The following is a 72089-nucleotide window of genomic DNA, read 5'->3' as shown; positions in this document are numbered from 1 at the left end:
GGAAATTGCAACCGCATTGGCTTCCATCATCTTCTTCACGCTCATCATGGCCTCCATCATTGCGGCCATTTGCTCTTTCATGGCCTCCATGTCGGCCTCCATCTACTCTTGTACCTCCTCCGCTTTACCCATTACTCAAGCTCTAGCACAGGTTCGGTGAGGGCACCATAAAGCATGCTTTTTTTCTTTTTTATAACAATGATTAGGTTCTCTTTTCTTTTCAAGGAAAGAATGCAATGAGCAATGCAACCAATGAACAACATGGATGTATGAAAATGATGCACAATTGAAGTATTGCGAATTTTTACACAGGATATGGGGTTGAATCAATTTAGATTTTCAACATGGTCCATGACATCTCCGTCAAGGCAAAACTGGAAGTAACAGGGACATCGACAGCCCTAAATGTGTTTGGCAGTAGACGAAGCAACGATGTAACCCGATCCATCTTTTGCCCCAATTTTTGCAAGATGGTTACTTCCATACTTCAACTTGACTCGATGAATCTTTTCGTAAAAGTACGAGCTTGGTTCAACCCCATAACCCAGGGAATGGCAATTTTGATCGCCAATACTTCATCAACATTTCATAGGGATGAAAGACTCGGGAATACGTATGCCGTGCATGGAAAATGTAATTATGAGATTTGAGATGCCCGAAGAAACATCCTTTCTTAGTTAACCATGCATTAGGTACCATGTTCAATCATTTTGTTTTTAAGTGAAATGGGTTTATGATCCCAACACGGTTGGCTCATGGTACCGAATATATGCAACTAAGAATGCAGCGTGAATTTTCGCGCTTTCTTTTTTGTTTTTGTCCGTAGAGGAAAATACAAGGATCATGTATGAGCAAACAAAAAGTATGTTGAACGCATATGCATGATGATGCAATGACTCATGCAAAATGGGAATGTGATAACGGACAAATGCAGGAACGATATGTTCATTATGATGCTGAAGAGATGTTTATGCGGTGCATGATATGAATGCATTTACGGACACGAGAGCCCGGAAAATTATCTCTCCTTATTGCGCATTTGGGGGGCGCAGTGCCCCATGTGTGCAGTTAAGAAGACGATATGGATCTCCCGGCTTCCCATGACAAAAGACGAGACCCACATATAACGCATGTGTGACGGTATGATGCAGATGCGCATGCATGAAACGGAAAGAAAACAACACAAAGGGGTAATTCACACATACGAGACTGCAGAGATCCAACTTTAATGCTACGTTTTGGGCATGATGGCGCCTCAACGTAGTATTAAAAAGGTTACGTATTACTCTAAAGAAACTGAACATCACTAGCAAAACTATAAACTAGTGCTATTTACCAAAAAATGCATGAGAACGAATGGCACGGAGCGTGTTTGCTCTTTGCCCCTATTTGGGAACCTATAGGACAATATCTAGGGGTCTCTAATAACTACTCCCCAACAATTCATAACTCACACGGCTGTTTTCTAGAGGTATCATCACTCAAGATAATAATATTGTGGCGGTATGGAATACCAGCGACAACACATTATAAAGAGAGAAAGCTCTAGACGAGGTTTCACTATTATCAAGCAAGTCGGAGACCTAGCATGATGATAGATTCACCTCCACTCCTTAAATTCCCATGAACCCGGGTATAGGGCCCCTTTTTTTACTCAAACCCGTGGGTGCTTAGAATGCAGTGTAAAGAATGCGAAACAATTATTTACATTTTACACAGTTCAAATAAATGCACACACAAAGCTTCACAAATCCACAATTCCTTAAAATAGGCCTAACTCACAAAAATGTCCCCAGTGGAGTCGCCAACTGTCGCAACGTGCCCTTCGCGGGCGAGCGAGGGCGAGGCTCACGGGTGCGCTTTCCAAAGGAGGAAAGATGCGTGGAGTTGCCACCAACGTTTATTTGTGGAAAACGTCGGAAAAACCGAAGGAAACCGGTCAAAACGAAAATTCTAAGTTTGGGAGTTGTATTTACGCTTGAGGAAGGTATTAGCACCTCTCACGTTTGTCTCAAAGGACAACAGCCTATTTTTTAGAATTGTGGAAATTGTGTTACCTTAACTTTTATTTCTTTTTATTTTTTTGAGGTCGATAAAAGCGGGACTTTTGCTCCTACGTACCCTCCATCGAAGAGGAAATAAGACCTACGTAGTTCTTTCTTATGCGTGAATCAAGTGATTCTTTTACTTGAAGGGCGATCATTTTAAGGCGTTGGACCTTAAAAATGATCCATTTTACTTAGTAAGAAACTGAAATGATAAACTTTCAAAAACCTATTTTTGTAGACGAGCTTGACTAGGCGAGTTGATTTTAGCCTTAGTTTCACTTTAGTTATTAGTCAATTCAATTAAGAATGAGAAATCCCAAAGAGAAAACGTCCGATTGATTTTTTGCTTTATTTTACTAAAATATATTTTTTTTATTATTATATTATTATTTTACCTCTTTTTTGATTTCCAACGTGGTTACGACACGACCGAACGGTCGGAATTCATTTTAACCGTTGAGGACTGAAGAAAACGAAGAACGAAGAACAGTCGAGAATCTTCGCGTAATTACTCACGGAAACGTTACGGAAGCGCCTCGGCTTGGATTTTCTTCACGGAAATAATTTTCCTCAGCAATTTCGAGAGAATAAGAAGTGCCAAGAACGCTGAACCCCTTCTCCCTTCACTCCTCCCCCTATTTATAGCAAAATAGGGGTGGAGCTTGCCACCCAGCTCGCCCAGGCGAGGTTGGTTCCTCCATAAGCAACAGCCTTCTGGAGGAAGAATCTGGAAGGCCCAAGTGGGCCTGATTGCTATTTGTACCCACCTTTTTACTAAATGCACCCCTACCTTTTTTTGGTAATTCTTTTTTCGTAATGTTACGAAAATTTACGAATTTCGTAACGATACTTATTTTCCTTCCGCAAGGTTACGAGTCCTTACGGATTATGTATTTACTCTTTTTTAGCTTGCGAAGAAGTTACGAAAACTCACGGATTGCGAAAAATACCTCCTTTCGATTTCCATCATGTCACGGAATTTTCACGGATCGCATAAGCCTGCTTCCTTTTGATTTTCGGCACGTCTCGGGACTTCACATATTGTGCAACAAAGGGTGCCAAATATCTCGAAGCGGCCAATCAATGGTTGTATATCATCAAATTATAATCCCCGGACGAAATTAGGGTGTGACAATAGGGTAAGGTCTGAAAACCCCTTTCATGGACATCTTCCCATGAGGGAACATGGTTCCTCACCAACTCAATGAGTGGTGCTATAAGTATAGAAAAAATATGGGACAAACCTTTTGTAAAAGTTTGTTAAGTCATGGAAGCCCTAGATTTCCCTTATAATTGGTGGAGGGGGCCAATCAGGAATGACCTTTATTCTCTTAGGGTCTGTGGGAACCCCTTGATCACTATTTAAAAAATTAAGGAAAGTAATGCAATAAAGCGTACCTTTTTCTATATTTTTATGTTGATTATTCCTACAAAAAAATACGACAAACCTAAGGTGTCCCATATGAGCACCTAAGTTTGTATTAAAACCAAAAATAAGAACAAACCTACCTAATGAGTCCCTATGTACATCAATCATGAAGACGTTGGGTGCATGACTGATTTTACAAAAGAGGGTTGCAACACTCAACACATTCATCATATCACTTATTGTAGGGATTTGGTGCCTAATAATACCTATTTTAGGCACCAACAAAGCACAAGGATTTAAGCTCTTACGAACCAAACCCTCATCCAACAACTCCTTTACTTGAGGAATAACCTCAAGCCCAAGAGGTGTGGCAGTGCTAACAAGTGTCTTTTTACAAAAGAGAAAATGTGGAGGTTGTCTAAGAGGGAAAGTTTCTTTAATGTTTGTCTTTATTGTAAAATGAGTTTCCTTCTTAGCTAACCTCTTGGAGGAGACACTTACCTCCTTACACTTCTCTTTAACCACTAATGGTTGTCCATCTTCTTGGGGATAGATTTCTTCACTAGATTCTTCCCCTTTTGCTTCTTCACTTTCACTAGAGGAAGGTGAAGTAGTAGCCTCATCTTGACTACTATAAATGTCTTGGCCCCTCATAATCATGGTTTTTGTGGTGGGGCATTGAGAAGTAATGTGTCCTCTTCCAAGACATTTAAAGCACTTTATAGAGCTAGTTTTCTCTTGCATACTAGCCTTAGGGGCTTGCTTTTCTATTGTCTTCCCCTTATCATCTTTGGGCTTAGAAGGTGTCACCCCTAAGATTCCTTGACCTTGGTCTTTCTTTGGATAAGAGTGAGAGCCATAAGATTTTGAGGTAGACTTCTTTTTAAGTTGTTGCTCTACCCTTATTTCCCAATCTAAGTTAGCCTCTACATTGTCCTTCCCATGGAAGTATGAGAGATTAATGTTAGCCTCTTGAGGCTTTCTTTCCTTTTCTCTTCTATGGGAGTGAGGTCTAAGATGTGACCTATGCCTTCCTTCGTAATAGTCACAAAGTTCTTCACTTAGGCTCTTGCAAGAGTTATGACTACTATAGGAGGCATGTTTTTCTCTTTTCATTTCTTTCATTAGTTTTATTCTTTCTTCCTCTCTTATTTTCTTTCTTTCACCTTGACTTATTTCTTCAACTTTTTTTTTCCTTTTTCTTTTCTCTCTTGTTTTTCTTTCTATAACTTGAGGGAACTCAACTCGTCTAAGATTCTAGATAAAGGGTCTTTATGACTAGTACCCTTGCCATTAACACTTGATGAATGATGACTCATGTTGGTTCCTAAGTTGTGGTTCTTTCTTGTTGGAGGTTTGAAAACAAAAGGTAAAAGAAACTATGGTTGAAACTAGCCAAAATAAACACTAAAAGAGGTGTGAAAGATAAGGGAAAAAAACTAATTGGTAAAATGCAAGCTATCTAGGTGGACTGACAATGGAAGGTAAAGGAAATAAGCTATGAAAGTAAGCAGGAAAAGTAAACTAGGTGAATCCTAAGAGTGTTTGGATGACCACATTCAAGGTTCCCAACAAAACACTCACTATCCTAAGGAAAAATTGCCTAAAATTCCATTTTGTAATATTTAGTTATAAATTACAATTTAAAAATTTATGTTAAAATTAACGTTAACACACACAAATGGAAGTTTGGTAACCTATTGGAGGCTCCCAACACACTTCCAATGAAAGGCCTTTTTGTTACAAAACTTGAAAGCAATGAAGGTAAGTAAATTGCAAATTAAAAAATTACAAAATGTCCTCAATTTTGGTGGTTGTTCTCTCTTTGGTGATTCACTCAATTTGGAGTACTTCTTAGTCCAATAGCTCTTAAAGTGGTTGGCCCCTTGCTTCTTGACTCAAATTCTTCAAGGGATAACACCAATCCTCCTTTCCAATTCCCTATATGGCAACTCACAAACAAGGAAACAAAGAGACAAGCAATAACCAAAGACCAAAAAAAATGAAATGAAAGCTAAACCAATGGAGTTATAACAAGACAATTTTTCAAGGATTATTCAACAATTAAAGCAATGAAAAGGACATAGAAGCAAGCTAGGACTCAAAGAGAAACTTAGAATGGCTCTAGAGTAGAGTAAAAAAACTAAAAAAAAAGACTCAACAAACCTGTAGCTTTGGCACTTGTCTTCACACTAATTTTCAATTGAAATTTCCAATTATAGAATAAATTTTGAGCCAAAACAACAAGCACACTTCCCTTTCACCTTTTTTTTCTGGATACTGATTTTCCTTCCAACTTGTGTGATTTTTTTTTATTTTTTCCTTTTATCCAAATCACTTGTTTCTTTTTTTCTAACTTTTTTCCAGATGTCTAGAAAATTCAGTAAAACTTTCAGCTCAAAATTCGAAGTAACCAATTCTCAGTAACTTTTACAAGTTTGTATGTCCAAGCTGCCAGCACCAGCGATTTGTTTTTTTAAGCATGGTACATTGATTGCCTTGGGCTTACTTTCAACCTTCCTATGTATGTTGAACTCACTAGTATTGTTTACCACAGTTTTAGGAGTTCAATATTCACTTAGGATCAACATTTCATCCAGCAATTCAATCACGAAAACTCAAATTCACAATAGACACAATCATAAGGAAACCTAAAAGTTCAAGAAAAGGTTCACAATCAAAGACTCTCTAAGAATTTTGCATGAACATGTTAAGGACTAATTAACATGAAAGATTTGACTCAAATCAAATAATATACTAAAAGAATTTCATACACTCATGAACAAATGAGTTAGACAAAGAAACAAGAAAATAAAATTCAGCACAACATAAGAAATCTTATGTGACAAGTTTCATGACTAGACATGACTTCTATGACAAAACTACAATAGGTGAACAAGTCACTCTAGATTTTTGAGGTTTTCTTCTACTTTAATATTTTTGTAAGAATTTTATGATTTAGGTTTCAGCCACAAAAAATAGCAAGACAAAACTCAAAGGAACCTAAACTCAACACAATTCATGGTTCAAGAACAAGAACAAGAAATTTGAACCATAGAAAATCAAATCAAGCTTCTATAGCAAGTTTAATCGGTGGAAACTCTAAAGAATCATGTTAAAAACATTTAGCACAAGACATGTGAGGAGATACATGGAGAAAAAAATGAAGAAACAACAATGGAAGAGAAGGTAAAGCAAAAAATTAATGGAGGTTTAAGGAGCACCTACTTGAAGCTCTTGTGCTCTGATTACCACTTGATGGAAGCTTGCTTGTGGGGCTTCTATGGAGGCTGGATCTTTGAGCTTCAATGAGGTCCTTTAATGGTGATTTTCCACCATGGAGATGCAGCGGAAGACAAAGGAGAAGAGGTGAGAGGAGGCGCCATCCACTAGGGAATAAGCCATGGAAGAAGGAGCTTCACCACCAAGATGAGCCTTGGATAAGAAGCTTGGAGAGGATGCTTCAATGGAGGAAAAGAAAGAGGGAGAGAAAGAGAGAGAGGGGAAGTTGAACTTTGAGTTGTGTCTCACAAGACTCTCATTCATCAAAGTTACAACAAGTGTTACACATGCTTCTATTTATAGACTAGGTAGCTTCCTTGATAAGCTTTCTTGAGAAAACTTCCTTGAGAAGCTTCTTTGAGAAAACTTCCTTGAGAAGCTAGAGCTTAGCCACACACACCCCTCTAATAACTAAGCTCACCTCCTTGAGAAGCTTCCTTGAGAAGATTCCTAAAGAAGCTAGAGCTTAGCTACACACACCCCCTATAATAGCTAAGCTCACCCCCATGCCAAAATACATTAAAATATAACAAAAAAGTCCCTATTACAAAGACTACTCAAAATGCCCTGAAATACAAGGCTAAAACCCTATACTACTAGAATGGCCAAAATACAAGGCCCAAAAGAAGGAAAAACCAATTCTAACATTTACAAAGAAGAATGGATCCAACCTTGACCCATGGGCTAAAAAATCTACCCTAAGGTTCATGAGAACCCTAGGGCCTTCTTTAGTAGCTCTAGCCCAAGCCTCTTGGAGTCTTCTATCCAATACCCTTGGGGGGTAGGATTGCATCACCTTTCCTCTCTTCGGAGCTTAAGTTCGCTGTTACTGCCCCCACAGAGCCCCTCGAAACTTGTTATGGCCATGTTCTTCCTTGCGGGCCCTCTTGGTCTCTTGCTCCAAGGCCTTGATGGTGGCTATGTTGATGTCTCTCAGTTCGGCGTTCTCTTTTCGAATCCTAACAGCTACTGACTTGAACTTTTCTTTGGCTGTTTAAGCTCTCTCAAGCTCTGTTTTGAGGGCTTGTACCTCTTCATCTTCTTCCGGAGCTTCACCCTCCACTTCTTTAGTAGTTCTCAAATTCGGGAGCCAATCCAGACCTTGTGCATGGGCTTTCAACCACCTACGGTAACCGCCGATGGGCGGGCCCATTGCTACTTCCCCTAAGTTCCTCGTCCTTCTTTTGCACCATTTCCCATGCCTCGCGGACCCTCTGAAGCATCCCCGCATTGGTTCTATTGAAACCTCGTGCAATAAAAGGTGTGAGGCCTTCCTCTAATGGTGCTCCTCTCATAGGGTAGCCAAGTTGTCTTATGGCGAGGACGGGATTGTAATTAATGCAACCCCTCATCCCCATCAAGGGAACATTTGGAAATTCCCCGCACGAAATAAGAATCCCGGTTCTTCCTTCTTTTCATCGGGGGAACCAATTGACAGACGCTCCTCCTTTGCTTGCTAAGAGTTGGTCCCAGTTTGCCTCTTTTTTCTCGGTGCATGAGCGGTGGCCTACTAGTGGGAAAACATGCCTCACCTCTTGGCGAAAAAGGTGTGAAACCAACCATACGTAGAAGGACGGTGTACAAAAAACGATCCTTGCACTGTTCTTCTCACATCTTCGGTCGAATGTGTCATATAGATCGGCAAAGATAGCGACAACCGGGCTTTCCTTGCGGTCGTAAAAGGCGAGAAAAACATCAATCGCTGCCTGGTCCACCAACCCATCCACATTTGGAAAGAGGACCACCCTGAAGATCAAGAGTGCCAGGATGTCCATGAACGGGGCCCATTTGTCTTGACTTGCCAAGGTTCTCGTATTTGCTTCCAAACATTTCCTTGGTACTCCAACCACCCCATTTTTGACTTGCTTTCCGCGGTCCAATTCCCGTGTCGAGATTTTGACTATTTTGGAAATTCTAGCCAAGGAGGGATAGAAGCCTGAGAAAAGATACGGTTTCCTTCCTCCAAGAGGGCATCCCAGGATCTCTTCAAACTCTTCCACCGTGGGTGTTAACTGGAAGTCCCCAAAGGTGAAGCACCTCAAAGGCTGGTCATAATATTGGGCGAGGGAGGCAATGGCCTCCGTGGAGACCTTCTCCATGGTTAGGTCCCAGATCTTACCATAGGCTTTGCGAAAGGCTTGTCGCTGGAGCTGACCCATTACCTGTCCTAACTCTTTTAGACTGGTGGCTCCTAGGCTCTTGATCTTGACTTGATAGAACCTCTTTTTAGGCCAAGGCGCCTGACTCGATCCCATGTTTTACTAAAGTGGAATAAAAAACCTACGCGAATCAAGACTCCGACATCTATCACAAGTAAAATAGATGAATGCATGAAGAAATGCTGATGGCACAGATGCATTTTACGGATACGAGAGCCCGGGAGATCATCTCTTTCTTAAATACAACATCCGGGTAGCACAAGGCCCGATGCATGCATTTAAGAAGGTGACATGGACCTTCTGACTTCTCGTGACAAAATGAGGGGATCAAAATGCAACCCGTGTATGATGACATGATGCAGATGCGAAAAAAAGGGTAACAAGGATGTCATACCCTAATTTCTTCTGGGGATCATCTGTCTGTTGGGGTGCGACCCTTGCTTGACCACTTCGAGGTACTTGACACCCATCGTTAGGCAATCTGTGAAGTTCTGCGACATGTCGGGAGTTGAAAGGACGTGTTAAGGCACAATCCGTAAAGTTCCGTAACATTCCGGAAGCCAAAGAAGGGATGATTGAATAATCCATAAGGTTTTGTGACATTACGAAAAAAAAAACAAGTATCGTTACATAATTCGTAAAGTTCCATAATGTTACGGAAAAAGAATCAGCAAAAAAAGGGGCATGGGGGTGTATTTAGTAAATAGGGGGGTACAAATAGCAATCAAGCCCACTTGGGCCTTCTAGGATCTTCCAACAGAAGGCGGTGCCTTCTGGTGGAAGCAACCCAGCTCGCCTGGGCGAGTTGGGCGGCAACCACCACCCTCTTTTCCCCTATAAATAGTGGGAGGAGGGCAGAACAAAAATTTTCAACCCTCCTGGTATTTGAGAATCACTTAATATTAGTGAGAAAAATTGTTTCCGTGAAGAAAATCCAAGCCAAGGCGCTTCCGTAACGCTTCCGAGACGTTTCCGTGGGCGATTTCGCAAAGGTTTTCCACCGTTCTTCATCGCTCTTCGTTCGTTCTTCGTCGTTCTTCGGTCTTCAACCGGTAAGTTCCTGAAATAAAACTTTTCAATTCATTCTATGTACCCTTAGAGGTCCCCATTTTTTTCGCATGCTTTTATTTTTATTTCATTTATTTTCCGTACCCCCTTTTGATGTGCTTTAGTCATTTATTTAAGTCGTTTTCTCGTCTAATCAAAAATAAAATAAATTTCCACCGTTCATTTGAATTGTAACATCTTTTAATTTTTGTTAAAATGAAATTCGACCGTTCTGTCATGCCGTAACCACGTTTAAAACCAAAAAGAGGCAAAATAATAATATAATAATAAAAAAATATCTTTTAATAAAATAATCAAAAAAATTAATCGGACGTTTTTCTTTGGGATTTTTCTTTCTTAATCAAATTGACTAATAACCAAAGTGAAACTAAGGCTAAAATCAATTCATAAATCAAACTTTTGTCATCACCTAAAAAGCCATTTTTAAGGTCCAACACCTTGAAATGGTCTTTTCTGCTTTTATTGGTTAAACGTGGATTTCTAAAGCCTAAAATCAACACGTAGCTTTGTTACCTCTTTCAAAAAAAAACAAGAGATCATTAATGGTCCAATGCCTTAATGTTTTCTCTCCTTTCAAAAGAATCGAAAGATTGTTTAATGGTCCAACGCCTTAAATGACCTTTCATTCAATCAAAATATATCTTGCAAAAAAAGGATAAAAATAATTTAACCAACGTTCAGTTCTCAAAGAACTACGTAGGTCTGATTTCCTTATCACAATTGAGGAATGCATAGGAGCAAGGGAAACACCCTTGTCGACCACAAAAAGATAAAAAATATAAAACGCACAAAAGACATAAAAACGTAAAAGGGAACATAAAACAAATTGAAGTCATATTTGCACACTTGATTAAAGGCTGTTGTCCCTTGTGACGGACGCGTGGGGTGCTAATACCTTCCCTGTGCATAAATACAACTCCCGAACCTTTCACACTTAAAGTTCATAGACTACGCCTTTTCCGGTTTTTACAACGTTTTCCTCGAATAAACGTTGGTGGCGACTCCGCAGCGGTTTCCTTTCTTGGAAGATGCATCCGTGAGTCTCGCGTCGCCCTCCCGCCGAAGGGTAGGTTGCAACAGTTGGCAACTCCTCTGGGGACTATTGTTAGAGAGTTAGGTCAATCAATCAGTGTGCTTTCTTTACTATGACTTCCCTTTTGTTCTTTTTCTTTGTCTTTTTTTTTCTTATGTTCTTGTGTATATAAACTCTTTTATGCTTTTAATGTGTTTTAAAATGTATGCATGAGGTAAATATTTATTCATTTGATGCACACAAACACCAACACTATTTGCACACACGGTGAGTTGAAAAAGGGCCCAATACCCGGGTTTGTGGGAACATAAGGAGTGGAGGTGAATCTGTGATCATGCTAGGTCTCCGACTTGCTTGATTACAGTGAACCCTGATCTAGAGTTTTTCTCTTTGATAACATAATCTTGCTAGTAGTCCCTACTGCTGCAATATGTTCTTCGAAGGGGATGATACCTCTAGAGACCATCAAGAGAGATATGACTACCTTGGGAATCATCACTAAAAGCCCTTTTAGCTCCCTCCCATGTAGGTCCCTAAAATAGGGGCACAAAGCAAACACGCTGCGTGCCATTTTCCACACTGCCATGCATGAAGTCAAATGTCGTGTACCCCTTTGATTATATTTGTTTGTGGATAGTGTCGTACTACGTACATTCCCATGTTGTGCCTTATCATGCACGATTTTTGTCTTGATCCCCTCTCTTTGGCAAACCAACGGAAGGTCCGTGTCACATTCTTAAATACATACGTCGGGCACCGTGCTACCCCAAGACGTTGTATCTAAGAAGGAGACAATTTCCCGGGCTCCCGTATTCATAAATTGCATTTGTGTCATATGCATTTCTTCATGCATTCATCCATTCCACCCATGATAGATGTCGGAGTTTTGATTCGCATTGGGTTTTTGTTTCACTTTAGTAAAACATGGGAACAAATCAAACTGGAAAAAGGTTTTATCAAGTCAAGATTAAGGGCCTAGATATCACCAGCATTAAGGAGTTGGGGCGGTTGATGGGACCTCTCCAAATGCAAGCCTTCCACAAGGCGTACGGAAAGATTTTAGATTTGACCATAGCAGAGATATCCACGGAAGCCATTGTATCACTCACCCAATACTATGACCAGCCTTTGAGATGCTTCACGTTTGGAGACTTCCAATTAGTATCGACTGTTGAAGAATTTGAGGAGATTCTAGGATGTCCTCTTGGGGGAAGGAAACCGTATCTTTCCTCTGGGTTTCTTCCCTCCTTGAGAAAGATTGCAATTGGATCATGTAAAGTAAACTCGAAACAGCGTAGTGGGCCTACCACGGAAGTACTTAGAAGGAAAGGCAAGGGATATGGCGAAACAAGAGGAGTGGGTCCCGTTTATGGACGTATTAGCATTGCTAATCTTTGGGGTTGTCCTCTTTCCAAACCTGGACGGTTTGGTGGACCTAGCCGCAATTGATGCTTTCCTAGCATATCACCATAGCAAAGAAAGCCCGGTGGTAGCTATCTTGGCAGACTTATTTGACACATTTGACCGAAGGTGCGAGAAGAGTAGTGCAGGGATCATCTGCTGTTTACCCGCTCTTTGTGTATGGTTGGTTTCGCACCTATTCCAACAAGACATAAGGAATCCATGTTCACTCCGAAGCCATCGCTCGTGTGTCGAAAAAAGAAGAGTAGATTGGGACCAACACTTGGTTGGGATAAGAGGTAGAACAATCAACTGGTTTCCTCGATGGAAGGAAGGAAATGAGGGAGTTCTCGTCTCATGTGGGGACTACCCAAACATCCCGTTGATAGGAATGAGGGGTTGCATTAACTACAATCCCGCACTTGCTATAAGACAGTTAGGGTACCCCATGAGGAGAGCACTGGCAGAAGAAAGCCTTTCACCTTTCCTTGTGAGAGATTTCGGCGCGCAAGGTTTCAAGGTTATACAAAGAGTCCATAAGGCGTGGGAAGCCCCGTTAAGGAAAGATGAAGAACTTAGGGGCATCCGTAATGGCATCATTGGTGGTTATCATGAATGGCTGAAAGTTCATACACGAGGGTTAGATTGGCTCTCCAAGTTGAAAATTATCAATGAGGAGAACTTTGAAGCTCTGGAAGAGGATGAAGAAGTCCGAGCTCTAAAAACCGAACTGGGAAAAGCAAGACTTGTCAAAGAAAAATTCAAGTTGGTCGCTACAGACGTCTGGAAAGAGTGTGCCGAGTTACGAGAAGAAAATGCAGCTACCGCAAGAGCCCTTGAACAAGAAACCAAGAGGGCTCGCAAGGAAGAGCATGGCCGAGACAAATTCCAAGGAGCTTTGTGGGGCAGCAACAGTGAGCTCAAGCTTCGAAGGGAAGAGAGAGACCAATCACGAGCACATAGCATGGTCTTGAAAGAGGAGTTAGCTGCTTGCTCAAGGTCCAAAAGAAACTTGTCTCAGCGTTTATGCGAGACAGAGACCAACATGTTAGCCATCGTCAGCAAGTACCAAGAAGAACTAAATCTAGCCACGGCCCACGAGCATAAAGTGGTGGACGAGTATGCCCAAGTGTACGTGCAAAAGGAGGCCAGAGGAAGGGTGATCGACTCGTTACATCAAGAGGCAACAATATGGATTGACCGATTTGCTCTTACCTTGAATGGGAGTCAAGAACTTCCCCGATTGCTAGCCAAGGCCAAAGCAATGGCGGACACCTACTCTGCCCCCGAGGAGATCCACGGACTTCTCAGCTATTGTCAGCATATGATAGACTTAATGGTCCATATAATTAGAAACCGCTAGGAAGTTTGTATTGTCACTCAGATCTTGACTAGTTATAACTTTCTGAATAAAATAAGTTTATCCCATGTTTTTACTCCAAAGATCAGTGCGAATCAAATCACTCCCGCATTTTATCTCTAGCATGCACTCATTTTTCTTTACCTACTCCTCACGCTTGGTTTTTTAGGAAAAACGCCATAACTAAACGGACCCCAAGGCATCCCTATCGCACCAGATCCAAATCTAGGACGATGGGTGACCAAGAGGAGACACAAGAACAGATGAAAGCCGACATGTCGGCTTTGAAAGAGCAAATTGCTTCCATGATGGAAGCCATGTTAGGGATGAGAAAACTCATGGAGAATAACGTGGCCACCGCTGCCGCCGTTAGTTTGGCTGCCGAAGCAAACCCAACTCTCCCAGCTATAGCACACCATCCTCTCCCAAACGCGGTAGGACGAGAAAGGAGCACACTAGGGCACATTAGCAACCCCCATTTGGGATACAACCGGGTGGCTTACCCTTATGGACTACCACCTAATTACACGCCAACAGTCATGCGTGATGACGTGGGTCATGTCCCTTCCCCCGTCCTTGAAGGGGAGCCTCCTCGACAGTCAGACGAGGTTCGCGAGGATCATAGAGAGTATGCCCAAGTAGACGTCGATTTCTACCTCTCGGTCCCCGTCGAGGGTCCGACACCCAACATACTGCCTCAACCCAACCTCCCAGCACAGCCAATATTCTTGTCCACAGAGGGACCACCCCCGGTGGCAGAAGAAAGAAGGAAACTCGATCTCATCGAGGAGAGATTGAGAGCTGTTGAAGGCTTTGGCGACTATTCGTTCGCGAACATGGCGGATCTTTGCTTGGTACCGGATGTCATCATCCCCCCAAAATTCAAGGTACCTGATTTCGAAAAGTACAAAGGGACGACTTGTCCTAAGAACCATCTCAAGACTTATTGTTGCAAGATGGGGGCACATTCTAGGGATGAAAAGTTGTTAATGCACTTTTTCCAAGATAGCTTGGCTGGAGCCGCGGTCATTTGGTACACTAATTTGGAAGGTGAGACCTTTAAAGAGTACACCCAGCGATGGAGGGACTTGGCAGCACAAGTGGCCCCTCCCATGGTCGAGAGGGAGATGATTACCATGATGGTAGACACCTTACCGGTGTTTTACTATGAGAACTTAGTAGGCTATATGCCCTCCAGCTTCGCGGACATGGTATTTGCCGGGGAGAGAATCGAAGTAGGTTTGAAGAGAGGGAAGTTCGATTACGTCTCCTCCACAAGTACCAATGCTAGGAGGATCGGAGCAACTGGGGCAAAAAGGAAGGAAGGAGATACCCATGCCATCACTTCAGCACCTGCATGGGTCAAGCCACCACAGACCTCTCATGGTACCCATCAGTACGCGCAACATCACCCAAGCTTCTCAGCTCGTGCCAGGGACTCTTCCAATTCAGCACCCATACAGCCTAGAGCGCCTGCACCCATCCAGAGGGAGGCCCCCTAAGCTCCGGCTCCAACCACGACTTGCCCGGCCGGCAATGCCCACTTTGCCGTCAGTTCCAATGCGATGAGGAACTTTCCCCCAAGGCCAACTCCAGAATTCACCCTGATCCCAATGACGTACAAAGACCTCTTGCCGTCCCTCAACGCCAATCAAATGGCTATGATATCTCCCGGGAAGATCTACCAACCTCCTTTCCCAAAGTGGTATAACCCTGACGCAACTTGCGCATACCATGGGAAAACCCCAGGCCACTCTACCGAAAAATGCCTAGCCCTTAAATACAAGGTCCAACATTTGATAGATGCCGAATGACTGACGTTTCAAGAGGATCGGCCCAACGTGAAATCAAACCCGCTCGCCAATAATGGAGGGGGAGCAGTTAATGTCGTCGAGTCGGGTAGGCCGCGCAGGTCTAAGTCTTTAAAGGACGTGACGACCCCCAGGAGGTTTATCTATGAGGCCCTACAAAAGGGGGGCGTAATTCCCCATGGTGGGCACGGAGAGGATTCCTGTTTGATGCATCCCGGCGAGCTACATAACATGGAAACATGTTTAGCAGTGGAGGACCTGTTGCAATAGATGATAGATCGAGGTCGACTGGAAGTTGGCGATGAGGGGAGTGAAGAGCAGCATATATGTATGCAGTCCGCAGATGAGAGAAGTTTTGGAAGGCCTAAGCCTTTGGTGGTATATTTCACCAAAGACGCAGCTCCCCAAACACCCCAATACCCCTCGATAGTTAAACCTGTTTCGTTTCCATACCGAAACAGCCACGCAGTTCCGTGGAGGTATGCACCTCCAAGCGAAAGGAAGGAAGAGGCCACCGACATCAGCTTGTTGTCAGCCAAGGTAACCAATATCACGGGGCTGAGCGGCATGACCCGCAGCAGTCCCGTGTTTGCACCCCCTGACCTGCCGACACAACCCGCAAACGTTAATGGGAAGACAAAGATAGTGGAAGAACAAAATGACAAAACGACCCTCACTCCGAACGAGGATATTCCAGTGAAAGGTCTTCCGGAGAAAAGGGATAGCTGTGGCAAGAAAGAAGTATCGCTAGAGGAGGCAGGCGAGTTCCTCTGCATTATTCAGCAAAGCTAGTTCAAGGTCATTGAGCAGCTCAACAAAACCCCGGCTAGGGTCTCTCTTTTGGAACTACTCATAAGCTCTGAGCCTCATCGGGCTTTGCTAGTAAAGGTCTTGAACGAAGCTCGTGTGGCCCAAGATATCTCTGTAGAAGGCTTTGGAGGACTCGTCAATAACATCACCGCCAACAACTATCTCGCCTTCGTCGAAGAAGAAATCCCTGCCGAGGGGAGAGGGCATAACAGGGCTTTGCATGTGTTCGTCAAATGCATGGATCATGTCGTGGCCAAGGTACTCATCGATAATGGTTCCAATTTAAATGCAATGCCCAAAAGCACGTTGGAGAAATTGCCATTTAATGTTTCCCATCTAAAGCCAAGTTCCATGGTGGTCCGTGCCTTCGACGGCACCCGCCAAAAGGTTAGGGGGGAGATCGACCTCCCTGTACAGATAGGCCCCCATACCTGTCAGGTTACCTTCCAAGTATTGGATATTAACCCGGCTTACAACTGTCATTTGGGACGCCCGTGGATTCACTCGGTGGGAGTTGTTCCCTCTACACTCCACCAAAAATTGAAATTCGTAGTAGAGGGGCATTTGGTTATTGTGTCGGGCGAGGAAGACATCTTGGTAAGTTTCCCATCCTCTATGCCATATGTGGAAGCCGCGGAGGAGTCATTAGAAACAGCATTCCAGTCTTTTGAGGTAGTAAGCATTGCCTCCGTAGATTCCTTCTCTGGGCAACCTTGCCTGTCCGATACGGTAGTAATGGTGGCCGGGTGATGTTGGGGAATGGTTACGAGCCCGAAATGGGTTTAGGCAAGAACAACGGCGGCAGAACCAACCTGATAAGCACCAGAGGAAACCGCAGGAAGTTTGGTTTAGGCTATAAACCCACACAGGCAGACATAAGAAAGAGTATTGCGGGAAGGAAGAGCGGAAGCCAAGGCTCGCAATTGGGATGAAAAGTTGAAGGGGGCCTGCCCTGCCACATTAGTAGGAGCTTTATAAGCGCGGGTCTAGGACACAAAGGTCAAGTCGTTGCGATATGCGAGGATGACTCTCCGAGTGGGTCGGATTTGGTACGACCATGCCCTCCTAGTTTCCGACTAGGAAATTGGTGAGTGGAGGAGTGCCCGAACATTTACGCAACAAGCATAATGTAACCCTTTGTGGCTTTTAAACTCTACGGTTGGGCCTAGGCTTTAGAGTTTCCTTTTGTTAAGGCTTTATGTCTTTTGTTCCTGAATTTATGATATAAAGATCTTTCTTCATCTGTTCCTGCATCTCTACCCATTCTCATTCATTTGCATGTTTATTTCTTCATGCTTAAAACGCCAGATCTGACGACGAGTCCCTCGAAGGTACTAATACCTGGGACCCAACCATCGATTTCAAGCAAGAAACAAATCGGACGGAGGGTGAAGAGGACGAAGATGTGGGACTTCCCCCGGAGTTGGAGAAGATAGTCGCCCATGAGGACCAAGAGATGAGGCCTCATCAAGAAGAGACAGAACTAGTGGACTTAGGAACTGGTAGTGGGGAAAAGGAAGTAAAGATAGGCACGGTTTGAGTTCTGACATCGTACGACACAGATTACCTCTAAATCCTGAGTGTTCCCCGGTAAAACAAAAACTGAGGAGGATGAAGCCCGAGACATCCTTGAAAATAAAAGAAGAGGTAAAGAAACAATTTGACGCTGGTTTTTTGGCTGTCGCTCGGTACCCAGAATGGGTTGCCAACATTGTACCAGTCCCTAAGAAGGATGGGAAGGTGCGAATGTGTGTGGATTATCGGGACCTGAATCGAGCCAGTCCCAAGGACAATTTTCCTCTGCTGCACATCGATATCCTCGTGGATAATACGGCCAATTTCGCTTTGTTTTTCTTCATGGATGGGTTCTCCAGTTACAATCAGATAAAAATGGCGCCGGAGGATATGGAAAAGACTACCTTCGTTACCCTGTGGGGGACGTTCTGTTATAAGGTGATGTCCTTTGGACTCAAGAACACCGGAGCAACTTATCAACGGGCTATGGTAGCTTTGTTCCACGATATGATGCACCGAGAAATCGAGGTTTATATGGATGACATAATTTCCAAGTCTAAGACCGAGGAGGAACACCTTGTCAACTTGCGCAAGTTGTTCGAAAGGCTTAGGAAATATCAATTGAGGTTAAACCCCGCTAAGTGCACCTTCAGGGTCAAGTCAGGGAAATTGCTAGGTTTCATCATAAGCCAGAAAGGGATAGAGGTGGACCCCGAAAAGGTGAAAGCCATCCTTGAGATGCCAGAACTGCATACCGAGAGGCAGGTCCGAGGTTTCCTGGGGTGTTTGAACTACATTTCCAGATTCATATCACAGCTCACCGCTATCTGTGAGCCATTGTTCAAACTCTTACGCAAAAACAAATCCGTCCGTTGGAATGAGGATTGTCAAGAGGCGTTTGGAAGGATCAAACAGTGTCTCATGAACCCTCCCATGCTTATGCCGCCGATACCCGGAAGGCCTCTCATCTTGTATATGACAATTTTGGACGAATCGATGGGATGTATGCTGGGGCAACATGACGAGTCCGGGAAGAGAGAACGCGATGTCTACTACTTGAGTAAGAAGTTCGCAACCTGTGAAATGAACTACTCCCTGCTCGAAAGAACGTGTTGTGCTTTAGTCTGGGCGTCCCACTGTCTAAGACAATACATGCTAAGCCATACCACCTGGTTGATATCCAAGATGGACTCGGTTAAGTACATCTTTAAGAAGCCTGCTCTCACAGGGCGGATCGCCCGGTGGCAGGTTTTGCTATCCAAGTTCGATATAGTCTACGTCACCCAAAAGGCGATAAAAGGAAGCGCCTTGGCAGATTATTTGTCTCAGCAGCCTCTCAACGACTATCAACCCATGCATCCCGAATTCCCGGATGAGGACATCATGGCCTTGTTTGAGGAAAAGCTAGACGAGGACTGGGACAAGTGGATCGTGTGGTTTGATGGAGCGTCAAACGTTCTAGGCCATGGCGTTGGAGCAGTATTGGTCTCTTCGGAAAATCAATCTATACCTTTCACAGCCAGGCTAGGGTTTGACTGCACCAACAATATGGCTGAGTATGAAGCGTGTGCCCTGGCCATCCAGGCGGCAATTGACTCCAATGTCAAGCTACTCAAGGTGTACAGGGACTCAGCACTGGTGATCCACCAGCTGAGAGGGGAATGGGAAACTGGAGACCCCAAGTTGATACCCTACCAAGCCTATATCAAGGAGTTGGCTGGTTCCTTTAATGAGATCTCCTTCCATCACGTTCCCCGAGAGGAAAATTAGATGGCGGATGCGCTTGCCATTTTGGCGTCCATGTTCCAGCTAACACCGCACGGGGACCTACCATACATTGAGTTCTGGTGTCGTGGCAGACCCGCACATTGTTGTCAAGTGGAAAAGGAACGGGATGGTAAACCTTGGTATTTCGATATCAAGCGATACGTTGAAAGCAAAGAGTACCCACCGGAGGCTTCCGACAACGACAAAAGGACATTGAGGAGATTGGCGGTCGGCTTCTTCACGAGCGGAAGCATACTGTACAAGAGAAACCATGACATGGTTCTGCTACGCTGCGTGAATGCTAAGGAAGCAGAAAGCATACTGGGGGAGGTCCTTGAGGGCTCTTCTGGTACGCACGCTAATGGGCACGCCATGGCTAGAAAAATCTTAAGGGCAGGTTACTATTGGCTCACCATGGAGAGCGATTGCTGTCTCCATGTGAGGAGATGTCACAAATGCCAAACATTCGCAGAAAATGTCAACGCTCAGCCCCTGCCTCTGAATGTCTTGACCGCGCCGTGGCCGTTTTCCATGTGGGGAATAGATGTGATTAGGGCCATAGAATCCAAAGCTGCAAATGGACATCGATTCATCCTAGTGGCAATTGATTACTTCACTAAGTGGGTCGAAGCCGCGTCATACGCTAGTGTCACCAGGAGTGTGGTGGTTAGGTTCATTAAGAGGGAAATCACCTGTCGATACGGTTTGCGGAGGAAGATTATCACGGACAACGACACCAACTTGAATAACAAGATGATGGGGGAAATGTGCGAGGAGTTTAAAATCCAACATCACAATTCCACGCCCTACCGACCAAAGATGAACGGAGCCGTGGAAGCAGCCAATAAGAATATTAAGAAAATTATTCAGAAGATGATAGTGTCGTACAAAGATTGGCATGAGATGTTGCCTTTTGCCCTACATGGATACCAAACCTTGGTACGAACTTGTACTGGGGCAACACCGTACTCCTTGGTTTATGGGATGGAAGTGGTACTCTTGTTTGAGGTAGAGGTCCCTTCCCAGAGGATACTAGCGGAATCGGGCCTAGAAGAATCAGAGTAGGCTCAAACACGCTACGACCAACTCAACCTTATTGAAGGTAAGCGCTTGACGACCATGAGCCATGGGCACCTGTATCAACAAAGGATGAGGAACGCGTTCAACAAGAAGGTGCGCTCGCACAAGTTCCATGAGGGGAACCTTGTGTTGAAAAAGGTGTCCCACACCGTTAAAGATAATCGAGGGAAGTGGGCCCCACACTACGAAGGGTCTTTCGTTGTAAAAAGGGCTTTTTCCAGAGGGGCTCTGGTGCTCACCAACATGGATGGCGAGGAGCTACCTTCACCCGTGAACTCCGATGTTGTCAAGCTATACTATGCTTAGGATCTGGGGCAATTGAGGAAGTTGTTGCATGTTCTTTTATTTTTGTGTATGTACTTCTTGGTTTCCCCCAGGGATTCCTGTCCGCTGTAATTTCTCATCACAGTCTTTTAAAAGAAAAGAATATGCATTTGAGGTTCCGGTCCTCACTTTGTGTTTCAAACTATGTCTAGAATTTGATAACCTGAGCCTTTTTGCTCAGTCCATGGGATGCCCCAAGCGTTTAATTAAAACTGAACCTGACCAGCTTTCACTAAAAGGATTATTGCATTTGAAAACGCTCATGCATACGCATACGCATGCATATTTTGTTATCTTATGACAGGAGCAGAATCGTCTTAGGAAGTGGTCAAATGTCGGGACGGGTCTAAAGGCAGAAACCAATCGAGTTAAAATGGTAACGCGGCCACAGTTTGTTGCGCGATGTCGTTTCCTGCTTTCAGGTACGTAGGGACGGACACAAGTAGAGGATAGGATCACGATCGATAGATCGTCATCTCATGCCCAACACTAGACAAGCGGGAAGTGCAGCTGGGTGACAGCCTAGTATCTTTTAAACTCCCAGTAATTATTATTGTTGTGTCTTTAAAGTAAATATCGGATGCCTCATCTACCCTAAAGGGGGTTCGAGTAAGTGAACGCCGACCCGTAGAGAGCGCATACTTGTGTCTTCCAAAAAAGAAAAAAATACAGGTTAGCTCGCCTGGGCGAGCACCCCTGCACCTGGAAACATAAAAACGAGGGAGGGGGAGTTTTTCTCCACCCAAAACTCTCCCCCCTCATTCAAAAAACACAAACACCCATGGGATTTGTGGATTTTCACCCCTAGGCCACCATTATTGCGCTTTTGCTTCCATTCTTAGTGTTTTTGGTCACTCCATACAAGTAAGTGCACTACCCTTTGATTTCTAGCTTTCCATTTATGCCTTTTATGCTTTGAATGATATATAATTTGGCCAAATCCGTGAGACAATTTGGGGTAAATTTGTGCTTTGTTTCTTTGAATTGGGGGATTGTAGGGGATGGCCTTAGGCCTAGGTTGTGTTTTGAAATAATGGGGCAAGCCACATTGCCCTTATTCCCTTGTTATTAGCACCCAAAAGTGCGCCCACCAAGTGCTCAGTGAAATGCCTCAATGAAATTTTGGTGTGGTTTTGTGAACTTTGGATTGTGGGGCTGATTTGTGTGTATATGGACAACATGTAGAGGTTAGAATAAGTGCCCAAACTAAGGACTTGAACCTAGGAATCCAAGCCTTTGGTTTTGAGTGCAAGAAAGCATGGAAATGAAAGCATTGTGATAGGGATTTCCCTTTTGGCCAGCAGCTGATTTTTGGGCTGCACCATGATGTTTGCCTTACACCTAGATGTTTGAGAATGTTGTTCATCATGCACACATAGATGTAGATTAGGTGGCAAAATACCTTACAAGATATATGTATGTTGCATATAGATAGCAAAAGATACCTCACCAAAAACCTTGTTGAATTGAAATGTAATTTGAGTACCGAGATACTTGAATACGCATGAAATGTAATTTCTTTTGTAGCAAAGATTCTTTGAATATGCATGTGTACAAATTTAGCAAAGACATGTGTGTATATGATCTTTGGGTAGCAGGAATACTTCAAGTATGTATGAGTATAAGTTTAGCAAAGAAATGCATGTATATAATTTGGGTAGCAAAATGCTTTGAATATGCATGAATATGTTTTTTAGGTAACCGAGCATCTCGCGTGCACGTATGATCATAAAAGTATGTATGTGCGTTTGCCCTAAATTGATGTTTGTGTTGGAAGCAATTGTATGCCATTGTTACTTGGTCAACCTTTAAATTGATACTTCCTTGTAAATTAACTTTCCAAACGTTTGTCCTCGCAGGAAATGACTCCGAAAAAGCTTTCCACGAAGAGGTCTAGGAGAGACACCACGGCGGAAGGGTCCAGTGCCGCCCCCGAGTTTGATAGCCACCATTTCCGGAGCGCCGAGCACCAGCAGCGCTTCGAGGCCATCAAAGGATGGTCATTCCACAGAGAGAGGCGCGTCCAGCTCAGGGTGGATAAGTATACAGATTTTCAGGAGGAGATAGCTCGCAGGCATCGGACGTCGTTGGTGACTTCCATGGCTAAGTTTGACCCTGAGGTAGTCCGGGAGTTTTATGCTAGTGCTTGGCCCACAGAGGAAGGAGTGCGAGACATGCGTTCATGGGTAAGGGGTCAGTGGATTCCCTTTGACGCAGATGCCCTCAGCCAGTTCTTGGGTGACCCGCTAGTGTTGGAGGAAGGCCAGCAGTGCGAGTTCAGCCAGAGGGGTAACAGGGCCGACGGGTTCGACGAGGAGGCCATTGCCCAGCTGTTATGCACACCGGGACAGGATTTCGCCCGGACCGCTGCAGGGAGGCGGGTGTGGATCATGCGCACCAGCATGACCACTTTGACCCAGACGTGGATGACATTGCTGCTCAGCAATGTCTTGCCTAGCGATCATAACTCCGATCTCCCTCTGCCGAAGTGCCAGTTGGTGTATGCCATCCTGACACGGATGAGCGTCCACGTGGCCCAGGTGATTGCTGACGCCATCTATTTGTTTGCAGGTATGCCACCCACCAGACACCCTTTAGACCCGGATAAGTCTAGCAGGGCCCTGGGATTTCCGGCATTGATCAGGGGCCTCTGCCAGTCCTTCGGAGTTCCCGTCACCCCGAGTAAAGTAATCCGACTACCGATCACCCAGGCCTTCATCGAGAAGTATTGCACGCCTAGGCAGGCACAGGGTGATGCACCTCAGGCCGCAGACGCGCCGCCACCACCTCATCAGGCTGATCCCGCTGGATCACTAGGCATGGAGCATTATCTACAACACTTGGTTCGCCAGTAGGCGGCCAACCACCGGGGGCAGGTGCAGATACATGAGTGTCTCTACCGGTTCAGCCTCAGTCAACAGGGGCAGGGTTTCGCTCCTTTTGCATGCCCTACTCCAAAGTAGTTTGGGGCTGAGGTCGCATGGCCCGAAGATTTGCCCGAGGCCCAGGCAGGGGAGGAGCCCATAGGATCCCCTGGTGAGGCAAAGGAGGCCCGTATGGATGAAGAAATGACGAACTTGCATGGTTTCTTAGGAGGAAGCGGAGCCATGTGACCGAGGTCATTGCACTTTTGTTATTGACATTACTGTTTTCTGTTATTGTCTATATTGCTATTGACATTACTGTTTTCTGTTATTGTCTATATGGTTACTAACATTACTATTATTATTTTTCATTTCTGTTAGAAATTTTTGGCGTTATGGTTCTCAGTTATTTCGTCACCGTTTTTACGACTTACCATTTCGTGTGTTCTTTTCGTTTACCTTGTGGTTAGGTGTAAGTAGGTAGTGTGCGCCCCCATCCGCACGATCTTTTTAGAGAGAAAAAGAAAAAAAGGGAGAGAAAACGAATAAATGAAAATAACTTAAAAAAAGAAAAAAGAAAAAAGAAAAATAAGAGCAAGCAAGAAAAGAAAAAGAAGGAAGAAAAAAAAAGAAAAAAAATAATAATAAAAAGTTGTCTAGCTAAAAACAACATGCTTGTGAAAGGAGATAACTTCCAACTTTTCTTTGAAAAAATTCACTGATCATAACCAGTTTTTGAAAAAAATGTGTATACACCTGAAGGGTGAATGCTGTGAAAGTTTTCCAGAACGCCCAAAAATGGACTCTGATGAATGCACAAATTGATAAAAGAACATATTTTGGAAACACTAGGTTGACTAAAGTAGAGAAAATGAATCATGAGCCCTAGCATCACATGACCAAAAAATTTTCGACACTTGAGTGTCCCCATAGGTGCATGCATGACTAGTTTTGCATAAAATTTCCAAATCATCATTGTTGCATTTGTGTCATGGAAATAATGTGGGACATCCCTTTATCCCTGAACCAAACCAAACCCTGACATATGTCATGTCCAGCCGTTCTACAAGCCTTGAGCCGAAATCCCAACTTACCATAAACCTTGACCCAGGGTGAGAATGCCAATCCTTGCTCTCAGAAGAAAACAAAGAGAAAATTCCTAATCAAAGATTGAGAGAAAGCAAAAAGAAAGAAAATTCCCAATCAAAGATCGGAAGAAAATAGAAGAAATATGCAGAAAGGTCTTTGGATCAGACAACATCTGAACAATACAGAATTGTCACCAAGTAAACAAGAAAAGAAAGGGAACCACGACCTAAAGTGGTCTTCTCCCTTTGATTGCCAACCAAAATCATGTGCGTCGGTGACTTGTTCACCTCACAATAAACAAAAACAGAAAAGGAAAAGGCCAAGAACACTCAAAGCCAAATTTCCCACAAGAAACAAACCATTCCCAAGAAAAAGTCCTATAGATCCATGATCACGCATGTAATCTTTGATTTGATAGGAAATGATTTGCAAAATCGAGTCATGACATATCTATGGTTCGGAATTAGGATGAAACACTTACCCGTGTGAGATTGATACACTTTGAGTGATTTTCTTCTATTTTTGTTGGACCCAGTGTTTCCTCTAAATGGCCGTTTAGAAACGAAATGCTAACATCCAAAATCTCATTTATGGTTATCAGAAAATTTCATCTGGATACTCTCCTTCCCCAATAGATCCATTGTTTTTCATCCAAAAAGCATATGTTGCTCTGATTAGCTGGAAGTTTTGTCTCTTTACTAAAGCATGTTCGCATTTTAGTGAAGAAAACACCGAGACTATTTTAGTCTCACAAGTTATCCAGAACTACGTAGGTCTGCGTTCCTCATTGAGGATACATAGGAGCAAGAGCATCGCTTTTGTCGGCTGCCCCACAATCTCTGTCATACTGACCTTGAGGTCATGTGGCATGCAGAGACAAATTATGGTCATTCCGCACACCTATTCGTCATTCAGACACAATCGTGTCCGATGGCACACAGAGACAAATTATGGTCATTCTACGCCCTTTTGTCATCCAGAGGCGGTGAGCCCGGTGACATGCGGAGACAAATTATGGTCATTCCGCACACCTTTTCGCCATTCAGACACAATCATGTCTGATGGCACGCAGAGAAAAATTATGGTCATTTTGCGCCCTTTTGTCATCCAGAGGCGGCGAGCCCGATGACATGCGGAGACAAATTATGATCATTCCACACACCTTTTCGCCATTCAGACACAATCGTGTTCGATGGCACGCAGAGACAAATTATGGTCATTTTGCGCCCTTTTGTCATCCAAAGGCGGCGAGCCCGATGACATGCGAAGACAAATTATGGTCATTCCGCACACCTTTTCGCCATTCAGACACAATCGTGTTCGATGGCACGCAGAGACAAATTATGGTCATTTTGCGCCCTTTTGTCATCCAGAGGCGGCGAGCCCGATGACATGCGGAGACAAATTATGGTCATTCCGCACACCTTTTCGTCATTCGGAGACAATCGTGTCTGATGGCACGCAGAGACAAATGGTCATTCTGCGCCTTGTGTCAACCGAGAGGAACGGATTCGGAAGTATCAGGATGATGTTGGTCGTTCGGTGCTGATCATTTTCAAGATTTTTGTAGGTATCGTTGGCAGGGAGATTGACCGGCCGAGTGATGTTCCGCTCGAACAAAATTAGTGTCTTATCTTTACTTCCCTTTTATCTCCAATAAAATACAAGTAAAGAGGGACAACTGTCATACCCTAATTTCGTCCGGGGATCATCTGTTTGTTGGGGTGCGACCCTTGCTTGACCACTTCGAGGTACTTGACACCCATCATTAGGCAATCCGTGAAGTTCCGCGACATGTTGGGAGTTGAAAGGACGTGTTAAGGCGCAATCCGTAAAGTTTCGTAACATTCCGGAAGCCAAAGAAGGGATGATTGCATAATCCATAACGTTTCGTGACATTACGAAAAGAAAACAAGTATCGTTATGCAATTCATAAAGTTCCGTAACGTTACGAAAAAAGAATCAGCAAAGAAAGGGGAAAGGGTGTATTTAGTAAGTAAGGGGGTACAAATAGCAATCAAGCCCACTTGGGCCTTCTAGGATCTTCCAACAGAAGGCGGTGCCTTCTGGTGGAAGCAACCCAGCTCGCCTGGGCGAGCTGGGCGGCAACCACCACCCTATTTTCCCCTATAAATAGTGGGAGGAGGGTAGAACAAAAATTTTCAACCCTCCTGGTATTTGAGAATCACTTAATATTAGTGAGAAAAATTGTTTCCGTGAAGAAAATCCAAGCCAAGGCGCTTCCGTAACGCTTCCGAGACGTTTCCGTGGGCGATTTTGCAAAGGTTTTCCACCGTTCTTCATCGCTCTTCGTTCGTTCTTCGTCGTTCTTCGGTCTTCAACCGGTAAGTTCGTGAAATAAAACTTTTCAATTCATTCTATGTACCCTTAGAGGTCCCCTTTTTTTCGCATGCTTTTATTTTTATTTCATTTACTTTCCGTACCCCCTTTTGACGTGCTTTAGTCATTTATTTAAGTCGTTTTCTCGCCTAATAAAAAATAAAATAAATTTCCACCATTCATTTGAATTGTAACATCTTTTAATTTCTGTTAAAATGAAATCCGATCGTTCTGTCATGTCGTAACCACGTTTAAAACCAAAAAGAGGCAAAAATAATAATATAATAATAAAAAAATATCTTTTGATAAAATAATCAAAAAAATTAATCGGACGTTTTTCTTTGGGATTTTTCTTTCTTAATCGAATTGACTAATAACCAAAGTGAAACTAAGGCTAAAATCAATTCATAAATCAAACTTTTGTCATCACCTAAAAAGCCATTTTTAAGGTCCAACGACTTGAAATGGTCTTTTCCGCTTTTATTGGTTAAACGTGGATTTCTAAAGCCTAAAATCAACATGTAGCTTTGTTACCTCTTTCAAAAAAAAACAAGAGATCATTAATGGTCCAATGCCTTAATGTTTTCTCTCCTTTCAAAAGAATCGAAAGATTATTTAATGGTCCAACGCCTTAAATGACCTTTCATTCAATCAAAATATATCTTGCAAAAAAAGGATAAAAATAATTTAACCAACGTTCAATTTTCAAAGAACTACGTAGGTCTGATTTCCTTATCACAATTGAGGAATATGTAGGAGCAAGCGAAACACCCTTGTCGACCACGAAAAGATAAAAAATATAAAAGGTATAAAAAGACATAAAAATGTAAAAGGGAACGTAAAACAAATTGAAGTCATATTTGCACACTTGATTAAAGGTTGCCGTCCCTTGTGACGGATACGTGGGGTGCTAATACCTTCCCCGTGCGTAAATACAACTCCTGAATCTTTCACACTTAAAGTTTGTAGACTACGCCTTTTCCGGTTTTTCCGACGTTTTCCTCGAATAAATGTTGGTGGTGACTCCACAGCGGTTTCCTTTCTTGGAAGACGCATTTGTGAGTCTCGCATCGCCCTCCCGACGAAGGGTAGGTTGCAACAAAGGAGATATACACAGCATGGAAATATCCATAAATTATCATACAACAAAAGGTGTATATGTCATTTAAGTTTGTGTGCATGGTAGTGTTTAACAGGCCCGTAGCATGTTCGCTTCGAGCCCCTATTTTAGGGACCTAAATGGGAGGAACTAAAAGGTTTTTAGTGATAATTCCCAAGGTGGTCATATCTTTCTTGACAGTTTCTAGAGTTATCATCCCCTTCGACAAACATATTGCGGCAGTAGGGACTACCAACAACAATATGTTATCAAAGAGAAAAACTCTAGATGAGGATTCACTGTTATCAAGCAAGTCGGAGACCTAGCATGACCACAAATTCACCTCCACTCCTTATGTTCCCATAGACCTGGGTATAGGGCCCCTTTTCAACTCACTGTGTGCGCAAAAAGGTGTTGGTGTTTGTGTGCATCAAATGAATAAATATCTATCTCATGCATACATTAAAAAGCACACTAAAAAGCATCAAAGAGTTATATACAAGGACATAAGAGAAAATAAAGGAAAACAAACAAAAGAGAAGTCATGGTAAGGAATGAACATAGATAAAAAAAATGGCCTAACTCTCTTAAAACCGTCCCCAGTGGTGTCGCTAACTGTCGCAACCTACCCTTCGGCAGGAGGGCGACGTGAGACTCACAAGTGCGTCTTCCAAGGGAGAAAAATGCGCGGACTCGCCACCAATTTTTATTTGAGAAAAACGTTAGAAAAACCGGAAAGATGTGGTCTATGAACTTTAATCGTGAAAGGTTCGGGAGTTTTTTTTACGCACGGGGAAGGTATTAGCACCCCACGCATCCATCACAAGGCGCGGAAGCCTTTAATCAAGTGTGCAAATATGACTTCAAAATATTTTATTTTTCCTTTTTATGTCTTTTTATGTTTTTATGCTTTTTTATGTTTTTAATTTTGGTGTGGTCGACAAGGGTGTTTCCCTCGCTCCTACGTATCCTCAATTGCGATGAGGAAATCAGACCTACGTAGTTCTTTAAGAACTAAACGTTGGTTAAGTTGTTTTTATCCTTTTTTTTGAAAGATAGATTTTAATTGAACAAAGGTCATTTAAGGCGTTGGACCATTAAACAATCTTTTGATTTTGAAAGGAGAGAAACGTTAAGGTGTTGGACATAGATTTTAATTGAACAAAGGTCATTTAAGGCGTTGGACCATTAAACGATCTTTTGATTTTGAAAGGAGAGAAACGTTAAGGCGTTGGACCATTAACGATCTCTTAAGGTGGTCGACAAAAGCGGTAAAGTTACATATTGATTTTATGCTTTTGAACGGTCCATGTCAACCGATAAAAGCAAAGAGGATCATTTTAAGGCATTGGACCTTAAAACGGTTTTTTAGTGATTTTTGCGGACAAAGCTTGATTTGTGAGTTGATTTTAGCTTTAGTTTCACTTTGGTTATTAGTTAATTCATTCAAGGAAATTTCCAAAGAAAAACGTCTGATTGATTTTTTTTTATTATTTTATTCAAATATATTTTGATTATTTTATTATTATTTTGTCCCTTTTTATTTTAACTGAGGTTACGGCGTGAACGATCGGTTGGATTTTATTTTAACAGTGATTAAACGAGATTACAACACAAATAATAAGTTGAAATTCATTTTATCATTTATTAGACGAGATAACAGCTTAAATAAACGGTTAAAGCACGACAAAAGGGGGTACAGAAAACAAACGTAATGAAAACAAAAGTACGCAAAACAAGTAGGGACCACTAAGGCTGCATAGAATGAATTGAAAGATTCAATTTCAGGAACTTACCGGTTGAAGACCGAAGAACGACAAAGAACGATGAAGAACGGTGAAGAATCTCCACGAAATTGCTTACAGAAACGTCTCAGAAGCGTTACGGAAGCACCTCGGCTTGGATTTTTCTCACGGAAACAATTTTTCTCACAAATTTCGAGAGATTTCTTAATACCAGAAGGGCTGAACATTTTTGCTCTGCCCTCTTTCCCCTATTTATAGGAGAAAAGAGGGAGGTGGTTGCCGCCCAGCTCGCCCAAGCGAGCAGGGTTGCTTCCACCAGAAGGCACCGCCTTCTTTTGGAACCCTCGGGAAGGCCCAAGTGGGCCTGGTTGGTATTTGCACCCCCCCTTTTCACTAAATACACCCCCTTGTGTGTTTTTTATTGATTTCTTTCCGAAAAGTTACGGAACTTTACGGATTATGTAATAACACCTATTTTCTTTACGGAGTGTTGCAAAACTTTATGGATTATGCAACGATGTTTGTTTTCGAGGGTTCCGAAAGAAGCAAACAAGGTTCAAGGACCAACCGTAAGCACTCCCGGATGAAATTAGGGTATGACAATAGGCAACATGCACTAAGCATTCCACTAACTATGGGTTATCTAACAAATCATTGTCCAACATTCAAGTTAAGTTAAACTTTTATATGTTTACAATTCTAGATAGAAAAAGCAAGTAAACTTGTTGTCAACCTCTTTTAGATAAACTCCATCAAGTAAGCAACACATTAATGAAATACAAGAAATCACATTAGAAGGGGGTTGAATAGTGTGTTAGATAAACCTATGGAGGTTTTTTGCAAACTAAAGGTTTTTAACAGATAGATCGAGTCTTAAAGACTGTTGTCCAGTGACAAATGATAAGTTTATGACACAATGGTAGCTAGAGGAGAGATGCAAATGTTTTCAAATAAGTTATGTGCTTTGCGATTCTAGTAGTAGATTGATCTTGCATAAATCCTTTCCAAATCTGTCTTAATCATGTTGAATTCAAATGTTAGTTTAAATTAGATAATAGAGAACAATATAATACAAACACATTTTAGTACGATTGAATCCATTTATCATAGGACTATACTTACGAAGAGTAGAAATATTTGTGTAAATGTTTTAATTCCTTTGGATGCATGATAAAAGGCACAATGGATGAGCCACTGGTTTTCAACTTTTGTTTTTATTATCAGTGTGTTGGACACTGGATATTACTTAATAAAACAAGTATTGAAAGAAAGAGTGGACGATAACATAAATTGAGGTAAAGGTATAAAAAGATATTATCATATATGTTCCATATGATGTGTACTATGCACTTACACTTATATCATCAAAACATAAATTTATATCTTTGTATTCATCAAAACATAAAGGAATGAATGGATCATTCTGTGATAGATTGTCCATTTCTAACAATTAAAATTGTGTAAACTAGCATAAACTCTCAAGTCAAGAAACAAAATTATGAAATTTGAAATCAAATGTAATTTCCCCCTTATTAATCCATAATGACAATGTTTTACTAGGGCTCAAATGATTTGAAAAATTTAACTCCTTTTTGCACTATTTTCACTTTAGGAACTGATGTTTTACAAATTTATATAAGATTTAGTCATTTATGTAATTTGATCTTATTTAGCACTATTGTAATATTACATTTTATTATTATGGATTGGTATCATTAATGGTTTTTTAATATTTTTATATTAAGTAAACTTTAATATCATAAGTCAAGTTTATGGAAGCTCCACAAATTTATATAGACTCTCGAGTTTGGCCACTAAAACATTTACTTTCTCCCCAAGGTGAACAACTTATAGTAGCAAAGATAAAGCCAACTCTAGGGTAGGGAAGATAATGGATAGGATCTAGGTAGGATCTTATAATACTCATCCCTATATTTTGAAAAATACTCGTTCCTAGCCTCATAGTCATGCGCGTAGAAACTTTAATCTTCACCCTCATACCCACTAGGTACCTGTATATCCATACTCACACCCACGACCCGCACTTTAGTTACGTATAAAGTTAATAAATCAATAAAAATATATTAATTAAAAAATGAATACAAGTAAATTGAAAATCCACTTGTTACTATTAGTCATACAATTAGAAAAATATAATTATTTTTCACAAAACAGTATATGCATAATATAAATTATTTACTTTAGTGACATATTTAGTTGTATTAGTATATAATATAATAACATGTGGAGGACATGGTAAGAACTATAGCATTTGTACTCACACCCATCCTTGCAAAACCTTACGGGTAAATACCCACCATCATCCTGAGTCTCAATAAACAGATAATTATCCATCGCAATTTTGGATACTTTTATGGGTACCCATAGGATCCAAATCCATTTTTTCGTCCCTACTCTAGGGTGCTATTGTTGGATGCATGATGATTGAGACAATCCTGGCCATAATTTTGAAAATCACAATAGATTGGTTGATTTGATCGTTTTGACTAATAATCAATTTGTTAATCCTTAAAAATTGGAAAGTTTGAAATTCATTGAGAACAAGTCAAGAATAGAACAAACTAGTTCAAAATCAATGATATTTTCAAGAATCAGACCATTTTAATTGAAAATAATAATGAAAGGATACTAATCCTTGTTTCAATTCAATGGTTATGCCTAAAAAAATAAATTGTTCTTAAGTTATAGTACCTAGAAAGTTGTTGCCTTAAGATGAGATACATGTATACAACTATAATTATTAATTAGACACACCATGTGTTCCTTCTCACCTTTTACGCAAATAATTCCAATTCTCGATCCTTCATCTAAGGCATATATCATTTTAAATTCTCATTTTAAAATATTATATTATATATTTAATTGTATTTTTTAATTTCTAATTACATGCACTATTTTTGTACCACATGTCTAATCTACATATTACCCTCCACTTAATTATAACATCTAGTCTTTAGAATGAGTCGGCAATGAAATATAAATATGAAGGTGAAACATTTTTTCACTTTTTGAATGAGTTGGCAATGAGATATGAATATTGTCAATAATGAGATACAAAAACAAATGAATCAGTGATGATGGGTTAGAGGTAATAAGTTTCATTTTCTTTTTGTTCAACTTGACAAGAACCATTCAGACTATAGAGCTTCAAACAATAGGAGTAAAAAGAGGCTAGTTTGATTTTCATAACTATGATTTTTAGTCCAACTGATTGAATCAGTTGATCTAGTTTGATTTTCATAACTATGATTTTTAGTTTCATAAAGTTGTGATGTCATATTTATTTAATATTATTTTATGTATTAATTATTATTATTATTATTGGTTCGAGCATGATTCAATCATAGTTGAACCATTATATAAATTTTGAACTAGAGTCTTGTCTACTTCAATGATTGATGTAACATCTCATTTTTTGTAAATAAATTAAAAAGGATTTTTATTTATAAAAAATAGTTTTAGAAAAAAAATGATGAGGTTTTTATAATTAAATAAATAAGGATAAATAACTTTATTAAAATAATGGTTTGAAGGAGAAAAGAAAGAAAGATATTTGATAGATTCATTTGATAGGAAATAAAATAGAGTATTTGTTTATAGAATAATAAACAAAGAAAAATAGGCTAAATAATAGTCTATGAGTATCTTATCTATAAATAGAGACATGCTAGGTCATTTTTAAGACTGGCGATAGGCTCTACGTCTTCTCTTCCTCTCAATTTCATTTTCCTTTTCGTCCTCCCAAAACCCTCTCTTTTTCCCGCATACACTCAAACATGTCTCAGTAAAATAACAATCTCGGACTTGTTAACCGTTGGATCGTCATGAAATAGCACCAGGTTCATAACTCAACTCCAAATATTCTCATCGTTGGAAATTACGAAAACATGTCGGAGTTAAGATAAATACCCTTCCAATCGTAGCTTTTTTCTTTCCTGCAAAAACCCAAAACTGTCCCAATAAAACTATGATCCCGGACTCGTTAACCGTTGCATCATCGTGAAATTAGGACACCAGGTTCTCATTTTATTTTCTCATGTTTGCACCATTGGGATTTGTAAAAGAACCTCTTTGGAGGGATAAATACTCATCGCATGTAGGCAGTAAAAAATGGAGGCTTCAATCTCTTCTCTTTCTCTCTAATGCTTGGAAACTCTATCAGAACAATCAGAGGAAAAGTTTGAGGAATCTTAGGAAAACTGCTAGAGATGCCGCTATCACTGTCAGAATACACACGTGAACCCGCTTAGAGGTAAGGGATGAGTTATTCACAATTGGGGAGTAGTGAGAACATGTGTAGGGATCCTCAGAGTATAAATTGGAATGGGTTTTTGGGGTGTTTTCGCAAATTTTGATTCTATCCTTACAATTATAACTATGAATTATATATGTTTGACGAACCAATTGAGGTCCCAATGAGAAATTGATGTGTTCTTGTGTTGAGTGTGAACCCTTAAAAAATTGAGTTTTTTTATTAACGTGAATTATACTCTAAATAATATTCTTTAATGACTTATTTTATACAAATTATTATCTTGTTCTACATTTTCCCACGATGATGATCAACATGTTATGTGTGTGTGTGTGTGTGTGTGTGTGTGTGTGTGTGTGTGTGTGTGTGTGTGTGTGTGTGTGTGTGTGTGTGTGTGTGTGTGTGTGTGTGTGTGTGTGTGTGTGTGTGTGTGTGTGTGTGTGTGTGTGTGTGTGTGTGTGTGTGTGTGTGTGTGTGTGTGTGTTTGTGTGTGTGTGTGTGTGTGTGTGTATTGTAATACTAAAATAATAAATTAAAGAAAGTTATAAGGTTAATGCCTAGTAGTAATTTCTTTTGATGTAATCTTAAATTAATTATTGTAGAAACTCTTTTGATTAAAAATAATGTAGTTTGATTTACTATATATATATATGTGTGTGTGTGTGTGTGTGTGTGTGTGTGTGTGTGTGTGTTTTGTGTCATGCAAATATTATTATTTTGTGATGTCTATATGAATTATGAGGTGTGATAAATTATTATAATGAGATTATAATATTGTTATGGAGATTGAGTAGTGCAAAGTGGAATGTGTCCATTTGTGAGATACATGTAAACAAGAGATGGTTGATTGTGATATAATGAGATGTGAAATTGTGAACATGAGTTTTTGATGAGAATCCTGAAACTGGCCAAATACAGGCTAAAGGCCCAAGTGGAGAAGGATGAAGGCCCAAGTGGAGAAGGACAAAGCCCCCGAGTGGAGAAGGATGAAGGCCCAGAGGCAGAGACACTATCAAGACTATTAATTGTTGCTGAAGGCCCAGATTAATTTGAAGGCCTATAATAAATATGTTCTATTTATTTTTATTTATAATTTTTTTGGCCCAAAATGTTTTGAAGGCCCATGTCTATTTTTATCTTTTTGTTCAGATACACTATAAGTATTGGTTTTTGTTTTCAATAAAAGGGGACTTTTGGGCATTTGATAAAATTTGGTGAGAGTTTCTCTCTGGGTTCCTTGTTGAACCAATTATCAGACTTATCAAGGTAATCCTTGTGGCGTCTATCCTGACTTATCTTCCCTCTTTGGAAGTGGCATCATCCAAAACTCCATAGCCTGTATCAAACGTTCTACCCCGTAAGGTTCACATAAGTTTTAGTTGTGAATAAGTGTGTGGTTAACACTTGATGTGACATTACTTGTTATGTGAGTTGTGAATTGTAAATAACCTGACTAGTGTTTATCTTGAGAAAAGTGTTGATGCACAGTGTTAAAGGGAAAGTGTAGGCTTCCTATTTAGGAACCACTGTTAAATTATAGCGCAATGTGTTAAACGTATTTGAAACGCGAGTGTTAGGTCGTGGGTATTGTATAATTCATGAGCAATGTCTATAAATTGAATATGTGATGAATTGTTGAATAACATGTTGCTTTGAGATTTTAATATTGTTATTGAGATTGAGTATAAGTGCAAAGTTGAACATGTGTTAATTTGTGAGATACATGTAAACATGTGATGGTGGATTGTGACATTATGAGATGTGAAATTGTGAACATGAGTTTTAGTTGTGAATAAGTTTGTAGTTAAAACTTGATGTGACATTACTTGTATTGTGAGCTATGAATTATACAATAATCCGACCAGTGTTTATCTTGAGAAAAGTGTTGATGCCCAGTGTTAAAGGGAAAGTGTAGGTTTCCTATTTAGGAACCAATGTTAAATTGTAGCGCAATGTGTTGAATGTGTTTAAAACACGAGTGTGAGGTCATGGGTATTGTATAATTCATGAGCAGCATCTACATGCAAAAATTATTTTAGGGATTGGACCTGAATTAGGAGGGAGAGACCCCGACGGACTCTTCAAAGTGTAGGCCTTGGGGGTAAATACATCCAATTTGAGTGCTCCTTTAAGCCTGTACCGATCCCACATGGTTGGAGCATTCTCGCAAAATAGTGTGACCCTGACTGGTCTCCCTATGATTTTACTTAGTGAGAATGACCTAACATACCCATTTTGTGATGTGTCTTGTTATGTACTCCTAAGCACCCCAAGGTGGTTTTTCACTGACATGGTACCACATTGCATATAGGCTTGAGTCTTAGCATAACTATTGCATAACACTTGCTAATTGTTTATTATGAAATTGATGAGTGTTATTATGTCTTGATCGGAGTGTGTGATTCATGTGTAATGTGATTGATGATTGAAAAGTGAATTTTAAATGACAAAGTGGTGGAATTACGTGAGTTATGTTTAAGTAAATTGTATCTCATTTATATGATATGTATATCTAGCTGTCTTGTTTCTCTATTAGTTAGGAATGTGATAACTCACTCCCTGTGTGTTGTTTGTGTTTAGATCCTGTGATGATCTCAAACTTTTTGTTCGGGGGAGCAGATGACTAGGTGAATTGTTTTAAGGAACCTTGTGCTGAATGACGTCGGGACACAATGCTCTGATAGGATGTGACATTGGGGCATAAGTTTCTATATTAATTGCATGAAGTCTTGAACGACCTTGTTTTAAGCTGAGATGATTTTAGTATTTATTGGACAAGTCATTTTATGATGTTAGAAAAGTGAATGTGAGTCTTTTACCATTTTGAAATGCTTTTATTTAAATGTGTTTTAAAAACTTTTAATTAATTCTGAATTCTTATTCCTTTTATTATTAGTACATATATGTATGGGGTAGAAGGTGTCACAATTGATCCAATTTTAAAAATATTGATCCCAACCATTGTATCTTGAAGATAGCCTCACGCCTACTTGGTTGATCAAATGAACATAATTGGGTTTTACAATACTTTATTTTCTGTTGTATTTTTAGCCTTGAAAGAGAGTTTTGTTGCTTCTACAACTGTATTAGGAGTCTAATCCATTTGGTCAAGAAGTTGATAAAATTTTGGAAATTCCAATGTTTCCCAAAAGATTGGCCTTTAACTAACATTTTAGGATTATTGTCCTCCCCTTGCTTCCATTTCCTCATAAGTTGCATTTTTGCCTTGGAGTTGTAAGACAACTTTCACATGCCCATGACCTTTTGGACAAATTGAGACTTATGCAACTTTATAGTTTTTTTTCAAAGGAGTGTAGAGGGATTTAAAGCTATTGTCTCACATTCATGCCTCACTTCTTACCCACCAACGAAATAATGACACGTGATTTAAGTTGCATGTGTATTTTTCTTTCCATTCACAAAATACCCATCACAAATCCTAAACCCCTTCCTAACATAGAGTGAGGCCCAATAATACTATTGATGATATATTTCTTCTCACTGTTACACGATCAATAGGATTTGCATTAAAGCCTGAAGCCAACAAAATTGAATTGCTTACATGTTGACAGTCAATCAGATCCAAAATATCAAATCGGTATGAAAGGTGTTTGTAAAATTCAACATGGTGAATACATCCTTTTCAACTACAACTTTGAAAATCAAAATCATTGAAGTCATTGTGTTTTGAAACACAATCATTTCCCTCTTTGACCACAATTGAGAACTAAACAAAAGCCTATTACCTTTCTAAATTGATCTCATGCTTCAAATTGATGGTGCAACAATAAGAGATATTAATTTGTAGTGTTGCTACTTTTTTATCATGCACTTCAACATTAATTGTATTCTTTGTATGCACGCTTAATGCCTTGATCGTGTATCCATGAGAAGAAATGTTTTTCAGTACTTAGAAGCATTATTGTGCCTCACTCTCTATTAAAATGGGATTAAGGATTTGAGAGTGATATTTTATAAATTGATTGAAAAATGAAAATGAAAACTTAAATGATGTATCATTATTTTATTGGTGGAGCAAAACTAGACGTTAATGTGAGGTAGCAAATTTAAATCTAGTGAAAGACCCCTAGAAATATGTTCAATGCAATGAAATCACCTATCTCCACTCAAGCTTGCAAATCAACAAATTCCTTCAATTTGAATGTTACCAATGAGTCAAATTGTTCAATCTTCATAACTCATAATAAGTCTTCATAGTTGTTGTCATTAACTCTACACCATGCATCATAACAGAAAAGGAAATGAGGCAAAGAGAATTGGTATGAAATTCTGTATTTCAATAATAACAATGATTACATTATTTATAATTTGTACAATGGGAATAGAATGACCTAGAACCTAGGAGGATAAAATGAAATCAAAGCATATTCTTGTACTATTTATGGACAGCTCATAAACGTAATAAATATGCAAGAAAAATAAGGAAAGGGAAATAATGCTCTAATGTCAAATAATGCTTTGTTGTCAAATAATGCTCTGCTATCAAATAATGTTGTTGTTATGTAGTATTTAAGCTAGGATTATATGCTTTCTCTGTTAACCCCCGACAAGCTGGAGGTGCAAAAATGTTTTGTAACTGCGGCTTGGAAAGATTGGTGCTGAAGGATTGAGGAGGGAGAGCCTTTGTGAATATATCCACAAGTTGATTTAAAGAAGGGACTCGGAGCAGTAACATGAGTCCAGCTTGGGACTTTTCACGGACTAGATGACAATCAATGTCCAAGTGTTTGGTGCGTTCATGAAAGACCGGATTGGCAGCAATGTGAAGAGCACTATGATTATCACAGTAGAGTATGGAAGTCTTGGAAAGGGGAATCAGTAGATCTCTTAGAAGGTAAGAAAGCCATTGTAATTCACAAGTTGCAGAAGCAAGTGCTCGATATTCAGCCTCAGAAGAGTAACATGAGACTATAGTTTGCTTCTTGGTTTTCCATGAAACAAGCGAATTGCCTATAAAGAAGCAATAACCAGTAATAGAGCGCCTAGAGTCAATACACGTTGCCCAATCAGCATCACTAAACCCAAGTAGATGAGGAGAGCAGGTCCTTGGAAAAAAATAAGCCTTTTCCTGGACACCCTTTAAGATATTGAAGAACGCGGACAACTGCAGCATGATGGGCTTTTGTTGATTTTGACATAAATTGACTTAGTTGTTGTGTAGCAAAGGCAATATCAGGGTGTGTGCTTGTCAAATAAACCAGTCTTCCAACTAGGCGTCTATAAGATAGGGGATCATCAAGAAAACTAGAGGAATCATTATGGAGTCGAAGAGAATTATCCATAGGAGTGGAGGATGGCTTACACCCAAGCATACTAGAATCTTTCAGTAAATCCAAACAATACTTACGTTGGCATAATGAATTTCCTTTATCAGAATGTGCAACTTCAATCCCCAAAAAATATTTCAGTTTCCCCAAATCCTTAATGTGAAAATTAGTGTGAAGAATACGCTTAATGCGTTCAATCTCAGCAAGGGAATTACCGGTCAGCACAATGTCATCAACATATACAATTATAGCAGTAAATTCAGAATTATGAGCCTTGATAAATAGACTATGATCAGCATGGGCATGCGAACAACCACAAGTCAGCAATAGATTAGATAATTTTTCATACCATTTTTTTGCTGGATTGCTTTAATCCATAGAGTGATTTCTTTAATTTGCAACTCTAACTTGATGTGTAACCAAGCAAGCCAGGAGGGATCTCCATGTAAACGTTCTCCCGGAGGTCCCCGTGTAAGAAAGCATTGCTAACATCTAATTGATGGAGATGTCGTCGATTAATCGATGCCAGAGCAAGAACAACTCTAACAGTGGCCATCTTAACAGTAGGGGAAAAGGTTTCAAAGTAATCTATGCCCTCAATTTGAGAGTATCCTTTTGCAACAAGATGAGCCTTGTAACGCTCAATGCTGCCATCCGATAGTCGTTTGATTTTATATACCCACTTGCACCCAATTGGTCATACATGAGAAGGGGTTTGAACAATGTCCCATGTTTGATTCAACTACAGAGCCTTGATCTCACATTTCAAGGCATCACACCAACATTGATGTTTCATAGCTTCATGAAAACTGGTGGGTTCATGCTCAGGTGATAGAGTCATAAGGAAATGGCGATGAGAAGGAGAGACATGAGTGTATGAGAGGAAACTCTGAATGGGATATATGCATGTTGATGAGGCTTGAGCAGACTTGAGGGAAGGAATTTGAAACTGATAATCAGAAAGGTAAGAAGGAGGATGAGTGTCGCAGCTGGAGTGACGTGGTAAAGCATGGTTAGATGGTGGTTCTTAGATATGTTGATCAATGATGTTGGGGTTTGGTGTGTCGATTTAAGAAGGAGTTGAAGTATTTGGGAAAGGTGATGATGAGCCATTAGGTTGAGGAATTGTTGGTTTAGTGTTTGTTGTGATAGGTATGGATGGGGTAAATTGAGGTGGTGTGGGTAGTGTATGTGAAATTGAGTCTATATGTGAATTTGGCTGGGCTTCGCTAGTAGAGAGGTTTTGGTTTGTGTGAAAGGGAAAGAAGGATTCATGGAAAACAACATTTCTGGAAATTTGAAGAAAAAAATTCTTTAAGAAAAAATTCAGGACCATTATCAGATCGAATGCATTTAATTTTTGTTTCAAATTGATTTTCAATCAAATTAATAAAATTTTTAACATGTGTTTTCACTTCACTTTATGATTTTAATAAAACCACCCAAGTATATCTACTAAAATCATCAAGTATAGTTAAGAAATATATATGTCCATGAATTTATGATTTAGAAAATGGTCCCCAAATATCCATATGAATCAACTCAAAAATTTTAGAGCTTCTACTCGAATTAAGAGAATAGGGCAATCGTTTTTGTTTAGCTAAATGACAAATGTCACAAATTTCATTAGAATCTTTTGAAATAAAAGGGAATTGTTGATTTAAGGCATTAAGACGATTACCAGATAAATGACCTAATCTAAAATGCCAAAGCTTAGAGTTATTGGTGTTGGTGGTGGTGATATTGTTGGTAGATGGGCTTCTATCCTTTCCAACTATCAAGTGAAAAAGGCCTTCCTTCAAGTTAGCCAAACCAATCATCTTCAATGTGCTCATGTCCTGTATTTCACAAGAAATTTTAGAAAGATCACTAGAAAAAGTAATATGACATGGGAAAGTATATAATAACTTTGGGATAGACAAAAGATTGAAGCTAAAATCAGGAACAAAAAGAACATTATGGATAATAAAATCTGGAGTGAATTTTATGTTGCCCGAAATGTGGGCTTGGACAGTGGATCCATTGGGTAAATGAATCTTTACTGGTGCAATTGTAGAACATGTATAAAAACAATCTAAGGAACAAGTTATATGGTTTGTGGCTCCAGAATCAATTATCCATGGTGTGGTGTGTGAACTAAGAGTGTTAAGTGTGTGTGTGGTGGAAACAAAATGACTACCAAAACAAGAATTGTGAATTTGATTTGGGCTAGAATGAGTGAGGTTGGCTCGTGTAAGAGTAGTCTCTGAGCTTGCACCACCAGGTCCAGAGGATTTGCTGAGAAGATTCATCAATTGTTGGTATTGGGCAATTGTAGGATCGTCCTCACCAGATGAGTCGGAGGTAGCCATAGGGAGATGGCGGCTGGAAGCTTAGAGGGCTCTTGATACCATAACAGAAAAGGAAATGAGGCAAAGAGAATTGGTATGAAATTCTGTATTTCAATAATAACAATGATTACATTATTTATAATTTGTACAATGGGAATAGAATGACCTAGAACCTAGGAGGATAAAATGGAATCAAAGCATATTCTTGTACTACTTATGGAAAGCTCATAAATTTAATAAATATGCAAGAAAAATAAGGAAAGGGAAATAAATGCTCTGCTGTCAAATAATGTTGTTGTTATGTAGTATTTAAGCTAGGATTATATGCTTTCTCTGTTACATCATACAAGATTTGTCTCCATTGTAGATTTTCTCTCTTCCCTTATATACTACACAATGTCTTATCCATGCAAAGGCCTTACACTCCATGACCATTAAAATAAGTTTTTTTTATTCTCTTGGATTTCCTCTAGTTATTTCATTAATTGTTGTAGATGTTCCTCATTCTTTTCATGGTCAATCCATTAATTTTAAGGACACAACAAAGGCATCAATCATACATGTGATAAGAGGTAAATAAGAATATCATATTTATGATAATTTTGATTCAACAATGATGAAATTAATTAACTACTCTTTTTGATTTAAAAATTAAGTTTTGAGTGGTCTAGACCCCCTTCTTACTCAAATTTTTACTTAAAAAGAAAATTCTTAAAAAGGGAATAACTTAATATATTTGTGTGTGTTTGCAATACAAAATCTAATCCGTTTTCATTGGCGCAAATTATTAAAGAAAATAAGGAAACTAAGTAAATTGAAGGAAACAGGGAAAGTAGGAAAAATATCTATCTAAATAAATAAAAATATACTCTAAATATACATAGAGATTTTATCATATTCACAACATTTTGAATTCTCTAAAGTCTTCTTTCCCACAACAATTTTCTTATTTATAATCAACATGCCTCTTTCTAATTATTTTTACATCCAACTAACTAATTATTTCAAGAGCTATGAGTTATCTAACAAAAAATTTCAAAATATGGGTTTTCATTCTATAAAGAATATGAGTATTTGCTTTGCCCAACTATAAGAATTGGGATGTTAGGGAAATATATCCATATTTACCATAATATGCTTATTTGAAAAAAAAAATCCATATAATCACTTTTGCAGGTTGAGCATGAGTTATCAACAAAAAGTAGTACCAGAGATAAATTAATCCAAGAAATGGAGTATGCCTATTTTTTTACTCCATGTGACATAAACTTAAGCAATTATATGATATACTAATGCCAGTTGAACAATCTTGCAATCCTTATTTGGAATGACTAATGTGGATTTGCTTACATATATATTAGCAGGAAATTCCAGTGCTTTTGATATTCTCAGTCTCAAATGTCTTTCAATTTCTTATATTTTTCATATTTTATTTTATAAACTCTAGAAGTTATGATTCTTTTAAATATTTTCAAGGAATATGTCTTATAGTAAAATATTACTCCTTGTTTTGATGTGTTTAGCATAATGAAAAGATTTATGCAGTTGTTGAGATCATTATCAAATTACCTATCTTAGAAGTCATCCTTTTATTAGAAAAATTATCATAAATTAAACTTATCATAAATTACCATATAACTTGTTTGTTTGGAGTGGAAGGATCAATTTACAAGGCAATCAACATAAAATGAGACAGTATGCCTTTGGGTTAAGGAAGCTTTAAAAATTGGCTAAGGTAAAATGTCACATTGTTTAATCAAATTATATTTGGTATAGGGCTTTTTGATGTATTAACATGCTTAATAGATTTGTAACTTGTAGGAATGTCATTTTATTATGTTATCATTTATTATTGATTGAGTTACATAATCTATTGTTTTTTTAGCAATGTGATGGTGTGTATTTTTGTTTCCTAATGTAAGAGATAAATTTACATTATCGATATGCACTAAAAATTGTGTGGAGAGATAATTGTGTAAGTGTGATTTTGAATGATCATTTGTATATTTTCCAAGTAATATCATGTTTGTTTCTAAATTCAATAATTGTTGTGGGTTAAATGACCTTGTGTATGTCTCTATATACAAATTGACATTACTTTCACTCTTTCATTCTAAAGGCCCAAAGGCACTCTTACGTCTATCATCAAAGATTTTTGGTAGTTCAGATGTGATTGAAGAGAACAATGGAGATGCATTTGCAGCGCATCAACGAAAATGTGTTCATACCATGTTTGGTACTTTTCTTCTATCATACAAAATTTTGCAACCAATGAAAACCAATGTTTGTTGATTAAATACCCTTTTCCTAATATTTATTAAACTTAACAATGTTCCATGTGTACCAAGTCTATGTAAATGTTATAATTGTTTTTTGATAAAAAAAATACTTATTGTCGAGAGAGAAAAAAGATAAAGAAGTACAACTAAGGGGAGGATAATAAATCCTTTAAAATAGAAAGATAAAATACAACGTAAACCATAAACAATAATGGAGGGAAAAAGAAAACTTAATGGATAGAAAGATTGCTCAATCTCATTGTAGATCAGAGAGGACAACACCTTTAAAGAAAACATGAGCAAAAAAGGCAAACAAATTCTCTTTAAAGAATACTAGAGTTACTTGCCAACCACATTATTTTTTGAAATTCTTTAGTCATTCTTAAAAATTGCTTTAATGTATAGCGATATGCCTAGTTCTTTCTAATAATCCTGACAATGGTATTTCAAATCCAAAGAAAACTAGTCACCTCATTGTGCATCAATATGCAACCCAAAAGAACCATATAAAGTTCACAAATCTACAACAAGTCTTTTTGTATTAATCACATAAGTATTTTTGTCATAATGATTTTTTTTTCATTAGTATGCAACAAGTATATGTTTATGTATTTTGTATTACTGGAATTTTTTTTGGTATAAAACCTTATTACTTATTCATCAATTATTTAGATGTTTTCACCAATAAGTTTATTTCAAAGTTTGTTAATTTTAAATTAGTCTTCATATGGTGGTCTTTTTTCTACATAGATATCATAGTATAAAAAAATCGTTTAACTCTAGAATTGAAGCAAATCATAAATTATACTTGTTACTTGGGATAGGGCAACTTGATTAATGATAATGATTGAGCTCATATGTTTTCTACTTGTAATTATTGCTTTCATTGGTCATAAATAAAAATATTATAGTTAGATTTACCCTTATCCTTCAAGATGCCTTTTTATTTGTGGTTTAAGGCATTCGAATCTTTGAAGATGTTTTTAGTCATAAGGTATGTATGCTCATAAGACTTTGGGACTCATGGGTGAACTAATTCTCATCATATATCTTAAAAAATAATTATGATTAAATTCATGTATGTTATTCCAACAAAAATTATAAAAGTAGAAAACTTGACTATATCACATAACAACTATATGAATGCTTACTTTTGTTGCCTTTATTTTTCTGCCTTTGAAACTGCTTTGACAATTCTTTTTATGCTTCATAGAATGGTAAGGGTGTCCTCATTAAATCCGTTGGTATTATTGATGCAACTACAGATAGTGTTTTTGAAGTATTTTTAAACACTAAACAACAAAAAAGATACAAGCTTCCTATAAGAAGTGTTTGAGAGTCTTTATAACATATTGAAGAACTTATTCTTTCCTATAATTACTTTTTCAGGTGGGATATGTTGATGAGTGACTTGGAGTCGGTACACACTTATGATGGACATTGTGGTGCTGTTTATGGAACATACAATCCTAAGTATCTAACTTGGTAATCGATGCATGTTGCCATCTTCAAAATTTTAAGGATTATTTGTTGGTTATGATAAGAAAAGAATATATAGGATACGCTGATAAGAGAGCAAAAAAAATAGTGGAAAAATATACAAGCATAATAAGCTCTTATCAAATAATTAACGCACAATAGATAACTCGGTAGATAGTAATACAACAACAACAACGATTGTGTTATCTCATTGGTGAGGTTGGCAAGGTGAACCACATAATGAAATTGAGCTTGATCAAAAAAACAAATTCTTATAAATATTATTTATGAAGAGATCCCATTTAATAATTTCCTCTAATATTCTTCTTGATTTTCCTCTACCTAGTTATGTAAAGCTAGGAACCATATGATTTACTTAGTTTTCTCAATGGTGCCTCCAATAGTCTTCTTTGCAAATCTCAAAACCATCTTAACAGATTTTTTGTCATTTTTTCCTCAATAGGTTTCACACCGATGTCTCCCAATGTACAATTAGTCAAATGTAGTATCTTTAACACATGTTTAGCACATGCTTAAATTAGTTTCAACACAAATATGTGTAATTAGAACTTGGTTATCATTATTATGTAATATTGTTATACCTCACTCATGTAAATATAAATACAATAGTGTGTAATCTATATTAGACACACAATTAGCAAACCTAAAATGGTATCTATAGTTTAAGGTTTGATCTAGTCATTGTGGCTAAGAATGTGATCTAGTCCCTTTTGCCATTGTGGCCAAGAATTCAAAAATTGTTTGTGATTGTGATTTTGGTTGCAATATATAGGTTTCAGGAATCTCTATGACTGCATCACAATTACTAAATTAGAGATGCAAATGCATTAATCTCATTTGTCCATAATTTTTCATAATATCAAGGATTATGATGAAATTATAATGGTGACTATTTTGCAATTTAAATTGTAGGTGTGCCCCAAACTTATAAGCTTGTTTATTAAATAGCTTAGTTTGTCCAATAATATCTTATTCTACTACACATTTCCAAATGTTAATAAGAATATCATTAGGGCAAATAATTTTACCATTATTTGTGCTCTTAAAATCTCAACTTACCACTCTAACCAGAATTTTGTGATAGAAAGACATTTTATTTGTAGTATTATATTTTTTATTATTTTGTTTCATGTTGATACTTGCTCAACAATGAAAAGCTTATAAAAATAGTTCTCTCATCTTCCTTGAATACCTTGATCTATAATTCTTAGAAATAGGAAAAATATTTTTTTAGCATAGCGTTGAGGTTGTAAAAGGAAAAACATTTGTATATCATATTCCATCTCTTCCTAACCCAACTCTCTCATCTCATAAAATTTAAAATAATGAAGGTTGGATAAGCTAACATGATATGCATATAATATATTGTTTTTTTGAATAAAAAGTTGTAACTAGCCAAACATCAAATTAGAACAAACATATGCTAAACTATGTTGGCATCCCCTTAACTATCAATAATCGACCAACAAACTACAATATTATTAAGATAAAAGGCACAAAACCAACAAGAAATCATGGGGGGACTAGACCAAAACCCATGAACAACAATCAACAAAAATGAAAAAAGAGAGTTAATCCACACTAATTTTAAAAATAATGAAACCTAAGAGATCGAGGGATAGGCTCCCACCAAGTGATATCTAATATATGATCAACTTCATAATTGGCTAAAGCATATGCACATTGATTTTCCTACCTATAAATGTGTGAAAACTGAAAACTTATATGAGAACACAAATTAATGCAATGGATTAAAGTATAACATGGTAGTTTATCCAATCCTATCTTCCTATTTTGACCACCAAATAGCCCCTAAAAATTATTACAAACAGATTGCTACAAGTATTCAAATTCTAAAAAAACAATTATGTATTGTTTTTAAAATAGTTCAACAATTTTTCAATTTAAGTGTGGATTATTATAACAAATAAATATTTCCATGCCCTATCAACTTCACTAAATTGATTGACCTTCATCCTGAAAATTTCTTTATAATAAACATGTATTCTTGTTTTATAGTTCTTTGAGTGTATGTGTGTGTGTTTATACATGGTATAATTTTTTGTGATAAAATTAGTTTCTGAGTATATATATATCATTGATTATCTACTTTGTCATCTATTTATTTATTAATTTATATTTGTATTAGTGAATACGTATCAAGTTCTATTCTTGTGACTTAATCCATGTTTTACTTTCAAAAATGTCCATTCATAAATTTCCTCTAAAAATCTTATATATCCAGGTGGCATTCAAAGTGAGATTTTATCTTTTCTAAGCAATGGTTTCAAGCACAAGATGGAACACAATAAGAATACTATAAATTTTACTCTTTTAATTAATTTTTTTATTAAAATTTCAACAAACTAAAGCTTTAGAATTATACTTGTCAAACTAAAATAACTTTCCAAAATTGAAGTTTTTATAGTTCAACACAAGATGGGCCCTTTTTACTTCATTTTGTCCAAACATCTTATAAATACTTAAGTGCAATAGTGAACTATTACTATGGTGATTGTTATTGTTGCAACCATGTTGGTGTGGATCATCAAAAGTGATTCTTTTGTGTTTGTTGATTTATATACTTGGAATTATGTTGTACTTTGACTAGGTTGATTATGTTGACATATTTTATATGTTTAACTGATACAGTTATCTTGCAATTCTCATCTATACATAAGAAAAAGCCACCAAGATTTGGATATCAACATACAAAAATCAATAGTAAGATTTTTTATTACTTTAAGTAATTTATCTTCATTCTTTGAGCACTAGTTTTTTTAATATTTTTTGTTCTTTTTGTTTTGAATTATTGGCATACTAAAAGCTTAAATAACTCGCGATCAATCCAACTTTTTAAATTAACTATCCACCTCCAACCTCATGCATAGCTGAAAGTGAATGAAAAGTTTAACAGAGAAGTATTTCAAACCACAAGAAAAGTCATGCAAAGAGAATTTTACACAATTATCCAATGCTAAAACATTGCTAAGAAATTCAAACAATAAAAAAACAATATATTTATTTTTTGTATAGAAAATAAAAAATTCAATGTGATAAAAAGAAGATTATTACAAAGATTTTTGGCTAAAAGAGATCTTGTGTACTATAAAAAGAAGACAAATAAGGAACAATAAAAATATCAATGAAGAAAAAACTATCCAATATGCACATCTTTGCGAAGAAAATTCCCAAACAAGGTCATATACTTATGCTTAATCCTTTTTCTAAATTAGTTGTTGATCCAACAAACTCCTTAAAGATGCGAGGGATATATTTCAACCTAATGCACTGAAGTTTTACCTTAATTAGTATGGTTTCCATCAAAATGGGTGGAAAAATCATGGTTATTAAAACTTGGTCATACTAGTTCACTAGAAAATTTACCTACCATCTAGTTCATCACAAAATCATTTTGTTGTCAAATAGACTTTACACTGATAAAATGACCTAAAATTAGACAAACTAGTAATAACTAACAGTTCATTGGGTCAGGACAATTTATTGAAAAAATATTTAACCAATCACTTGATTTTTTAGACTCATTGGATGAAACCAACATTTTAATTGAAGGAAATATTTTACTTTATAGAATTGTGAGGGCACACATTTTTAGAGTATTGCCAATGTGGGACTTTTTTATTTTGCAACATAGTACACTCTTCTTTGTAAGATGAAAAGTTCAATTTTTTTTATTTTCATTTGATGTGGGACTCTTCGTTTTCAACATCATACCACACTACTAATATATGACTTTTCTATGAAATGTAACCTAAGTTATACATTACTGATGTGAGACTCTTTTTTTCAGTAACAAAGTACCACTTCAACCCATCTACGAGAGCTTCTCCTATATTATGTAACAACATGAGGAATGGTTTAGGTATAGGTACAACAATATAATCTCTTTCACATGACATTGGATATAAGTACTCCGATGAAAAAAATTCTAGATATATCGTCCAACGAGATTATTTTTTTGTTTAAAATTCTTTAGTTCAAGCAAGTGAAAAGATCAAATCAAATTGGAACAAGAATCATTTTGAGAAATAAAAAACTATATATAAAATTTATAAATAAATAAAATAAAATAAAACAATTATTAGTTTTAATGCATAAAATTGGAATACTTTTTTTGCTAAATAAATTTGAATATCAATATGAATACTTTGTTATACAAATTTTATTGATTTCATACATATTTCATAATTGATGCTAAATTTTTAATTTTATAAAATAAATATTATTTTAATTTTAATATTCTTTAATACATTATATATTTTAGGGTACACTATATTTTTTGTCCCTAAACTTTTTATTTATGTGTTAGTCTCTTAACTTTTTTTCATCCTTTTAGTCCTTTAACTTTTTTTCGTAGTTACTTTCAACCCTTTAAAGTTATTAAAATTAAACATGAAAAAAAAAGTTAAGAGACTAAAAGTCAACACAAAAAAGAAGTTAAAGAACTAAAAATATAGAAAACCCTAGCCTATATTATATATATATATATATATATATATATATATATATATATTGCTCAATTGATATATTATTCAAAAATCTACTCCTTTAATTCACTTTTTTTGCAAGAAAAGTGATGGAAGAAGAAACCATGTGAATTAAAAGCACTGTAATTTATTCAAATAAATAAAGATTTTTTAAACCAACAAACAACAACACCTCTCAAGAGTCAAAACTACAATGGTTTATCAAACAAAACATTTAAATTGTAATTTTTTTTTTTATTTTTTACTTTTGATTTTGTCTCCTATTTTTTGTGCAATTTTAGTCTTTATATTTTAGAAAATTTATAATTTCAAATTTATGTTCATTTGTTTGTTTTTTTTTTTTTTGCATTTAAATCAATTAAATTATTTCTTGATAATACCTTAAATAAATGTCTGAGAGTTAAGGTTCAATTGGACCAAAATAAAAATTAAAGCATACTTAGAACTGAAGATTGTACTAAAATTATGAATTTTCTTAAATGTGAGGACTAAAATAAAGAGAGAGAGAGACCATTTAAAAGAAAAAAAAAACTTTCAGTAAAGAGAGAGAGAAAGAGACTGAAACTTTTAGAAAAGAGACACAAAAAGAATTCCATTTAAGAAGAAAAAAAACTTTTAGCTTTTCCCTTTTTCTATCTTCTGATTTATTAGTTCCTTTTTATGTCTCTTTTCTCCGTTTTCTTTTCCTAACTTATGTCTTCGGGTTGCAAAAACAAATTACTCCTTTTGTTTCACTTTCATTATTCCTTTTTTCTCACTTCTTAAGCAATTAGTTTAATTGTTAATGGTTGTAAGTTCTAAAGTTGTTGCCTGTATTTTATTTTATTTTTTCAGTTCATCTTCTTCGTGAACTCAATGACAAATTTTGGTGACCTGAGATGTAAACGAACTATGAATTGGTACACACGAACCAATTCATAGTTCTATGATGAAGTGGACAAATTATATGATTATGTTTGGTTGGAACAATTTCTTTTCAGAAGCTGTGTTATACAGTATAAGGAAATAAACCATTTTTGTTGTTGTGGTAATGTGTAATTTGTCTTACACTTTGATGTATTTTGCTTAACTATAAACTCTAACATGATTAAGAGGACTCTTTTTGTGACGCCCTCTACCCCTCAAATAATGTACTAATAATAAAAGAAGTAAGAAGTCAAAATTAATTAAAAGTTTTTAAAACACATTTAAATACAAGTCTTTCAAAAGGGTAAAAGGCTCACATTCACTTTTCTAACATCATAATAAAACTTGTCTAAATAAATAATAAATCATCTCAGCTCAAAACAAGGCCGTCCAAGACTTCGTGCAATTAATATAGAAACCTATACCCTAATGTCACATCCTATCAGAGCATTGTGTTCTCGTGTCCTCTAGCATGAGGTTCTTCATAGTCATCCACCTAATCATATGCTCCCACGAACACAAAGTTCGAGATCATCACAGGATCCAAACACAAATAGTACACGGGGAGTGAGTTATCACATTCCTAACTAATAGAGAGAAACCAGATAACATATAGGTATAAATATCATATAAACAAAATACAACTTACTTAAGCATAGTTCACGTTATTTCACCACTTTTTCGCACAACACCACACACGTCTCATTCGTTTTCACGACATTCACGTACTCAATGATCAAAACACAATATCACTAAATCAATCCATATCGATCAATACGCAGGTGTTATGCAACAGATATACTAAGACTCAATCCTATATGCAATGTGGTACCATGTTAGTGAAAAACCTCATCGGGCGCCTAGGAGTACATGACAAGACAAACTACACACTAGCAAGTCAAGTCACTCTCACTAGGTAAAATCATAGGGAGACCAGTCAGGGTCATGATATTTTGCGAGAATGCTCCAACCATATGGGATCAACATAGGCTTAAAGGAGCACTCAAACCGAGTGTATTTACCCCCAAGGCCTACACTCCAAAGAGTCCGTTAGGGCCTCTCCCTCTTGATTCAGGTCCAACCCAGAAAACATTTTAGCACACAGACCCTATCTATGAATTGTACAAAACACACGACTCCTCAATTGTTCTCAAAATAGTTTTATCTTGTTGCGCTTGTGATTAAACTCGTCAGGTCCCCACAGTGGTTATCATCACAATAGTCGTCGCGCATTAACTCGTCGCCCTTAAAGGGACTTAGCATTAACTCTTCGCCCTTAAAGGGTCTTAGCATTAACTCATCACCCTTGAAGGGTCTTATAATCGTGTGATTGTACAATTCATAGCTCATAACTCAATGCACACAACATCTCAATGCACACATATATATTACAAGTCAATATATACTCAATTTATCACATATATTTGGTCTCAATCAAAATGGAATGGTATAATCTCAAAGTAGCATGTTATCGCACCTCATGAATCATACACACTTTACCTATGAACTATGCAATACACATAACTACTCAATTATTTTCAAAGTCATTTTAACTTGTCACGCTTGTGATTAAACTCGTCAGGTTCCTACAATGGATCCCATCACAATACTCATCGCCCTTAAAGGGTTTTACAATTGTGTGATTGCACAGTTGGCTCACAACTCGATACAAACATCTCATCTCAATACACATGTATTTCACCATTCATCACAGGTTCAATTTATCACATACTCACAATTTGAATCACCATTTCATAATTTCAACATAACAATTTATACAAAAGGTTTATCACAACATGGGGAGTAAAACCCTCAAATAATTTCACACAATTATATCAAAATCATGGGTCAAAACACAAAAACATCAAGAGCACTCAAATTTATCAATCAATTTTTATCAGAACATCAATTGGTACGTAAAACACAACAATATTGTATTTATAATCATAAAGGAAAAGTTATAATTCAATAAACATCCCAAAATAAACCCCAATTTAATCCTCTAAGGATCCTTACACATGTTCATTCTAACCCCAATTGTGATAAACTCATCCCTTATCTCTAAGTGGCTCACGTGTGTATTGTGACAGCAATAGAGGCATCTCTAGCGGTTTCGTAAGATTCTTCAAGTTTTTCCTCTAACTACTCTGATAGGATTCCTAAAAGTTAGAGAATGAGAAGGGATTGAAGCTTCCATTATACTGTCTACATGCGATGAGTATTTTTAAAATCCCAACGGTAAAAATATGCAGAAGTGAAAGGAGAACCATATATCAAAATTGCACTACAATCCAATGGTTAACGAGTCTGGTATCATGGTTTTACTAAGACAGTTTTGGGTTTCTGCAGGAAAAGAAAAAACTACTATGCAAAGGGTATTTCTCTTAGATCCGACACATTCGTAATTCCCAATGGTGAGAATGTTCTTAAATGAATTTCGAACTTGGTGCTCAAATTTCACGACGATCCAACGGTGAATGAGTTCAAGATCGTCATTTTTCTGAGACAGGTTTTGTGATATGCGGGAAAAAGAGAGGGTTTTGGAAGGAGGAGAAGGGAAAACGAAATTGAAAAGAAGAGGTGGCATAGAGTGTATCGTCAGTCTGAAAATTGACCTAAGTTGCCTCTATTTATAGATAGGATACTCATAGCCTATTATTTACTCTATTTATTTATTTTTATTATTTTATAAAAAAGAACTCTATTTAATATATTTTTGTTCCTTCAAATCATTATTTTAATATAGTTATTTCTCTTTATTTATTTAATTATAAAAAGCTCACCATTTTCTAAAACTCTATTTCTTCTTCTTTTTATTTTTAACTAAAAACCTTTTTAATTTATCTACAAAAAAATGGGATGTTACACTTTTCATTAAAGCTTCTTGGCAATAAGGTTAAGCATTTGACTTCCACTTTGTGTAAAGCACATGATCATTTTTAGTCTTACTAATATGTTTAGGATAGTATAGATTTGCTTCATTTTTTTGTTTTTTTTTATTCTCTATTGCTAGTTTTCTTTTTTCAAAAGGATCACTTATCCTTTAGCCTCTTAGTCTTTTATCTAAAAAACAAAAAGAAATAATTTCAACTGCAAGGTATTAAAAGGTAGAGAAATGTTTCTTGGACACCCCATGTGCTATTCTACACCTAGAGAAAGAAAGACAATAGAGAAAAGTGATAGATGCAAAAGATATTTGATGTGACAAAAAGAGAGAGATAGGGACAAAAGAAGAGTGTCAAGTGTTCAAAATATTAGGGTTATCACTACTAGAATACATTTACCTGCTCATTTTCTTACACTTAAATATATATATATCATGAATAATTTTTAAGGCCAAAGGTTATGATTTATATTTACTTTAAATCTTTTACAATCCATTTAATTACCTTGTTCTAATATGAATTTATAGTTTAGGAAAATAAGAACATCAATTGATATTCTTGCTACCTTGAAAATTTTTAGTGCATTTGTTTGGTTCCAATCCAATACTTCAACAAAGTGATTTTGTTAAAATATTAAATATTCCTTTAAATTCATAGATTTTGTTAAACTCATTAGAAGAAAAAGAATAAGAAAATATTACTATTGACTTCTTTATGACCATTGATGAATTTTAACTTCAAATGTATTTTGTTGTGGTTGTAGCATCTACATGGGAAATCAGAAATTTGAACACAACTATGGGATTAGATAGACCAAGATGTTTAGTGACTCATACTTTAGAGATACACTCTCAATCTTGGTATCGATGGAAGAACAACCAACATTACACAAAATTTGAGAAGAGCATCCCTTATGCATTGTTGTGCCAAGTGGCAGGTCAAGTAATAGAACTTTTGTTTCCATATTGTATCAATCTAAGCTCTAAAATTGTTAAGAAAGTCAACCTATGAATAGTATGAGATATAAATATTCACATAATATCATAAAAGAAATGGCGAAACTTGGGGGTGGAGAAAAAGCTTTGTATTTTATTTTGGATGAAATTCAAAAAGATAAGTTTGGGTAAATTGCACTTTGGGAGCATATTTGAGTCCTTGGTATCTTATTCCATTTTAACATTACCATAAGTTGAAAGCAAAAGAATTCTATATTAATTGTATATTTGTACATTCATGAATCTCCTTTTTATAGGGTAAATGGCATCCTAAATATCTCTAACATTTATAGTATTCCCTCTCAAGTTAATAAATGACTATCAATCTTTCTCAAATTTCCAATAAGATCTTTGGAATCTTGCATTAAGAAGTTCCTTTGTGAAGACATTTACTATTTGAGACCATGTAGGTATATGTCTGGTAACTATAAGGCCACCATCCAACTTCTTTTTGATAAAGTGTTTATCAATCTCTATGTGTTTCATTCTGTCATGCTTGATTGGGTTATGAGCAATGTTGATAGCCAAATTACTATCACAAAAAAATTTCATGGAACCCTCATATTTAACTTTGAGGTCATCGAGATTAATTTTCCTCCACAATTCTTCACATAGCTTGAAACTTAGCTTCTGCACTAGATTGAGCAACTACATTATGCTTGCTCCTCCGTGTTACTAGATTCACACAGAGAAACACACAATAACTATAAGTGAATATTTTATTTGTGATTGACCTTTCACAATTAGCATAAGTGTATATCTCCATGGATAATGAGTCTTCTCTTCTAAACTTATTTGTGACAGTTAAGCCACTATCCACATTGCTTCAAAGTAAGTCTTTCATGAATGGACTAAACACATAAATAGAACGTCATTTTGTAAGACAGAAAGTTCTCTTAGGAGAAATTACCACTACTTTATCAGCTCCAATGACCAGGAGACAAATATATTCACTAAATCTCTCAAGAGATCTTGTGTTGACTAGATTTGTAATAAGCTTGATTTGTGACATATATGTTCTACCTTGACAGGGAGTATTAAAGATACACTTTTATTAAAAGATGAGGATACACTTAAATATGAGGAAGGGTTTATATAGAAACTTTAATACTATCTCAAATACAATTAAGGCTACAATTAAGGATATACCTTGATCGAAAAATTTGGGACTTCTTTTTTATTTTTTGTATCCTCAATTGTAGCCTTAGTTGTCTTTATTTGATTATAAATAAAGCATCATATGTGTGAGTAACACACATTCAGTAAATCCTTTAGACAACATTGTAACTAATTACTAATGGGGGTTAGTGGGCTACCTAACAATTCCATGCATTTTCTCAAGCTCACAAAAAAATTAGGCTTTGATGCCAACTTGAGAATCAAAATATATTGCAAAAATAACTTGAGAGATTAACTCGCAACTTTGGATTTTTTTAATCGAATTACTAAACCAATAAATATCAATGATATTGGGATAAAATAATGTAAATACAGAATTTCCAAATCAAGATACTAATATAAATATGTATAGATAATCAAATCATGACGAATAAGGAAGTAGGGATTTGTGGAAAGAAAAAATTTTGAACTTATTTAAATTTTTGTCTTTTTCAGAAACACAAAAGAAATTATGAATGTTACTTGCTTGCATGTACTACTGATGTGATGTATGACCTTTGTGCCCATATTGAACTAAGACATTTAATACTTGTTAAAAATAATAGGTCTAAATGAATATATTGGAGCCAATTTGAATCTCGTCCAACAATATGCCACTTCCATTCATTCCCAAACCTCCAATGCTTCTATGTCCAAGTCTGAATTTGTAGATTCTGAAATGCAAGATGAGTTTTATGATGCAATTAGTGCTGAGTCATTATCATCAGATGAAGAAAGTGATGAGGATATGGAACTAGATCAGGTTTCCTTTTTCAATCTACTTATCAATCACAAGAAAGTTTTTACTAGAAATTGATATTATTGTATGTCATAGGTTTGGAACAAATAAAAGGTACTTCTTCTATTAAGTTATATAATTTAATACCTTATCCAACTTGTCAAGGGCAAAAATTCAAACTAAAGAATGTTTCTTAGGCCATGACAACCTTAGCTTTGAAGCAAACTATAGGTAAAGATTTTTTTTCTTGTTATTTGCAAGGGATAAGGCTTAAGACCAGTATAATTTTCTATGTCTAGTTCTTTTTATTTACACTATTCAATTCTCATATACAACATGCTCTGTTCTAACATCAAAATTATACTTGATATGTATATTTGATTCCTGCAAATTGATAGTGAACAAATCAAATAGGAGGCAAAGAATACAATAACACCAGCTATTACATTGTACTAAATTCATATATATGTTGAAGCCTCCTTCCTTTTTTATTGTGTTCTATTTTTGGTGTTTATGTCTTGCATTTTTTTTACAGAGACCTTTATCATCTAATTACTTTCAAAATGGCCATGTATTTCATTATTCTCTTGAGAAAAAGAGAAAAGCTAGATTAAGTGATATTTGAATTTTAATTAGGATGATTAAAGTCATGTGAGCTTTTGAATTTCTCAATTGTCTTTTTGTTCTTTATACCATTCAAACTTTTAGTCTAAAATACTTTGTCATTTTGCTTTCAGCTCTAGGTCTAAGCAAAGAATTAGATCATGATGCAAGTTCTATAGCAATTGATGTGAGTGGGATACTCGGATCTTTACGAGAAGGTGGGGATGAGAAGGATGTAACACCCTCTACCCCTCACATATATACTAATAAAGGAATAAAAATTCAAATATTAATTAAAAGTATTTTTAAAACATTTTTAAATACAAGCCTTTCAAAGGGATAAAAGGTTCACATTCACTTTCTTCTACATCATATTCAAACTTGTCCAAATAAATAATAAAGTTTTCTCGGCTCAAACAAGACCGTTTAAGCTTCATACAATTAATATAAAACATATATCCTAATGTCACTGTCATACCCTAATTTCGTCTGGGGATTATTACTTGATGACATGCAACCTTTGGTTAGCCGCTTTGAGATTACTTGGCGTCCTTTGTTGCACAAAAAATGAAGTCCCGAGACGTGTCAGAAATCAAAAGGAAGCAGGCTTACGCGATCCGTGAAATTCCGTAATGTGGCGGAAATCGAAAAGAGGTGTTTTTGCGTAATCCGTGAGTTTTCGTAACTTCTTCGAAAGCTAAAAATGAGTAAATACATAATCCGTAAGGATTCGTAACCTTGCGGAAGGAAAATAAGTATCATTACGAAATTCGTGAAGCTTCATAACATTACGGAAAAAGAATTACCAAAAAATAGAAGGGGGTGCATTTAGTAAAAAGGGGGTACAAATAGCAATCTGGCCCACTTGGCCCTTCCAGATCCTTCCTCCAGAAGGTTGTTGCTTCTGGAGGAAGCAACCTTGCTCGCCTGGGCGAGCTGGGTGGCAAGCTCCTCCCCTATTTTGCTATAAATAGGGGGAGGAGTGAAGAAGAAAAGGGTTCAGCCTTCTTGGCATTTCGTATTCTCTTAAATTTGCTGAGGAAAATTGTTTCCGTGAAGAAAATCCAAGCCGAGGCGCTTCCGTAACGTTTTCGTAACGTTTCCGTGAGTAATTACGCGAAGATTCTCGACCGTTCTTCAACATTCATCGTTCGTTCTTCGTTTTCTTCAGTCTTCAACGGGTAAGTACCTCAAACCGAGCTTTTCAATTCATTCTATGTACCCGTGGTGGTCCACATTTTGTTTCATGTATTTTTATTCTCGTTTTCATTCGCTTTCTATACCCCCTTTTGACGTGCTTAAGCCATTATTTAAGTCAATTCTCGCCTAATCTAAAAATAAAATAAATTTCCACCGATCATTTGAATTGTATCATCCGTTAATTTCGGTTAAAATGAATTCCGACCGTTCGGTCATGCCGTAACCGCGTTGGAAATAAAAAAAGAGGTAAAATAATAATATAATAATAAAAAAAATACCTTTTAGTAAACTAAAGCGAAAAATCAATCGGACGTTTTCTCTTTGGGATTTCTCATTCTTAATTGAATTGACTAATAACTAAAGTGAAACTAAGGCTAAAATCAACTCGCCTAGTCAAGCTCGTCCAGAAAAATAGGGTTTCGAAAGTTTATCATTTCAGTTTCTTACCAAGTAAAATGGATCATTTTTAAAGGCCCAACACCTTTATGTGATCACCTCTCAAGTAAAAAGAATCGCTGGATTCATGCTTAAGGAAGAACTACGTAGGTCTGATTTCCTCTTTGATGGAGGGTACGTAGGAGCAAGAGCCCCACTTTTGTCGACCTCAAAAAATAAAAAGAAATAAAAGTTAAGGTAACACAATTCCCACAATTCTAAAAAATAGGCTGTTGTCCTTTGAGACAAACGTGAGAGGTGCTAATACCTTCCTCAAACGTAAATACAACTCCCGAACTTAGAATTTTCATTTTGACTGGTTTCCTTCGGTTTTCCCGACGTTTTCCACAAATAAACGTTGGTGGCGACTCCGCGCATCTTTCCTCCTTTGGAAAGCGCACCCGTGAGCCTCGCCTTCGCTCGCCCGCGAAAGGGCATGTTGCGACAGTCACATCTTATCAGAGCATTGTGTTCCCGAGTCCTCTAGCATGAGGTTCTTCATAGTCATCCACATATTCATCTGCTCCCTCGAACACAAAGTTCAAGATCATCACAAGATCCAAACACAAACAACACATAGGAAGTGAGTTATCACATTCCTAACTAATGGAGAGAAACAAGATAACATGTAGGTATAAATATCATATAAACAAAATACAACTTACTTAAGCATCACTCACGTTATTTCACCACTTTGTCGCACAACATTACATCGCAACACCACACATTTCATTCATTTTCACAACATTCACGTACTCAAGGATCAAAACACAATATCATGAAGTCAATCAATACACAAGCGTTATGCAATAGTTATGCTAAGACTCAATCCTATATGCAATGTGGTACCATGTCAGTGAAAAACCACGTCGGACGCCTAGGAGTACATGACAAGACAAACCACACACTAGTAAGTCAGGTCACTCTCACTAGGTAAGATCATAGGGAGACCAGTCAGGGTCACACTGTTTTGCCAGAATGCTCCAACCATATGTGATCAACATAGGCTTAAAGGACCACTCAAACCGGGTGACCCCCAATGCCTACACTCTGAAAAGTCCGTTAGGGCCTCTCCCTCCTGATTCAAGTTCAACCCAGAAAACATTTTAGCACATAGACTCTATCTATGAACTGTACAAAACACACGACTCCTCAATTATTCTCAAATATTTTTAACTCGCCACCCTTTAAGGGTCTTAGCATTAACTTGTCACCCTAAAAGGGATTTAACATTAACTCGTCGCCCTTAATGGGTCTTATAGTCGTGTGATTGTACAATCCACAGTTTACAAATCAATGCACACAACATCTCAATCAGGTGCATACTCATTTTATCACATACACTTGATTTTAATTACAATGGTATAATCTCAAAATAGCATGTTATTACACCTCATGAATCATATTCACTTTACCTATGAATTATGCAATACACACAACTACTCAATTATTTTCAAAATCATTTTAACTCATCGTGCTTGTAATTAAACGCGTCGGGTTCCCACAATGGATCCTATCACAATACTCGTCGCACAAAACTCGTCGCCCTTAAAGGGTATTATAGTTGTGTGATTGCATAATTCATAGCTCACAACATAATACACATCTCAATATACATGTATTTCATCATTCATCACATGTTCAATTCACCACATACTCACAATTTGAATCATCATTTCATATCCTCAATATAACAGTTTATAAAAAAGACTATCACAACCTGGGGACTAAAAACCCCTCAAATAATATTACACAATTATATCAAAATCATAGGTCAAAATATAAAAATATCAAGAGCACAATTTATCAAGCAATTCTCATCAGAACATCAATATTTTATTTATAATCATAAAGAAAAAATTGCAATTTAATAAACATCCCAAAATAAAACCCCAATTTAATCCTCTAAGGATCCCTGCATATGTTCTCACTAACCCCCAATTGTGAATAACTCATACCTTACCTCTAAGCGGGCTCACGTGTCTTCTTGACAGTGATAGAGACATCTCTAATAAGTTCCTGAGATTCCTCTGGTTGTTCTTATAGGGTTCCCAAACGTTAGAGAGAATGAGAAGGGATTGAAGTCTCCATTTGTACTATCTTTATGAGAATGCTTTTCTCCCTCCACAAATATTATCTCGAAAATCCCAATGGTGAAAGTGTGCGTAGTTGAATTTTGAACAACATATCCAAATTTTACTACAATCCAACGGTTAATGAATCCAGAATCATAGTTTTACCGAGACAGTTTTGGGTTTCTGCGGGAAAATAAAAGGTTACAATGCGAAAGGTATTACTCTAAGCTCAGACATGATTTTGAAATTACCAATGGTGAGAATGCTCGAAATTAGGTTGCGAACCTGGGCTAAGTATGAGCCCGCTTATCTATGTAAATATTAGAATAGGTTTTTCCTTCTTTTGGGCCTTGTATTTTGGCCATTCTTGTAGTATAGGGTTTTAGCCTTGTATTTGAGGGCATTTTGGGTAGTCTTTGTAGTAGGGACTTTTTTTTTGTATTTTCATGTATTTTGTCAAGGAGTTGAGCTTATTTTTTAGATGGGTGTGTGTAGCTAAGCTTTAGCTTCTCAAGGCGGTGAGCTTAGTTTTTAGATGGGTGTGTGTAGCTAAGCTCTAGCTTCTCAAGGAAGTTTTCTCAAAGAAGCTTCTCAAGAAAGTTTTCTTAAGAAAGCTTCTCAAGAAAGTTTTCTTAAGAAAGCTTCTCAAGGAAGCTACCTAGTCTATAAATAGAAGCATGTGTAACACTTTTTGTAACTTTGATGAATGAGAGTCTTGTGAGACACAACTCAAAGTTCAACTTCTCTCCCTTTTTCTTCCTTCAATTTCGTGCTCCCCCCCTCTCTCTTTCTCTCCCTCTTTCTTTTCCTCCATTGAAGCATCCTCTCCAAGCTTCTTATCCAAGGCTCATCTTGGTGGTGAAGCTCCTTCTTCCATGGCTTATTCCCTAGTGGATGGCGCTTCCTCTCACCTCTTCTCCTTTATCTTCCGCTGCATCTCCATGGTGGAAAATCACCATTAAAGGACCTCATTGAACCTCAAAGATCCAGCCTCCATAGATGATGCAATCCTACCTCGCAAGGGCATTGGATAGAAAACTCCAAGTAGATTGGGCCAGAGATGCAAGAGAAGGCCCTAGGGTTCTTATGAGCCTTAGGGTAGATTTCGGGCCCATGGGCTAAGTATGAGCCCACTTATCTTTGTAAATATTAGATTAAGGCTTCATTATTTTTGGGCCTTGTATTTAGGGCTCCATAATGTAGGTAGGGTACCCTAGAAATATAGGATTTTTCAGCCCTTGTATTTTAGGGCACCTAGACTAGTTTTTGTATTAGGGGTAGTTTTGTAATTTCACATGCACTAAGTGGATATTTGATGTGTGTGGTTCGAAATAAATTTAATTGGATTGGGCATGATGCAAGCTCCATTGGAGCTTGTAGGCCTAGGATCTTCTTCATCAATGGATTCCTTTGCTTCTTGGAAGATGAATGGCAGCGGAATGGAGAAAGGGAGAGAGAAAGGAGACGCCACTTCAAGGAGAAGATGAGTCTAGAAGAAGCTCACCACCATAGGAGGCCATGGATAAGAGCTTGGAGGAAGAAGGAGATGAATGAAGGGAGAGGGAGAGAAGAGCACGAAATTTTGTGCTCCAAATGAGCTTTGAAATCTGAAGTTTAATATTCAAATGATCAAAGTTGAAAAAAATGCACACACATGACCTCTATTTATAGCCTAAGTGTCACACAAAATTGGAGGGAAATTCAAATTTCACTTGAATTTGAAATTGAATTTGTGGAGCCAAACTTTGGAGCCAAAATTTCACTAATTATGATTAGTGAATTTTAGTTATGGTTCAACCCACTAATCCAATATCAATTCCAAGATTCTCCACTAAGTGTGCTTAGGTGTCATGAGGCATGAAAAGCATGAAGGGCATGAACAAAGTGTGACTATATGATGTGGCAATGGGGTGTAGTAAGCAAATGCTCACCTCCCCCTCTAAAATTTAATTGGATTGGGCTTCTACCAATTCAATTAAATTTATTTCCAACCACACACATCAAATATCCACTTAGTGCATGTGAAATTACAAAACTACCCCTAATACAAAAACTAGTCTAGGTGCCCTAAAATACAAGGGCTGAAAAATCCTATATTTCTAGGGTACCCTACCTACATTATGGAGCCCTAAATACAAGGCCCAAAAATAATGAAGCCTTAATCTAATATTTACAAAGATAAGTGGGCTCATACTTAGCCCATGGGCCCGAAATCTACCCTAAGGCTCATAAGAACCCTAGGACCTTCTCTTGCATCTCTGGCCCAATCTACTTGGAGTTTTCTATCCAATGCCCTTGCGAGGTAGGATTGCATCAATAGAAGCCCCACAAGCAAGCTTCCATCAAGGCGGCTAGTCTGAAAACTGACCTAGCATTTTTCTATTTATAGCTAGGGGTATTCACCACCTATTATTTACTCTATTTGTTTATTTTTATTATTTTATAAAAAAAGAAACTATGTTTTATTCTCCATCAAATGAATAATAAAATACCCTTTTTATTTTCTCTCAAACCATTATTTTAATTAATAAATTTATTTCCCCTTATTTCTTTAATTATAAAACCTCATCATTTTTTTTTCTAAAACTCTATTTATTTACAAATAACAATCCTTTTTAAATTAGTTTATGAAAATTGGGATGTTACACAGGACACAAATTGTTGGACTTATCCTAATGGTGAAAGATTTATGATTAGAGGAAAGAACTATCTAAAAGATAATTCTAAGGTGAGTTAACCATTTAAATCCTTTAAGTATATGTTGGAATCACAGGACACGATAAGGGTAGGGTTTGCCTGTCTAAACAAATGATGATGATGATACCAACAAATTTGAAGCCTTGTCCCATGTTCATATCAATGGGTGATTTTAATTCATTGGAGTGACATTTGTGAGAGAACTAATTAAGTATAAAAGAAAAAGGTGGTAAACTTTTAGTTAGTAATTTTTTTTTATCAAATTTAAGTATGGTATTGGTAAAATATCAACTTTTGGGTTGTCCCTTATTTTTTCCAATGAATAAACATTACAACATTTCAGGCATATTGGTAGTTCAAACACCAAGGTTTCAAAGAACTAAATCTTTATCTTAGAACAAGTGTTAACAAAGAGCTTTATATACTATATTATTATGTTCTAGCTTAATGATATGGATATCATATGACATATCTCATGCAGGTAATTGGAGGAGATCCTCTTCTCAAGCTCATAGTAGTTGATTGGTTAAAAGTTGACAAATCTATAGACAAAATTGCACTACACCATAGAAGTTTGGTTCAGGTAAAATTGATATTGTAAGATTTTATATATTTTTTTTTTAATTCATGTAGGTTGTTATGAATTAAGGTTGGAGAAAATATGCTCAATTTGGATTAGATAGGTTGATTTAAGAAAGATTTTCTCAAAATCATTAATCAACTCAAGCTTTTAAATATCTCTTCTGATATGGACCTACATCCAATCCTTATTTAAATGAAAATTTTATATATCATGGTTCAACTTGTCATTGTTAGATATTTTCTTACAATAGGTTTTATGAGATTAATTTTGGTTGTTTCATGCCTTTTCCAATTATGTACAAGGCCATATGTATGGTTATGCCCTTCAGATTATGTGAAACATTTTATTCCTATGTAGGTTTCCATTCGTGTGTTCGAATATTTTGATATTCTTAATTGTTTTATATAAAAAAATATTACACAACATAATCTTTCATTTGTATAATGGAGTCAAAAGTTGGGAAAAATCTTGCATTTGTCCTTGTATTCAATTTGCATGTAACGATATTATTGCTAATGTTTTTATTTATACAAGTTTTATTGCAAAGTGAAGTTTAATAAACATGTTAGCAATACAAAACCCATCCTTTGTTCTTTGATATTAGTTATCTCTTTAAGATTGAATCAAAACATAGCTGAATTAGGAACTAACTATGGAAGTATATTTAAAAAGAGAAATAAGGATGAGTCCTAAAGAGCCAAGGAGACCATCCTCTATTAGTTATATTTTTTAATAGTTAATATCTTACCCCCTAACTGCAAGAAGAAGAGTAAAATGGGAAGGGAATGTAAGGGAAGAAGATTGATTAGCCTTTGTTTCATGCTCTCTCTCTAATAAAAGAATTCATAAAGGGAAGTTAAGTTAAAAAAGCACAATAATTATATAAAAAAAAGTACAAGAAAAGAGATAAGAAACATCACTAAAGAAATCAAGAAGAAATAATCAACAATCATCCTTAAGTTTTGACTATAATTTAGTCAAATTCATCATCATTCACTTGCTTGCTAAAAGTATCCTCCATAGAAGATTTGATGGTTAGATAGCTACTTATCTCTTCATTATGCATCCTTCATCTAGTTCTCTCTCTATCATTGTTAACCCATTCAATGTAATACTTTAGGCTAGAATACCTCCATTTCCATCTCTTTATGATCTATAGACCTTACCGTTGTGAGATATCCCAAGGAAAAAGCATGTTCATGATAAATTTCTATTTATCCATGGTTTTATGGCTTATGATTTTTTGTTTGTTGGTTCTTTAACATACCAAATAACTTTTTGATTGTAAATAGTATGAACCATTCATAGGTATGTTATTTGTTGTAAAACTATAACAAAAAATGGAAATAGATTTTAAAAATGTGCATTGTTGAATGCTCCTTTTTGTAATCAAGAAACAAATCTTGGAAGCTTGGCTGACTTACTAAATATTGTAGGAAGCATAAATATGGTTTTAAATGTAAATGAAACTTTTTTAGTTAAAATCATGAATATTGTACATGTTAAACTTTTTGTTAGTCAATATCTAGTGTTGCTCAACAATGTCAAATTTCAATGACTAAAGAGATCTTTGTATGCATGAATATATGTATGTAACTATGTACATAAAAATTGATGCAAATGGGAAATTTTTTATGCTTATAGTGATCGATCTAGTTATCAAGCTATATTTTTATTTTGGCCACCAATCTTAGGTTCCAACTAAACCAACCTACAGCTTGGTTCTATATTATGCATCTGACACACATGTAAATAAAGATTCTCTATGGCTAAGTTTTTGGATGGAAATGACATGTTTCAGGACTCAAGATTCAAATTAATTCCAAGCATAGTTGAGGTGTATGATTCTTAAAGATTATTGATGTGCCTTTTTTATTTTGTATACCATTGAGCAGACAATGGTTTTCAATGGATGCAGGGATATTGGATGGTCAAGCGAGTTGTAGGAACAAAAGCTTGCCTATTGGGGAAAGCTGTCACTTGTAAATACTTTAAACAAGATAATTTTTTTGAGGTAAAGCTAAGGTGGCAAGTTAAGAAGTAAAATTCTAGTTTATGTTGGCTCTCAAATATTATGCACAAATTTTAAATTTTTTCCTTTATGTGTATTAGAGTTTGTTATTTGGCATTAGTTAGAGTTTTAGAGTATTGTATTTTTCAGTGATATTCTTTGGTTCATAATTGCTCATCAATTTTTTGCTTGAAACTTATATTGCACATCTCCCCACACCTAAATAATTTTTCACATTTAATTTGAGAATTGTGTGCTCAACATAGTCCTTATTTATTAAATTAATAAGACATATATGAACTAGAATAATCTTTGTAACCATAAAACTACTCACTTCACAATATCCTTTCCTCTGTTCCATTTTTTCTATATGACTAAATTATACTATAGTAGTAACACAATTCTTCACATTTTAAATCTTCCTAAAGCTAACATCCATGTTAGTTTACCATTTAGGAATAATTAAAGATATGTCAATCCTATATCCTATGCATTTCCTTTAGGGAACTAACTATGATAATAATGGTGTTAAACTACACTATAATACAACATAGTTTTAATGGTGGTTCAATGTTACAAACTTTCTAGGATTCTCTTTGTAAATTTTAAGCCCCACTTGCATCAACTACTGGCTCTTGCTTGTGGAACCTTAACATTTATTTTTTACATAAGTTTGAGTTTGCTGCTTTTTCAATTGTTGAAGATTCCTGTCATACCCTAATTTCGTCCGGGGACCTTTGCTTGATGACATGCGACTTTTATTTGGTCCTTGTAAGGTGCTTGGCACCCATCATTAGGCAATTTGTGAAATTCTGGGACATGCCGGAAAACAAAAGAAAATATTGATGCACAATCCGTAAGATTCCGTGACACACCGGAAATCAAATGGAAGCATCGTTGCACAACTAGTGAGGTTCCGTAACATTCCGTAAGTCAAAAAAAGCGATGATTATGTAATCCACAAGGTTCCGTAACATTACGGAAAGAAAACAAGTATCGTTACGAAATTCGTAAGTTTCCGTAACTTTACGAAAAAAGAATCACCAAAAAAAAGGCTGAGGGGTGTACTTAGTAAAAATGGGGGTGCAAATAGCAACCAGGCCCACTTGGGCCCTCCAGAATATTCCTCCAGAAGGCTGTTGCTTCTGGAGGAAGTAACCCTGCTCCCCTGGGCGAGCTGAGCTCGCCTGGGCGAGCTGGGCGGCAAGCATCTCCCCTATTTTGCTATAAATAGGGGAGGAAGTGAGAAGGAAAAGGGTCCAGCCCTTTAGGCACTTCTCTCTCTTTCGAATTTGCTTGGACAAATTGTTTCCGTGAAGAAAATCTAAGCCGAGGCGCTTCCGAAACGTTTCCATAACGTTTTCCGTGAGGAATTTCGCGAAGGTTTTCGACCGTTCTTCGACGTTCTTCATTCGTTCTTCATCGTTCTTCGATCTTCAACGGGTAAGTACCCCGAACCAAGCTTTTCGATTCATTCTATGTACCCGTGGTGGTCCACATTGTATTTCGTGTATTTTTATTCTCGTTTCATTTACTTTTTATACCCCTTTTTGACGTGCTTAAGCCATTTTACTTAAGTAGTTTCTCGCTTAACCTAAAAATAAAATAAATTTCCACCGATCGTTTGAATTGTATTATCCGTTAACTTTGGTTAAAATGAATTCCGACCGTTCGGTCGTGCCGTAACCACGTTGGAAATAAAAAAAAAAAAGAGGTAAAAAATAATATAAAAAAATATCTTTTAGTAAAATAAAGCGGAAAATCAATCGGACGTTCTCTCTTTGGGATTTCTCATTCTTAACCGCATTGACTAATAACTAAAGTGAAACTAAGGCTAAAATCAACTCGCCTAGTCAAGCTCGTCCATAAAAATAGGTTTTTGAAGTTTGTCATTTCAATTTCTTACTAAGTAAAATGGATCATTTTCAAGGTCCAACGCCTTAAAATGATCACCTTTTAAGTAAAAAAGAATCACTTGATAAGAAAGAACTACGTAGGTCTGATTTTCTCATCCCAATTGAGGAATACATAGGAGCAAAGGGAAACACCCTTGTTGACCACAAAAAAGAGAAAAAAATATAAAAAGGGTATAAAGGATATAAGGACATAAAAGGGAATGTAAAAATCAAAGTCATGTTTGCACATTCGATTAAAGGCTGCCGTCCCTTGTGACGGACGTGTGGGGTGCTAATACCTTCCCCGCGCGTAAATACAACTCCCGAGCCTTTCACTTAAAAGTTCGTAGATCGCGTCTTTTCCAGTTTTTCCGACGTTTTCCTCAAATAAATGTTGGTGGCGACTCCGCGCGTATTCCTTTCGTGGAATACGCATCCCGCGAGTCACGATTCGCCCTCCCGCCGAAGGGTAGGTTGCGACAGTTGGCGACTCCACTGGGGACTATTTTTAGAGAGTTAGGCCATTTAATCTTGTGCAAAGTTTTACCATGACTTACTCCTTTGTTGGTTTCCCTTCATTATGTTCTTGTATATATAACTCTTTGATGCTTTTAGTGCATTTTTTGTATGCTTGAGGTAAATATTTATTCATTTGATGCACACAAACACTAACACTATTTGCACACACGGTGAGTTGAAAAAGGGCCCTATACCCGGGTTCGTGGGAACATAAGGAGTGGAGGTGAATCCGTGATCATGCTAGGTCTCCGACTTGCTTGATTACAGTGAACCCTCATCTAGAGTTTTTCTCTTTGAAAACATATTGTTGCTAGTAGTCCCTACTGCTGCAGTATGTTCTTCGAAGGGGATGATACCTCTAGAAACCATCAAGAGAGATATGACTACCTTGGGGGTTATTACTAAAAGCCTAGTTAGCTCTCTCCCTTATAGGTCCCTTAAATAGGGGCACGGAGCAAACACGCTGCGTGCCATTTTTCACACTGCCATGCATAAGTGTCATATACCCTTTTGCTTATATTCAGTGAGTATTGTCATACTATGTACATTCCCGTGTTGCGCCTTTCGCATATGCATCGCACATGGGTTCTGTCTTGATCCCCTCTGTAAACAAACCAATGAAGGGTCCGTGTCACCATTTTAAATACATACGTTGGGGCACTTTGCTACCCCTAGACGTTGTATCTAAGAAGGAGACAGTTTCTCGGGCTCCCGTATTCGTAAATTGCATTTGTGTCATATGCATTTCTTCATGCATTCATCCATTCCACCCATGATAGATGTCGGAGTTTTGATTCGCACTAGATTTTATTTCACTTTAGTAAAACATGGGATCAAGTCAAAAGCCTTCGCTTAAAAAGAGGTTCTATCAAGTCAAAATCAAGAGCTTAGAGGTCACTAGTTTACGAGAGTTGGGGCAATTAATGGGTCAACTTCAACAGCAAGCCTTCCGCAAAGCCTATGGTAAGATTTAGGACCTAGCTAGGGTAGAAGTCTCCATGGAACCGATTGCATCCCTTTCCCAGTATTATGACCAGCCCCTAAGGTGCTTCACATTCGAGGACTTCCAGCTAGTGCCGACTGTGGAAGAGTTTGAAGAAATCCTGGGATGCCCACTGGGAGGAAGGAAGCCATATCTTTTCTTTGGGTTCTATCCCTCCACGACAAGAGTTGCCAAGGTAGTGAAAATCTCAGCACAAGAGTTGGACCGTGTAAAGCAAAACAGAAATGGAGTAGTCGGAGTATCAAGGAAGTGTTTGGAGGAAAGGGCAAAGGCCTTGGAAAATCAAGGCGAATGGACTTTCTTTTATTGACATCTTGGCGCTTTTGATCTTTGGAGTTGTCCTCTTTCCGAATATGGAAGGGTTAGTGGACCTAGCAGTGATTGACGCTTTCCTCGCCTTTCATCATGGCAAGGAAAGCCCGGTCGTCGCCATTTTGGCCATGTATGATACGTTCGACCAGGGATGTGAAAAGAGCGACGCAAGAATTTTTTGTTGTGCACTGGCTCTCTATGTGTGGCTGGTTTCACACCCTTTTCTCCAAGAAGGTAGGCCCGTCTATCCGCTACAAGGTCACCGCTCGTGCGTCGAAAAAGGAAAGGCGAATTGGGACCAACTCTTGGCTAGCATGGAGGGGCGTCTGTTAATTGGTTCCCTCACTAGAAGGAAGGAAGAATCAGGATTCTATCTTCATGCGAAGGATGTCCAAATGTTCCCTTGATGGGAACAAGGGGTTGTATTAATTATAATCCCGTCCTCGCCATAAGACAGCTTGGCTACCCCATGAGAGGAGTGCCATCAAACGAAAGCATCACGCCTTTCATCGCACGAGATTTCAATGACCACAATGTGAGGGTACTCCAAGGAGTTCGCAAGGCATGGGATGCGGCATGAAGAAAGGACAGAGAGCTTAGGGGAAGCAGTAATGGGATCATCGGCGGCTATCATAAGTGGCTGAGAGTCCGAACACAAGGATTGGATTGGCTCCCAAATCTAAAGACTGTGAGAGACGATGAGGTTAAAGCTTCGGAAGAAAGTGATGAGGTACAAGCCCTAAAGGCAGAGCTTGAAAGAGCCTGGGTAGTCGAAGAGAAGTTCAAGTCCATAGCCATCAAAGTCTGAAAAGAGTATGATGAACTAAGGGATGTCAATATGGCCACCGCTGAAGCCTTGGAACGAGAAACCAAGAAGGCCCGAAAGGAAGAACACGACCAAAGCAAAGTTTTGAGGGGCTTTATAGGGCAGCAATAGTGAGCTCAAGCTCCGAAGAGGTGAAAGGAATCATCACGGGTCAAAGGCATGATCTTGAAGGACGAGCTAAAGGCTTGCCTTAGGTCGAAAAGAAATTTGTCCCAACAGTTAAGCGAGACTGAAGGGAATATGTGGGCCATCATCGATGAGTGCAAAGAGAAGCTAAATCTAGCGGCGACTCACGAGCAAAGGCTAGAGGAGGAGTACGCCAAGATATCAGCAGAAAGGGAAGCAAGGGAAAGGGTAATTGATTCATTGCACCAAGAGGCAACAATGTGGATGGACCGATTTGCTCTTACTTTGAACAGGAGTCAAGAACTTCCCCGATTGCTAGCCAAGGCCAAAGCAATAGCGGACACCTACTCCGCCCCTGAGGAGATCCACGGACTTCTCAGCTATTGTCAGCATATGATAGACTTAATGGACCATATGATTAGAAACCGCTAGGAAGTTTGTATTGTCGCTTAGATCTTGACTAGTTATAACTTTTTGAATAAAATGAGTTTATCCCGCGTTTTACTCCAAAGATCAGTGCGAATCAAATCACTCCCGCATTTTATCTCTAGCATGCATAAGCATCTCTTCATGGCATCATAATGAACATATCGTTCCTGCATGAGTCATTGCATCATCATATGCGTTCAACATACTTTTTGTTCTACAAACTGCATACCTTTTGTTTTCATGTTTGCTCATGCGTGAGCCTTGCATTTTCCTCTACAAAACAAAAACAAAAAAAAGGAAGCATGAAAATTCATGATGCATTCTTGGTTGCATATATTCGGTACCATGAG

The 72089-nt window shown here is 37.5% G+C and overlaps 1 pseudogene; it reads left to right on the top strand.

Annotated features, from left to right (window-relative positions):
* The first annotated feature begins 19899 nt into the window (after positions 1 to 19899).
* Positions 19900 to 66662, top strand: LOC114368206 (annotated as a pseudogene).
* Positions 66663 to 72089: the final 5427 nt, after the last annotated feature.

This window comes from Glycine soja, chromosome 9 (genome assembly GCF_004193775.1).
Source record: "Glycine soja cultivar W05 chromosome 9, ASM419377v2, whole genome shotgun sequence".
Classification (NCBI taxonomy): Eukaryota; Viridiplantae; Streptophyta; class Magnoliopsida; order Fabales; family Fabaceae; genus Glycine; species Glycine soja.
This window is presented reverse-complemented; position numbering and strand designations above follow the sequence as displayed.